Raw genomic sequence first — 71,164 nt, forward strand, 5'->3', positions numbered from 1 at the left:
AGACTGATTTCTGCCTACCTTCTTCTTCTGTTGTACATATCTCCTTGATATCTTAGTGCTTGTCACCCTTCTTGCTAGTGGACATGGTCCCCGGTTAGGCAAATTCGTTGATGCTAACCAGCAGAATAAGTATCTTCACATGCCCGAGAGCTGTTTGTGTCCAGGACTCTCAGCGTGATCATTTTCCTCAAAGGCACTCACTTCTGATCCTCCTGTCCCCCAAATCTTGCATAACACAGCTACTACCTTTCTTTTAGGGCATCGATTCACTTCCATGCTAAGAGCAAAATCTCCTTGACAATTCCCACTGCAAATGTCCAACCTCTGTGTAAAACAGGAAGATTGATGGCTACAGTCAGACTGAGGCATTAGAAAGGAGACAAGCCTGGGCTTACCCTAAACAACTTCTGAATTGTGATTTCCTTTTTCCGGCAAGGTATTTAGGAAAAGGATGGGACCATATATGTTGTAGCCACAGAGAAAACCAATCTTTTTAGCACCACCTTGTGAGGACTGCTCCAAAGGACCTGACAGACATTTGTGGATGTCCTCTTCAGACGCCTGGAGGAATGAGGATTGATTAATTCTGCCCTACTAAGGGAAAACGGAAAGTTAAGGGCACAATGGCTGAAAAGGTCTATGTGATCTAGGAGCCAAATGCCAAGGACTTTCTCCTTGTGTGTATTGACACTCCAGGTCTGGAGCCACCTATGCAAATGCTAAGCACTTGCCCAAGGGCTCAGAAGACATTGTAGCTCCTCTGGGTTTGCATAGCTTTTGAAAGATGCCCGAGGGATGGTCAGGCATCTGCTGGCAGTGTGGGCATGGCAGACTTGACCTACCCATACTCTAGCTAGCCAGTGTGCCATAATCTCCAGGATGGGCTGTTCAAATCTGACCAAGATCTTGGCATGGCTGAAGCCCTTCCTCCTGCACCCTTACTGCTGCTGTTGGTCTTCCTGGCCACACATACAGCGCAGAGCTACAGTTAGAGCTCAGCCCCATCTCTACCTCGGCATCTTCTTTTGCACGTCTCCACTCTCCCTCTGGCTCTGCTGGCTTGGCCCCAGCACATGTCTGTGTACCTGCTTTCAGACCATGCCAAGGGTCTTGCCCACAGTGGAAAAGATGATTAAACTAAACTGAAATCCCTTGAGTTTGTGCCAGATGAAGAGTATGCACACAGTACCCACTGTGCCCATCCACCCTGCAGCAGTGAGTTAACAAAGCTCTTGAACCGCTCTTCAGACTTGAGGGAAAGCTTGGTCTGACCAGCAGCCACACAAGTTATTTTGGGTTTGATATGCTGCAGATTTGATAAGAAAGCTCTCAGGAAAAAACAAATTTCCTCTTGGACTCAGTAGAACTGGGCACATATTCCGGCACACAGAGTTCCCTTTCCTATAAGCTCATGAGTAGCCTTCTAAAATTAGGAATGAGAGGTGACGCTCTGGCCCCACTGCAATCAGAGACCTGTATCCCCAGGACCAGGATTCTCCTTAGGGGTACAGTAGACCCTCATCAATGGTGGAGAGGTGAAGAGGGCAGAGGGCCCTGTGCTTTCTGCGTTGCTTCCCTGGTGTGCCTCCTATATACATGCCCATTATTTATGTGAGTCAGAGGTTTACATTGGGTCAGCGTGGGTGCCATACAGTTTGCCTCCTGCCCAATGATACTGAGCATTATCTGAGGAGCTCAGACCACCTTGCAAGAACAAGGGCAGGAAAGAGGCTGGAAGTGAGAAGCAAGGCATCTCAATATGGCCACGACTCGGTGAATTTGTGTTTGAATCAGACTTGTCTGCCTCACACTGTGAGTGTGCTGTGTAACTCAGTGTGGCTGCAGCCCAGGCTCCTGTGAAATTATGGCTATGATTATGGAGCCTCAGCTGCTCTGTGGCCCCAGGCGCCCATTGCACCTGACTGGTGTCTCCTCTGATCTGCTGGGTGGGGTAACGGAGCAGAAGCCAGCTGATGATGCCTGGAGGATGTGGTGCATTTTGCACTTAAAAAACCTCCACTGTGTGGCAAAATCCCCTGCTGCAGCCTCACACCACGGCTTTGCACGGTGCAGAGAAACAAGATACTGGGGAGTGGACAAGAAAAGCCTGCTGGCAGCATGGGCTGAGAGGTCATTGCCAGGGACAAGTCCAGAGGGAGGTGTGGGTTAGAGACAGTGATCTCCTCTGCTTATGAAAATTATGTTCAATTATGGGAAAAACAGTAATGAGAAGAAGAAAAGTCTTGATAACAATCTTTTATCGCTAACTATTATTCTGATGCTCTCTTCTCTTTCCTCTGCTGCCCTCGTGTTGTGTCACTTTGTAACCTGTATTCACCATCAGCATTGATTTACAGGCAAGCAGTTCAGTATTTGGCCCAGAGACAATGAATCTCTGGTGTTCAGCTGTTCTAGCCAGTGTCATGTTCCATATAAAGCGCCTCAGTTTTCACTGGGGTCATTGCTCATATTCAGCAGTTTCCTTTTCCTTTGGTCTAGTGTAAAAAACAAACCAAAAAAAGGACAGTAGCTGCTTCCCTACAAATACCAGTACTCCAGAGGTTAATATTAATAGCTGTGATTTCCCATACTCAGCAGATGCCCTGGGAGATCCAGAGAGAGGACCAGAGGATCCTGCCCACCTTGGTGCAAGATGATAGATTTCCCCCCTCGCCCAGTTTCCCTTCACACCTCCACGGCACCCTCACACGGGAGGATGTGGGGACAGGTACTTTTCAACAGTGGTGGCACCTGTGGAAGCGTTAGGGATGCTCCCGTGTCAGATGGGTGCTGTCTCAGGCACCTCACGCCATCCTGCAGCCCCCAGAGTGGAGGAACCCCCCCCCGCACCACCCCATCCCCCTGCAGAGCACAGGGTGGGCACTGGGGCGCTGGGGCTAGGGGCGGCTGCCCAGGAGCGAAGGTGACAGCAACTCCCCTGTCAAAAAGAAACAGGAGGTTTCTGTCCCTTCTGCTGTCCTCCCTGCCACAGGTGGGTGCCAAAGGGAGCCCTGGGCTTCTCCTTACTGCTGTGGGCTCCTGGAGCAAGGGAACACGCCAGGGCTCCCACCAGACCATTCAGGGAGCTCCAGGACAGAAACAAACAAACAAAAACCCCTCCACTTTATCACTCAAACCCTAATTTCTAATTGCACTATTGTTCCAAACAAGCGTGAATGAGAGATTAACGGGGAGCTGTGAGTCACGAGTGGCTCCCCCTCATGGTTTATAGAGCAAGAGAGGAAGAGAAATCAAGAGCCAGGAGGCTGCACTGCTGCTACCACAGCTAACCTGCCGAAAGCTCCCTGGCCCCAGCCAAGCTGCTTTGAAGAAGAAGAACAAGGAAGCCAAAAGCCCCCAGAAGAAGGTATATGTGACCCACAGAAAGTGTCCCAGTCCCTTTTCCCAGGGGCTGGTGAGCTGCCCCAGCTCCGCACTGCTGCAGCACTGCTGAAGGCCCGCTGCCTGCCGAAGCCAGGCACATGCAAGCGGGTGCAGCAGAAAAAACAGGAAAAGCAGAATGAAGCCTCTCGGGGCAGGCACTGCCAGATTGCCCGAAGGGTGCCTGGCGTGGCTCAGGCCGGGCTGTGCTGCTCACCTCAGAGGGGCTGGTGCTGAGCTGCAGCCACAGGAGGAGGAATGCTTCTGAGCTGTCTGCATGCACCTTCTGCTGTCTACAGCCCTCCCCACAGTGACATACCAGACAAATAGTGTTACTTATCAGTTCTCTGCAAGAAGAGAATTTTACAAATTCCTCTCCCGCCAGACAGTGTATTGAAGACTGTAACTTCTGAGCACTTGCCAAGGGCCTGGTCTGGCCAGCTGCTTAGTATCAGGGTGCTTCGTGCTTTCCAGCTTGTGACAAGCATCTGAACAGGGAGGGTTAAGGCCAGCATCACAGCTAGTCACAGTCCTGAGGAAGGTCTTGCATGCCCAAAAGCCTGGCTGTTTTTTCCAATTATGTCAGTTGGGCTAATAAAAGTGATTACCTCTTTCTACCAACCCTGCCTTTCTCATTGATCCCACAGGCCGTTCTTCAAATGTCACCCAGCAAGGAGGGAGCACACATCCAATTATAAAAAGAGAAAAGATTAGCATGATGACAAAGCAGCAGGGTCAGTGGTGCAGATGTACTTCATGAAACAAATGAGATGTGCCTGGTTTTGGCACCCTCCAAGCCCAAGGAACCCAGAAGGAGACATTTTGGGGTGGGCTGTGGCTCTCCCCATCACTTTAGACAGCATAAGTGCAAACTTAACTGTTTTCCTAACCTCTCCTCTGAGGTTTGTTATTATATGTGTTTAAATAAGAAGCCTTGAACACACTGGAAAGCTAATTAACTACTAAAAAGAGCAGATAAAGGCATGCAGACCTCAAAATCAGCTCAGACTTTGGGCCATAAAGTTTATTTTTATGTGGGGCAAATTCCTGCCTTTATTTTGAACCTGTGGTCACTAGTCCCACTTGGTGTGGGTCACAGCTACATAGCCAAGGTCAGAAATCAGCTCAAGGCATGGGCCCACCCTGACACACCTCACATAGGTGAACAAAGATTGCCAACGCAAGCAAGAGCTGCAGATTCAAGGAAGAAAAATCAGCCTTTCTCTGCTTCCTCCACCACACCCTGTTAACCAAAGCAGAGATTTAGGCTTCTCTGAATAAATCTGGTCCAAAGAGACTTCCAGAGTCCTGAAGCAGTCTCTGGAGAGGGATGTAGGACTGTTATCAGGGGTGTGCAGGCCATACAGATGCCTTTGATAAAGCACTTGTTACAAGCAGAGAACATAGCTTTGACTCTCCCAGAGCTGGTGTTACCCATCAAGTCCCCAAACCTACTTCTCCTCCTTTCAAGACCCAGTGCTTCATGCAGGGATGAACAACTGTGTGTCTATTAGGATAGGGGACCCAAAGCTTTTTGAATGCTTTGATTTGGTGTCAGAGTATTCCCAGATGTTTGCCTAACTCACAGGAAACAGCACAGCAAACTCACTATATTATTACCAGAAACTTGAGCACTTTCTAGAGCTTTCTGAGCAGCTCTTAAAAAGAAAGGGGAACAGGGACCTGAGGATGACATGTAGTTCCCACACCGTCAGTTCCCACACTGTCTGCTTTTCCTTCCCCGTTCTGCTCTGCTCTCCCACTACTGCATCTCATACATATCTGTTTTTCCAGCAGCTTCTTGCCATACTTCCCCTACAAGGTGAGTGCTGCTGGCCCCGGAGCAGAGAGAGTGTGTGGGGGCCTGTGTGCATGGGAGCTGGGGTACGGATGTTGCACCCAGTAAGTGCTAACTGAGCCTGAGTCTGCGTGCGGGCCAGGCCCTCAGCTGGTGTGAAGTCTGTGAAAGGCAGTGGAGTGCTACAGACTCTCACCGGCTGGTTACAGTTGGATGTACCTGTGGGTATGTGTGGGCAACATACAGCCTCATTTATCTCAGCGGTGGGCAGGGGAAACTCCTGGTAATTAGGTAAGGACATTAGTGCTGCACCCGTGGCTCCTCCAAATGCCTCTGCTTTCCAAAGGCTGTGTCTGCAGTGGGAGGGGGTGCCCTGTGGATCTTCTGTTCATGTTTCTTCATTTTTAAAACCTCTGAAGTGTGCAGATGCAGAAGTGGAGCATGGAAACAGCTCAGGGAAGCCACTAGTTAAGGAAGATCTCTGCCCAGACACAAACCTCATACCACTGAAACAGCCTTTCATCTCATTTCCTGATTCCAGCACCTCATTCGCCCCTCTGTTTTAAACCACAAAGCTTCCTCTCTGTACACCCAGCTCTTCTCTATAAATAGCCAGCACGCAGCTGGGGTGCAACACAGACACCCACTGGGCTGCGGTGCCTTGCTGTTGGGAAAAACGAGGCAGAATTGAGAAGACCCGTCAGACCCCAGCAGCTGATGTGTATCAAATAAGATTTAACATGAGTAACTTGAATTTCTAATGAAGGCAGGAGTCCTCCACTGACTCTTCTGTGGGAGGGCCACAGTGCAGCACCCAAGGAGACATGAACTGCAGCTACTGCTGGTGCAGCCAGTGGCCTGGGGGTAAACCTGGGCAAAAGCAACTCTTTCTATTCTCCCTTTCTGTGGCACAGGGAAATTTTAGAACCAGAGCTGTCAGGCTTCACTGTCACCTCCACAAGCCCCCCAGGGCCTGTAGGCAACGTGATGTACCTCCACAGGAGAGCAGCACGAGGCTGGACAGTGTCAGTACAGAGCAATGGGCAGAAATGAAACTCCAGAGACAGCGTTATCTCCCGTTAGGCTAAAAGGAAGTTTGCAGAATTCCTTAGTCCTTATTTAGCAAATTTCTTTGCTTTGGAGGGAAATACTTGTGACAGTGCCTGGGGCTGACCACATGGCTGGCTGCAGCGTGGCCTGGCCAGTGCTCCTGGGCCAGTTGAGGGGTGTATGTGCCCTTGACCATATCGGGGATTTCTGGGGCTGCGGCTCCAGGATTTGGATGCACCCAGCACCCCGGGTGCCAGCTGGGGGCCGGCAGGGACCCAGGAGACCCGGGTGACATCCGGGCAGAAAGTGTCACCGGTGAGGAGGGGGGCTCTCGGGAAAGGCAAACCCCAGCGCCCAGACAGGGACAAAGTCTCTGTGTGGCTTTTCCTGGCGCCGTGTGCCCTGGAGACACCCCGGGAGCGCACGGGGTGCGTGGGTGGGGTGGGAGGTGTGGGGACACCCCGGGGCGGGGAGTGCAGGTGGGGTGCGGGGAGTGCACGGGTGGGGCAGGGCGTGGGCGCAGGGACCCCCCTGAGGTGGGGAGTGCACCCGTAGGCGGAGGGCATGGGGACATTGCGGGGCAGGCAGCGCGTGGGGGGGTGCGTGTAGGGTGGAAGGCACAGGGACACCCTGGGGCGAGGAGCACGCGTGGGCGGGGGGGGGACGGGACGGACACACGGACGGGACGCGGGGACAACCGCGAGGGGCGGGAGCACGCGTGGAGCAAAGGGGAAGGCTGCGGGGTGGGGGGCACGGCGGGGATGGAGCGCGCGGGGCGGGGACACGCGTGGGGCGGGAGGTGTGGGGGTGTGCGCGGGGGGGGGGGGGGGGGGGTGCGAGGTGCGCGCGGGGCGCGGCGCGGGCCTGCCATTGGCTGTGGCGGGGTGATGTCACGGCGGGTGTCGTTATAAGCTCCGCGGCGCCTAACGGGCTGGGGGAGTGGGGCGGGCGCGCGGCCGCTGCGCGCGGGACGGGACGGGACGGGACGGGACGGGACGGGACGGGACGGGACGGGACGGGACCGGACCGGACCGGAGCGGAGCGGAGCGATCCCAGTCACGCCCGGTGGTCCCAGTCACGCCCAGCGGAGAAGCCCCGCGCCCAGCCCGCCCCGCACCCGCCGTCCCGTATGCGCGGAGCCCGCTGCCGCGCTGCCGCGGAGGAGCCCTAGGCAACGCCGAGCCCCCGCCGGCCCGGGAAGGGGGGGGACTGCTGCGGGGGGTGGGGGGCTGCCATGGGGGTGGCAGGCACCGAGCTGCCCGGCGGCAACGTCAGCGCCAACCAGAGCGCCGCCGACCCCACGCTGTCGCGGGACGTGTGGATGGTGGGCATGGGGATCCTCATGTCGGTGATCGTGCTGGCCATCGTCTTCGGTAACGTGCTGGTGATCACCGCCATCGCCCGGTTCCAGCGCCTGCAGACTGTCACCAACTACTTCATCACCTCACTGGCCTGCGCTGACCTGGTGATGGGGCTGGCCGTGGTGCCCTTCGGCGCCAGCCACATCATGATGGAGATGTGGAAGTTTGGGAACTTTTGGTGCGAGTTCTGGACCTCCCTGGACGTGCTCTGCGTCACGGCCAGCATTGAGACCCTCTGCGTCATTGCCGTGGACCGGTACTTCGCCATCACCTCCCCGTTCAAGTACCAGAGCCTACTGACCAAGAGCAAGGCACGCGTGGTCATCCTCGTGGTGTGGGTGGTGTCAGCCCTCACCTCCTTCTTGCCCATCCAAATGCACTGGTACCGGGCAGACCGGGACGAGGCCATCCTGTGCTACGAGAAGGACACGTGCTGCGACTTCTTCACCAACCAAGCCTATGCCATTGCCTCCTCCATCATCTCCTTCTACCTGCCGCTCGTGGTCATGGTATTCGTGTACGCCAGGGTCTTCCAGGTGGCCAAGAAGCAGCTGCAGAAGATAGACAGGAGCGAGGGGAGGTTTCACACCCAGAACAAGGAGCAGGAGCAGAAAGGGGGAGCTGGGCACCGCCGTTCCTCCAAGTTCTTCGTGAAGGAGCACAAGGCCCTCAAGACCCTGGGCATCATCATGGGCACCTTCACGCTGTGCTGGCTGCCCTTCTTCATCGTCAACATCGTGCATGTCATCCAGGACGACATCATACCCAAGTACGTGTACATCCTCTTGAACTGGCTGGGCTATGTCAACTCTGCCTTCAACCCTTTGATCTACTGCCGGAGCCCGGACTTCAGGTATGCCTTCCAGGAGCTCCTGTGCCTCCGCAGGTCCGCCCTGAAGATGTATGCCAACGGCTACTCGAACAGCAACGGCAAGAGCGACTACAACGAGGAGGACAACGGCTACCCCTTGGCATCGGATAAAACCTGCGAGCTGCTCTGCGAAGAGGGCTCCTTCCCTCACCCCGAGGACTTTTTGCACTGCAAAGGTACTGTGCCGAGCGGGTAGCTGCGAGACGCGATGGGCTCTGGCGTGGCACACATCGGTTAGAAAGAGGAGTCTTTCTCCCTAAGGAAAAAAAAAAAAAAAATCCCATTATTATTAATAATAATGATCCTCTTCTAGAGCTCACCTAAAGTCTACAGGCTGCGAGAAACGCCAAACTCGGCAAACGTTCTGCAGGCAGGTGGGGGGTTGCCCCGGGCAGGGTCGGGCGGGCTGTTTGCAGTTTGCCTGTTTAGGGGTACGACGGGGGTCCCTTGAGCCGGGAGGGGGGGGTGTGGGTGTGGGATTTAAGACTTTGCAGAAAGCTCGTCCCCGGAGGAGCTTCCTGGCCCCGGCCGGTGTTGAACTACCTCATGACCTTGCTGTTGTCAGCCAGCGGCTGCGGGGGGAGCGGGGCCGGAGCTGCACCCCCCGCCCCGGCGGCACCGGCAGCTCTCCCCCGGTCCCTCCGCGTAACCGAGCCGGTGGCCGTGGGACCCCTCCCCGACCAGGGGGGCAGCCTCGGGCGGTGGTGCCAGTGTTGTCCGGCCCAGGGGACTGTGCGGAGGTGGCACCTGCGACAGAATCCCCGGGGAAGGGATGCTAGGAGCGGGGCTGAGCGCGGGTCGGCAGGGCTGTGTCAGATCCACGGCTATCGCAGTCAGTGGGACAGGTTAAACAATGCCCAGAAACAACGAATGCGGTTTGGTGGTTTTTTTTTTTTTTTTTGGTGTGTGTTTTTGTTTTGTTTTGGTTTTGATTTTTGGCGAAGTGCTATAGGACTTTCTGTTGAAATAATATTAATAATAGAAATAAATGGACTATTCCCAGAGTGTGACTGTGGGACTCGGGAATGTGATACTGGGAAGTCGGATGAAATGCTGCTGCGACCACAGACCATCCTTTTGTTGACTCTCCAACCACAGCTTTTAAACTGCCCGGTTTGTTTAACTACGAGTCCCAAATGACAGTGAGCCCGGGGAGGTGGGAATGGAGAGGTTTTTAATTTTCTGTGGCAGAGTGGAAGCACAGCTCTGGCCGCGGGACGGCTGTAGGTTAGTTGGTTGGTTTGTTGAGTTTTGGGTTTGTTTTGGTTGTTTTTTCTTTTTTTTTTTTTTTTTTTTTTTGGTTTGTTTTTGGTTTTGTTTCTGTGTTTTCCTCCCTTGCATCAGGCTTTGCATTTTGTTCCCGGGTTGCAGGAGCTGGCGGCGGGCGCGCAGGGCTGTCGGGGGGACGGACAGACACGGGTGGGCAGGTGTGGGCTGGGGACGCCACGGGACGGGGACGGCGACAGGGACGGTGACAGGGACAGGAGCGGCAGTGCTGCCGAGGGCTTGCTCTCTGAAAACCCCTAGCTGGAGGGAAGCGGCGATCGGGGCTGTCAGGGTGGGGGAATGGAGCTCCCCCACTGCCTCCACCCGCGACTGTTGTGTGACAGGCTGGACCCGAGGCCCGGGAGGATGTGCAGGTGCGGGGGTCTTTCAGGAACACTCGGGAAAGGTGGGGTGAAACGGTGCTCACGGGACCTATCGGCGTTCTGTGGGGCCGTGGTGTCCCGCGGGGGGAAGCTCGGGGACCGCGCGTGTGCAGGCTTCCCTCCCCATGCATTTCCACGCACTTGCCTCGCACTACGGGGATTTTGCTTGCGCTTGCTTAGGGCCATGCCGTGGTCGGTGTGTGGCGGCTGGGGGTCGCTGGGTCCCCGGCAGAGCTGGCTTTGCAAATGCAGTGGGGTGCACGCCAGCAGCAGGCGGGGGGGGGGGGGGGCGCGGGGGGGGGGGGGCGCTACAAGCGTACACTGTCCTGGGGGGATGGAGCAGGGTTTCTGGCTACCGTCACCACTTTGTAGTCCCCGTGTAGCCCTGACTTTCTTGCCTGCTCTGAGAAGGACTTTCCCTAGGCGCTGGGACCGAAAGGGGCAGCCCCAGGGAGTCTGGAGGGGAATCCCCCCCGGAACGTCAGTGTATGGGTGGGGGGGGATTGCTGCTCCTCTCTGCTGCGGCTGTGGCAAGGTGCAGGACAGTGACAAACCCCGCGAGCTCTCACACTCCTCATGGTAAAACCCCATCTGGGTTTTGTGGGGCCGGGGTCTGGCAACTCCTAGTGCTCCCTTCTTTCTTCTCAAAGCGGTCTTGATCCTGCTTGGGAGGGGTGCTGGGAAAGAGGAACACCTGTAAGACCCCTCTCCTCCTCTAGCCCTGTGAGGGGCGCTGGCTCAGCTCCCCCGGCTCCGCACCACAGCAGAGGCAGAGCCCTTCCCTCCTGCCTCTCGCTGTGCTTTGATGCCTGCGCCTGCCTGTGCCCTCCCCTGCTGCCCGGGGGGGGGGGCCGGCAGCGGTGCCCCAAGTCCTCGGAGTGTGAGTGCCACTGGGGCAAAGGAGGGGTGCGATGGCCTGGTACACTGTGCCAGGCTCCAGGTCGGCAAAAACATTTGCTCCTCGGATAAACATTAACAGGCTGTCCGAGCAGGGGCAGACCCGGGCCGGAGCGGGCCGGGCAGTCAGGTGCTGTTGGCTTCACACCGCACGGGGACCGAAACGCGAGAGGCCGGTGCGCGGTGGGGTCGGTGCGGGTACACACGCTCGGGCTAGAGGTGCACGTTACCTCGAGGCAAGCCGTGAATATTATGGAGCAGTCAGGGAGAAGTGAAAATTAACTTCTTGATTGTGGCAATGGGTATCTTTGGTGGTGTTAAATCTCCCGGTTTTAATCTTGCCATTCACTTGCCACGTTTTGCAATGCCCGGGGGCAGAACAGGTTAGCGGGTAGCAAGGGCACAGGGGGAGGTGTCCCACAGTGACAGCCAGCTCCTGACTGGGGGCCAGGCCAGGCTGCAGCAGGCTCAGCAGCCAAACTCCCACCCGCTGTGGGGCAGGAGCCTCCGGCCCAAAGAAATCCAGTGTCCACATTTCAGTTGCTGTCTGTATTTTTACTATTATTAATTATTTGCTTTTCAGGAACACATGTTGTAGACCGGGACTTTGTTGTCCAAATAATTGCTCTATTTGTTTGGTTGGCTATGTTCATTCTTCAGATGTTGTGGCTGTATGTAGCCAAGGCTGAGGGATGAGCAAATGGCTAATTGCAGAACCACTACAGCATCCAGAGGACATGAATGTGGAAGGGACAGGGGACGTTGGGCTGTTTGCACTGGGCAGTTGACCTCAGTACTGCAATGCTAAGCTACAGTGTTAGGAAACGTCAGGCTTGCCTTGAAGTCTGAGTGGTGAAGAACTGATTTCTTTCCTCTAAGACAACATTAGTAAAACTGGTGAAATATGAACTGCACAGTTCTGGGGGCAGCTGGAATTGAAACAGAGAAACATTAGAGGAGAAGATATTGTGGCACCACCAAAGCTAAACAGACAAAACTTTCCCGTTCCATGGTTGAAAAAGAAAAGCTGTGTAAAGGAATCCTTTGGCCTGTTAAAGTATTTTATATTAACAAGATAATTTTATAGATGCCTGCTAGGCATTAAAAAATGGAACATTGAAGTTGGGACACTAGCTGCTTAAATTGATTTTAGGGTACTTAGGAATTTACGCTAGCAAAGAGCTGGCTCAGATTAAATACATCTGATAAAATGCACTGTGGTGACTTAATTTGAGGAAAATCACTTTGACAAAATACCATATCCTTACTGCAAATGGAGCAGGTTACCTTCTGTGCTGCTGGTTTGTACCTTATGCCACTACCACAAATATGGATAGAGCACGGGTGGGATAATGTCCACCCCCCCAGGTGTTACTGTGTACAGCTAACTGGAGCTTTGCAGTACATTCTCTGCTTTTATCCACTTTGACCAAACAGATCATTATTGTTTTTAAAGTCTGAGTCAAGATGAACATCACAAACACAGCTTTTGTGTTGTTACAAAATACTATCCTCGCTGTAGATCCTGCTTGTGATTCGAGCAGCTGTAGTTTCCACATCAGGATCTGTCTTTGCTTTGTCCTCCAAATTGGGCAGAGTATCGAGAGCTGCTGTGTTATGTCAGTCCTTTGCCTCTTGGGAGCATTCCTGGAGAGCTTTTGCTCTCTGGGAAGCCAGGCTTTGCAATATAACCTGCTGCTTGCTGGGCACTGGGGAGGTGTGGAAGTGCCAGGGCAGCTGGCAGGGGGGACGGACGGGGTGCAGATCCCCACCTGCGAGCACGGCTCGAGCATCTCTTGAGGACTGGCCCTTCCCAAAGCGCCTCATATCCCGACCTGTTTGGCTGTTCCTAGTGCGCAGCATTGCCCATCGGTGCGTATCGCACTGCCGCGGGGTGTCGGGGTGGGCTCTGCCCCCCCCAGCCTCGCCCATGGAGCCAGCCCCATGCCTTACAGCCTCCCCTGCGGTTCAGGCGAGGCTGAGACCCCTGCCTCAGGGCTCTGCCCAGGCAGTGGGTATGCCAGAGAGGGAGGGAAGAGACAAGTTAGCAAATACACCCAATTCTTTGATAGTAGGCCAGGAATTAGTAGTGTAGAAAGGAGAGCCCAGCTTCTGCGGAGAGGGAGCGGATGTGTGAGCAGGCACACAACGTGCTCTTCAGTTCTCCCATGTCACAGCCACTGGGCTTTTTCAAAGGGTTTATTTATGTATTTATTTACTATAAGGGACATGTGTTTCCGGTAGAGGGGATGGTATTGACAGGGCTGCCTAGGAGTAAATAACAGGCTGCAATCTATCTCCCAGCATCTCTTGCCCTTCTGGTATAGAATCATAGAATCACAGAATCATTTAGGTTGGAAAAGACCTTTAAGATCATCGAGTCCAACCACTAATCTAACACTGACAAATCCACCACTAAACCATGTCCCTAAGTGCCACATTTACACCTCTTTTAAATAACTCCAGGGATGGTGACTCAACCACTTCCCTGGGCAGCCTGTTCCAGTGCTTGACAACCCTTTCGGTGAAGAAATTTTTCCTAATATTCAATCTAAACTTCCCCTGGTGCAACCTGAGGCCATTTCCTCTTGTCCCATCGCTTGTTACCTGGGAAAAGAGACCAACACCCACCTCGCTACAACCTCCTTTCAGGTAGTTGTAGAGAGCAATAAGGTCTCCCCTCAGCCTCCTTTTCTCTGGGCTAAACAATCCCAGTTCCTTCAGCTGCTCTTCATCAGACTTGGGCTCCAAACCCTTCACCAGCTCCACTGCCCTTCTCTGGACATGCTCCAGCACCTCAGTGTCTGTCTTGTCGTGGGGGGCCCCAAACTGAACACAGTATTTGAGGTGGGGCCTCACCGGTGCCGAGGACAGGGGGACAATCACCTCCCTAGTCCTGTTGGCCACACTATTTCTGACAGAAGCCAGGATGCCATTGGCCTTCTTGGCCACCTGGACACACTGCTGGCTCACATTCAGCTGGCTGCTGACCAACACCCCCAGGTCCTTTTCAGCCAGGCACCTTTCCAGCCCCTCTTCCCCAAGCCTGCAGACTTGCAGGGGTAGTTGTGCCCCACGTGCAGGACCCAGCACTGAGCCTTGTTGAGCCTCATACAATTGGCCCGGGCCCATCGATCCAGCCTGCCCAGACCCCTCTGTGGAGCCTTCCTACCCTCAAGAGGATCAACACTCCTGCACAACTTGGTGGCATCTGCAAACTTAATGAGGGTTCAAGTGATGCCCTCGTCCAGATCATTGATAAAGATACTAAACAGAACTGGTCCCAGTACTGAGCCCTGGGGAACACCACTTGTGACCGGCCACCAACTGGATTGAACTCCAGTCACTACCACTTTTTGGGGCAGGCCATCCAGTCAGTGTTTTACCCAGCAAGGAGTACACCCATCCAAGCCATGAGCAGCCAGTTTCTCCAAGAGGATGCTGTGGGAAATGGTGCCAAAAGTCTGGATAGGCAACATCCACAGCCTTTCTCTCATCCACCAAGCAGATCAGGTTAGCCAAGCAGGACCTGCCTCTCATCAGTCCATGCTGACTGGGCCTGGTCACCTGGTTGTCCCGTACATGCTGTGTGATGGCAGTCAGGGTGATCTGCTCTATAACCTTCCCTGGCACCGAGGTCAGGCTGACAGGCCTGTATTTCTCCAGACGCTCCTCCCAGCCCTTCATGTAGACGGGTGTCACATTTGCTATCCTCCAGTCAACCGGGACCTCCCCAGTTAGCCAGGATTGCTGGTAAATGATTGAAAGTGACTTGGTGAGCACATTCACCAGCTCCCTCAGTACCCTGGGGGGGATCCCACCTGGCCCATAGACCTGTGTGTGTAGAAGGTCGCTAACTACTTCCCCTTGGGTTATGGGGGCTTCATTCTGCTCCCCATCCCTGTCTTCCAGCTCAGGGGACTGGGTACCTGGAGAACAGCTGGTCTTACTGTTAAAGACTGAGGCAAAGAAGGCATTAAGTACTTCAGCCTTTTCCTAATCCTTTGTCACTATGTTTCTCCCCACATCCAATAAAGGATGGAGATTCTACTTAGCCATCCTTTTGTTGCTAATGTTTATAGAAACATTTTTTTTGGTCTTTTAAGGCTGTAGCCAGATTAAGTTCTAGCTGGGCTTTGGCCCTTCTAATTTTCTCCCTGTATAACCTCACAACATCTTTGTAGTCCTCCTGAGTTGCCTGCCCCTTCTTCCAAAGGTCATAAACTCTCCTTTTTTTTTTTCCTGAGTTGGAGCCAAAGCTCTCTGTTCAGCCAGGCTGATCCTCTTCCCCACCAGCTCATCTTTCGGCATGTGGGATGGCCTGCTTCTGCGCCTTTAATTACAATGCTCCCGCTGCCAGGAGTCTCAAACACCCGGACTGGTTAAGGGAAGGGTTTTTGTCCCCTGGCTTTGCCAGTCCTCTGCCTCCAAGTATTTGTTTTCACTGGTGTGATGAACCCCTTTCCCAAGGAGATGGGTTTATGAGCACGTTCATTCCTCTGGCAGGAGGGAGAATGGTCTGTCTTGCATGTTCCCTTCTCTGCTCTCTCTCAGCAGGTAAAGTGCCATCCTTCTAAAAGCAACAGGGAAGCAAAGGGCTCTTGACTGACCGTGGCAGTGCCCGGCTGTGTCCCTGGGCTCTGAGGATGGAAGGGGGAGCTGGGGAAGGTGCCTGCTAGTCTGCTCACCAGTGTCACCCCAGTTTTTCTGCTCCCCGGCTGCCTCTGCAGAAGCATCCAGCCCTGGTGAAGGACCTCGTACCTTGGCTGATTCACATCTGCTAATTTCTAAGAGCAGTATCGATGCCTGCACTTCAGGTTTGCAATGTACATGGTACCCAGGGTGGTTCTTCAGGTTCAGATGAGCAAGGGCTGTTTTGAAAAGCCACCTTGGCCTTGGCTGTTGTTCTCAGTGAAGTTGGTGGTGTGACTCCAGGCTCCCCGAGATTAGTGTTTTGCTAGCATTAATGTTTCTTTCATTGCTGTTTTTACACCTGTGCTTGATTTTTCAGGTCCACAAGTAGGACCACAGCCACTCTTTGTCATCTCCCTGTGCAACAAAGTTTCTTCAAATGTGAAATCTTGGCTCTTTCTGAGACTTGAACCCAGTAGCATGAGCATTTCTTCCCCATGTTATTGTTTTATTGGAGAAGTTTTGAAAGCAAGCATTAGTCCTAACCTTTCTTCCTAGGGGCAAAGAGGACATTTTGCAATGAATACACATCCTGGGCTGTGAGCACACCATCATTTGGCAGCCGGGTTAGCTACACCCTCTTATCAGAGACATTCCTGCGGGGTGACCAGCTGCATGGGGCACCCATGGGAACCTGTAGGTGCTTTTTGTCATATTACAGAGTAGGGCAGCAATATTTCACCCAGCACTGCCTCTTGGGAGATGCACTACTGCTGTTCCTCAAGGGCCCAAGGTGCATCTGGTGGCACAGGCAGACCCTGTGGCACAACTGTTCCCCCTTGCTCCCTCGGCCAAAGGACTGAGGCTCATGTTTGTCTGCTGCAGAACAAAGTACAGCCAGCTCGACCAGGAGCACAGACACTTCCCCAGTGTCGTAGTGACACAGCCTGGGTCTAGACAGAGCACTGCACACTGGAAACTTGAGTTTACACAGAACTTGGAAGGAGGTTATCTCTCCTGAAAGTGTTGTAAGAGCAGGACACAACCCTGATTCCCCTGGATTTGGCAGTGGGTATCTGCTAGAATTGTTGTGTGTAAGGGTGATGAAACAAGAAGAGTATTTCAGGGGGCAATGAGCCTTTATAAACTTTCTTCATCATGAAGAAAGTGGATTTGCTGCTTCTCCATGCATGCAATTTCAGTTTTTCTCCTGTTTTCTCACCCTCCCAATGGCGGGAGCATACAACTGAATTTCTGTGCAATATTGCCAGTGCCAGCAAGAGTGGATTGGGAAATATTTACTTGTTTACTGTCCTTGGTAAGGTCATTTTTGCACAAATACATATATATTTAGATATTTGTATGTATATATATCTCCATTATCTATATACAGTGATATATAGATCTGTATATAAATAAGGAAATGTAAAGGTGTCTTGTTGTGCTAGTAGATACGTAGATGAAGATCAGTATGTTCAAAAGCTTGAGTATTGCAGGTCCTATTGATTGACACTGTGTTTAAATAGAGTATTTATAGTATGCCTGTAGTCAAGTGTCCTTGCTTAAAGCTGTTTTGCTGCATGTATTTCCCTGATACTCTCCAAGACTCTTCCAGTGAATCCTTCAGGGCTCATTAAAGAAGAAAACACCACCTGAATAGCCTGGTGCTGGCAGGGAGGCACACACAGTCTCCTTGAGTGGACGTGAACTTCACTAATTTATTCAGCACTTTGAGCCCTGGAAATAGTGAGGAAGTTGCGGGTTCTCAGCACCTCGCTGTAAAAGGGCTTCTCTGTTTTTTCACCTCTTATGTCAGGGTTCGCAGATAAATTGGTTTTAAAATATCCACCTGCTTTTCTGCCTGTTTGGACTTGAAACAATGGCAGCCTTGGATGGCTCCTGCGCTCCCGTGGCAGAGCAAGGCTGCTGCAGAGGCACGGACCAGTACAGCTGGGGGCTTTAATCCTCTGTTGCTGGTCACCAGTGCGAGAGTTCCCTGGGACTGGAAGGAAACACAGATGTCCAGTGCCGAGACTGTTGGGATGGGAAATGTGAAACACTACAAGATGTGTGCAAGGCTTGTCTGTAAAGCCCAGTGCTGCCTCTGCTCTGCTCCGGCCCAGAAGCGAGCCCCTGCGCTGGCATTGCAGCAGGAGTGAACGATGATTCCGCTCCCTCTCGGCTGTCTGAGCAAGGTCTTACCTCGCCAGGGATGAACACCGCACGCCTCGGCAGGGCTGCTCAGTCCAGGCCCAGCAGTGCAAACACTGTGCTGCAGCTCCTCCAGCTCTGCTGGTCTGGAGCTTGGGCTGGAAGCTGGGGTGACGGGTGAATTGCCCTGCAGGAACGGGGGTGACAGGAGCACTGTGTGGTCAGTCACTGCTCTCTGTCCCAGGTTGCTTTATCTCCTAATTAGGATTGGAAAAGCTTCTGGGGGGGTGTCTTTGGAAAAGTATCGTAGTCTCCTGGCCTGTTCTCTGTTAACTGTTGCCCAGCCCTGTTGTCCGGGTGCTCTTGTTGCTTCAGGTGGGGATGAAGAAAGAGCATGGTTAATGTAAAGTGAGATCCCAGCCCAGCATGTTGCAGTGACAAGTATTTTGCATTCTTTATGCCACTTAAGACCATGATGAAAGTCTTGGCGGCAGAGACCAGTGTGTGCCCTGCACGTTTCAAGGCTTCTCCTTTCCAGAAACAACAGGGGGGAGTCATCGTGCAGTTTAGACAGAAGGGATTACACCAGGCACTTCCAAAACACAGCAGATGACCAAATTATAATAATTTATGGGTTTGTAACTTTGTGCTTTCAGAGGATAGAAAGCCCCAGCTAGAAACACAAACTGTTGCTGACTGCAGGAGTCCTGAAGAATGAATCAGTCAGACTTTCAGTATCTGTGGGGAGACCCTCAGCTGCCATCCAGCTCCCCCCACCCCCATTAAAGCAGGACATTCAGACTGGCCAACATTTCACATCCCATCTTGGAAAGGCACTTGGTCCTAGGAGATGCTTAGAGCCCAGTCCCTGCTTCCCATCATGTTTGGTGACTGCCCTGGGGCTCCCAGCAGCCCTTCCTGGCTCTGGTCCTCCAGCGATGCCAAAGGAAAGGCATTAGGAAACCACAGTGACTGCTGCCAGAGCTACCTGCAGTCCCGCAGACATGACTTCATTGCAGGCGTAGGCACCAGGAGCAATGGCGAGAGGATCTCTCACCAGCCCTAGAGATAGTTTGAATGCAGCTCCCCACTCCCACCACCTCCTCGGCAGCTCGGGGCGGGTTCGGGCTCCACGGCTGAGCTCCGCAGCCACAGCCCAGTCCTGAGAAATGCATAAACAGCAAACGGCCTCTGGGAAGCTCCTGCCAAGTCCTTTCTCCCTCATGTAAATATTTTTTCCTCTTAAGTGTATGCGAGTGTAAAGAATCCCTACTTAATCTTTTTTTCTCTCTGGCTGAAGGAAATGCTTGTTCATCACTCAGTGGGGACTGTCCTCACCTTGATATTTTGCAGCCATTGGCCCAAGCAAGAACCACACTGCCAAAAACATTTGTTATTGCCCCCAAAGCCATAATGGTCTTCCTGCCTTCCGGGCCCACTGGCATCAGATCAAATGGTGCTTACCACGATGGGTGCCTGTCAGGACATTACACTCCTTAGTGGCTGCTGGATGGGGGTCCCATGGGTTGCTGTGTGTGGACCGAAAATTGGTTAGGCAGCCTTGAAGAAGCCTTCAAAAACAGTGCAAAATATCCCTGGGGCTGCAGGGTCCCTGCTCCAAAGCCTGAAAATCCCATCCTGTTGTATTGGACTCATGCCTGGAAATGCGTGGCAGTTTTTCCTGAGAAAAACTGCAACAGGAGTCCTAGATAAGTTTCTTGATGCCTGGCCCTGGAAGCAAACAGATCAGGGAGATATGCTGATTTTCCAGTACTAACTTAGTAGAGAAAGAAAGTGTGTCTAAATGTAGCAGAGGTGGTAGAAGCCCCAATGTATCCATGCGCAGGGGAGCATGGTGGAGGAGCTGCATAGGTAACTGCTCACTGGGGAATCTGTTCTCACTGTTCAGATGTTTTCTTACTCTCCATTCACCTCACCTGACTGTCCTGCTTGGGAATGGGGGGGATGAGGCGTAGGCTGTCACCCCTCTCTTCCAGCTCTCTGCTTGGGACCTCAGTTAAGGTCTGTGTCTCATGAAAATAGAAGACGTTGCTGTTGGTGGTTTCAGAGAGGAAGCATGTCAGCACAGTGGCCAGCCTTGCACAAGGGAACCATGATGAGATAAATCTGTATAGACATTGGCTGTTGGTCTTTTGTGATAACCTCATTGTAACCCAGATACTACCGTGACACTCTGCCTCAGCACAAGTCTGGTTGAGCATGGGACCTTCTTTATAGAGATAAGTTAGGCCCAAAAGCTGGAGTGCAGAGCTGCTGAGTGTGAAGGGCTGTACAAATAGCTCTGTAGCTAAAGAAGAGAAATAAGAAACAGTTCCCTCTTGCTCCGATGAGAAACACCCTTGTAGCAGCTCAGCAATTTGATATGGAGAGATGTTGACCTTCTAGGATGGGTTTTAGGATGGTCTCCCAGGGGGATTTTCTGTGCTGGGCCCTGTGATGTCTTTCCTGCCCTTGTGCCTTCCCAGGTGCCTTGCTAGGCTCTGTGTAAGTTAGCCCAGTTCAAGTAGGACCTCCTTCCAATTGGCTTGCCATATATGAAAGATGTCTGTGCTGTAAACCATCAGGTCACAGAATTTCCATTGGGATGTGTGTTATTCTGTTCCTGTGTTCTTGTTGAGCTGGAATGAAGTGCCAGATGCAGTGGTGTAATCTGGAAGGTAACTCATGAAAACGGCCATGGCAAGGAGTCAGTCAATACTCTGCATGATCTTGAAAGCCTGCTTGTAGCAGGGTCAGTGTCTGATTACAGAAATCTTTGGTGTGGAAGGTGGGAGGGGAAGAGAGATGCTTTCATGGTTGGGCTGGAGGGGTAGGTGTTACTCAGCATGACAATTTTTTTTCTGTCGTAAACATTAGAGCAGTGTCTTACCCTGAAAGGCATTTTGCCCTGTTTTGCGATGAGTGCTGGCAGGGACTTGCCTTTCACCAGACCAGCCCTTTGAAGTGCCGTGGCTCAGAGACACTCCTCCCCTTGTCTTCTCCTGGGAAGCACAGGTTGTCCTCTTCTCCTTTTCAGCTTCATGAAAGTGGAGTCATTTGTGAACTTGCCAGGGTTTTGCACAATGGAGATGTTAGCACACTCCCTGCCATGGGAGATGGAGCCCTGAGCCACGTCAGCGGTGGTAGTGGTGGAGAGGCAGTGAAGACAAGTCCCACTCAAACCTGGAGGTCCTGCTGTCTCCAGCTGAGATACAGAGATGCAGAGTACAAGTATATACTGTTATAGATATGGAAGCAGGGAAGGCACTAAGCTGGGGGCACAATCCACAGCTATTAGTTGATTCATATCCCTTCAGCACAGCAGCTGAGGCAAAGGGGAGTTGTAAGGGGGAGACCCATGGGAGGAAAAAGGGAGAGCAGAACCACAGAAAGACATTTTGTGACTGGGAACAGGAAGGCTATTCCTCAGTAACTCCATAGCATGATTTGTTCAGCTCATTTAAAAGCTGTGTGATTCCTCATTCCTCCAGGGCTCCCTGATGCAGAGAAAGACCCTTCTTAAAAGGGGATCCTCAGGGCACCTATTTATAGCACGGAAACCCCTCCAGGAGAGTCATCCAGCTCTGAATGAACATCTCCCTACCCCAGCAGCAGAGCGATGTACAGGCTGTTCCTCCTGCAATCCCAGCCCCTCCTTCGCAGGGAGCCGGCTGACATTTGCTAGCAGACTGTAAGGGACAGTTGTGGGCATCTCTCCCTGGCGCAGGAGGTGATGACACACCAGCTGCCACCACGCCGGGCTGGCAGGGGCGGGAGGAGGCAGGGAGAGGGGCAGGGTGCGGGGCTCCTCCGGACCGGCTGCCCCTCTCTTGGCGGTGGGGGAGAGTCAAGCGATGGGAGGCGAGGGGTGCGTGCTGTTCCCAGAAAGAAAAGGTCAGGGCGCAGAGCCGTGGCGTGACTAGCTTCCGAGCCAGAGCTGGTGGCAGCAGGGCTGGGGCTGGGGAGGCGGGGGCTGTGATTTCTAGGCATGACTTGTGGATGTTGGCCAGGAGACGCAGAAATTAATTGGAGAGGGAGGAAAGGATTGTTGGTCTGAAATGGAGGATGGGTCTCTGTGGAAGAGCTGGCTAGGGGCAGGATGAGCTCTCCCTACCAGTCTCCAATGCCCCCCCTGGACCCTAGAGGAACCTTAAGAGGGGGTGCTCGGGTTTGGTCACAGCCTGGTCTGACTCAGTCCAACCTTCCATGCCAGGGGCAAGCCACCACTGAGCAGCACACTTAAACTCACTTGTTTGGCTGCAGGATAGGATTTCAGTTAGCTACAGTTAGATGGCAGAGCTTTGGAGATTTTTCTTTCTGGTATGACATATCAAGCCAAAGGCTTGTAACAAAGTCAGAATGATTTCAGAGATATTTTATTTCCCTGCCTAAGAATTCCCTTTAACACACAAAACTCAGGAGAGGAAAAATTATGATAAAATTGTTTGGACAGGGCCAACTTTTTTAGCATAGGTTTGGACAATGCAGCTTACTGAGTGACTGTGCCTGTAAGGAGGCTTCCATCAGCTATGCCAATAAAGTCATAAACCCAGTACAGACTAGTGATGAAAAACAGAGAAAGAGAAGGACTCGAAGGAGAACGGTTGAAGGGACAGATTGAGGCAACTGAAGAACAGAGGCAAAATGAAATATAGCCCCAAGAGTGTGTAAAAAGATGACAAAGAAACAAATGGAGATAAGAAAAGATCCCCAGGAGGGACAATGACTCAATCACCAGCAGGAAACTCAAGGTGGAAAGCAAGAGGCTGGATCCCATGTGGAAGAGAAGGGAGAGGCTGGAAAGGGATTGCAGAAGGAGAAGAAACAGGGCTGGAAAATGCCATGAGAGCAGGATCTGCGTTTCAGTGCAGGCAGCCTGACTGGTGCCCCTTCCCTCCTACGTTAGTAGTTCCATGTCTCCTTTCAGCCAACATGAGTTTGATTTCGCAGATCTGGCAGCAGGAGGGCAGCAGCACGAAGGGAGAGGGGACAGTTTCTCAGTGACACAGAAATGCTGGGGAACCATGGGTGAAAAAGCATGGTCATTAGAGAGGCAATGCATGCACTGTTTGTTCCCAGAGTCAGGGGAGCTGTCCAAGGCAAGCAGCCAGCCAAATTTATGCTCCCAGAGCAAGGAAAGTGAATGTTATTTTATTTTTAAAGATGGTCTCCTCTGCCTTGTGCCATCTGACCTCCTGCAGTGGGGTTCCAGTTTCAGGAGGAGCAGGGGAAAACCAACCCCAACCAAATTAAAACATTTTTCTTTTATCCGTAAATGGCATCAAATATTTTTGTCTCAAATCATTACTCTTCCCTCCTGCCTGACAGAGCTGGTGCTGGCAGCCCTGGCCTTGCAAGCCAGCACCTCGGAAAGATGACCTGGGCAGGCAGCAGGCAGGAGGTGGGGCAGGTCTTGGCACAGGGCAGTGGAGCTATGTTTAAACCCAAATCACCCAAGTGATGAGCATAGTGAGAGCACACCATGCCAGGTAGTTTCAGACGTCACCCTACTGAGCCAAATAGCCATGCAGTGGGACCACACCGGGGAACCTGTGACAAACTGGAGCTGGAATTTTTTCCACCTGAGGCAGAACAATCACCCAATTCACCGAGAGGGCTAGCGAGAGATCAAGGGAGGTGCTGTTTGAGCACTGCCTCAGCCGAGAGTTTCAGAGGGAAGGCAGGCTGCTCAAACTCTCCTTTCCCTTGTTGCCAATGCCTTGTGCAGGGTTTGGTTTCTCCTGGGGTTGGGAGATGCTGCACAAGAGCTGGCTCATTGCAAGCAACTGGTATGCAAGGAAAAGCTCCCTGAACCTACAAACTACAAGTAAGGATTTAAGTGGCCCAAGTTAGGTGTTCAAATTATGTTAGTGAGCAGACCCTTTGCCTAGTGGTGACTGTGTAAAGCAGCTGGGACAGGGCATTCAGACCCAATGAAGGGTTGTGGAGGGGTTTTCCACTGGAGATGAGTGAAAAAGAAACAACTGTCCAGTAAAAATCCAACAAATCCTGGCCCTGGGTGTCCAACCTGGGTGTCACCTTTTCAATCTGCCAGTCTCAGAGCCAGGGGTCACAAGACAGCAGTATCAAGCCAGTCCCTAGTCACGTCCCTCCCTGGCCTGACACTGGAGAAGGCACAGAGCATGTCACACCCGTGGCTGTGCTGCTCCGTTATTCTCTGCCAGCCAAAACTTTCAGCAGGCTCATTACAACAACTTTATGGCTCCTTCACACTGCTGGAGTGGGAAGAAAAGCCCAGGATTTTTGTCATTGGAGGAAACTCCTACTGGAAACCTGAGATGCTCCATAATAAACACCTGGATTGTTTCTGTCTGTAGTGTTTATTTTCCTTCGGTGTAGGAAAAGCGTCACACCTCGAGTGCTGGGGCTCTGCAGCGCAGTCCCGCACCACGGCGGTGTCCCCTTGCAGTGAGAGTGGAGCAGGAGCAGGGATGTCCCTGGTGTTGTGCTCCTCGCTTCCAGCATTGATCGCAGGATCAGACTGTCCTGTGCCTTGGTTTTGGATGGAGATGTACCTTCTCTCTATTGCATATTACAGTCCTGACCTCAATATTTCTCTTTCCTGTCTCCCCTTCCAACCAGTACAAAGTCATGAGGTGGCCTAAAGCTGACCTTGGGTTACCTAACCCTGCTAGAGAACTGTGTGTGTTGGTGTGGGTGTGTGATAGAGAAAGAGGAAGATGACTGTATAAGCCAAACAGCTGCAGACGCATTCAGCATCTCACTGTCATTTTAGCTGCAATGGGTTTCATGCAAAACACAGCACATGAACAGCACAAAATTCTGTGGTTTGGTTTTAAACAAACAAGCAAATTAAGAAAGTTGACATGAAATCATCCTGTGTAGGTATTGCCTTGCCTTGTGTCTCCTTGGGAGTGGTGGTGAGGTGCAAACGCAGCAGCTGTGCCTCTGCACTCCAGCTCTGCAGGATTTCCCAGCTCCAGAGCTAAGCCATGATGCCACTGCCCAGCACTGTCCCTAGTTCCCTGACTGCTTCCAGCCACTTTCTTCTGCTGGTGCTTTTCTATCTTACCCTCCTGTTGCACAGGACTTGCACCTCTGGCATCCCTGTCTGTGACCCCTCTAACCAGCTCTTCCCTTCCTGCCATTGCAGCTTGGAAAGGGGAAACTTTTCATCCCTTCCTCTTCTCTGTCCCCAGCTGCCTCTGGCCTCCACCAAGACTTTCCCCTCCATCTCCCTGGGGCAGTGAGAGACCCCCAAGGACCAGTGCTGGCAGAGCTGCCCTGATTGGGAGCAGAGCTGCACATCACACTCACTCTGCTGGGATCACTATGGGAGCTCAAGTGGAGCTGGGGACTCGGGAGCCAGCAGCTGCTGGTCCAAACAGTGGCTGCAGAGGGAAATCTTGGCATAGTCACCGTGTTTTGCCAACACGACGCCTGTGTGGGAGCCTGCATGGCTCGTGGACTAGAATACGTTACCTTTCCTGTGCTGGCAATGAGCTTTGCCTGCTGCATCCAAGCATAAAACCTCTGAGCATAGAAGCAGTCTTTGCTGGTGGTGAAATGCCTCTCAAAACTCTCTTGACATGTCAGGAAGGTGTTTCTTCGATCCACACAGGTGCTCTGATGGTGGAAAGGGGACAGACCCAGTTTCAGCCATGCAGCCAGGGCAAAGAGCTGTCTCCAGCAGGCTGCTGCGGCTCTTCAGCTCTGCTCAGGGCTGCAGGGACAAAAAGCCTCTGGAGGTTTCAGGCAGGCTCTCCTGTCAGGCTCCACAGCACCCACACAGCCCTGGATGCTGTGTAGGAATGAAGCGAAGCTCAGGGGGCTTCATCCAGCACCCAGTAGCCCAAGGCTGTTATTTCATGGCAAAATTAGGGTTTCTCAGCAGTCTTCTGCTGGAGCCAAGTGAAAAATGTGCCAAAGCCTCCTTGCATTTTTTTTAAGATGGAGCTCCTATGGATGGGATGAAATGCTTGTGAGCATCCCCCAAAGTGCCACAAATCAAACAGCCAAGAAAAGAGTCTCTGCCAAATGCACTGATTTTTGAATAAAAGCCATAGCTAGGGAGAGAAGCATCTTGATTTGGAAACTGGGACAGACATGCTTGGGTAGTGCCTGCTTGTTCTCTGACTGACATTAGCTGGGGTTTTCAACTTCTGATGTCCATGAGTGCTGAAAGAAATAGAAGGTAACTTTAAAAATGCTCTTTTAAATGTGTTTTCTATTAGGAGCCTCCACCTGTAGAGAGAGGTGCCCAGAGAAAACCAGTGACAGACAACAATTGAAAATCCCTGATGTCCCTACCTGAATACACCATCTTTATTTCCCTTATTTTCCATCCCTCCCCTTCTGGAGCTGGGGCATTTGAGTCCTGCAACCAAGTTTTTTTCTGAAGCATCCTCTTCATCCTCTTCCTTATAGAAGACACCAAGACAAGCCCATGCTTTTGGAAAGTCCCTTCCCAATCCTTGGCACCGAGCAGGATTATGTAAAGCAATAATTCACGATTTCCCCTCAGCCCCCAGGTTCCTTCCCGAGTTGTTGAAGCTTTGTGTAGAGCGATGATTTCCTCTGAAATGAACAGCAAGCTCGCTTCCTTCTCAGAGGCTGCTCTGCTGCCTGCCAAGGCACGATTAGGGAGGGTGTGGAGCAGGCGTTTCTGTCATTCTGCAGGCACGCGTGCCTTTGCAGTGAGCGTGTCTGACAGGTATGGAGACAAATCAGGACAGCCGTCTCCCTGCCCTGGCGCGGCGATGGCCTTGGTGATAAGCGGGAGATGCAGCTGCGAGGTGCGAGTGGGGAGACTTGGTTTTCCTGGGAGGAGAGCTGCGGGAAGGGGTCGGGCGCCTGGGTGGCACCAGGGATGCTGCTTGGGCTTTGGCATCAGCATCGCTCCCAGAAGTTTAGCTGCTCTTAGTTTGCTTTTTATTTATTATCTTGGGGTGTCTTCATAATGCCAGCCGTGCCAGCCAGCAGCTGTGGTTTGGAAGGGACAGGTCCACGTAGCTCACCTCTCCTGGAACGTCCATCTCGCACGCTGGTCAGCGCAGCGAACGGGCCTGCCTTGCCGCGGCCATGCGATTTCCAGTGCCTGCGGTAAGAGGAGCACGTGCTGCGTGGCGAGCACCAATGCGGCTTTGCTGAGATGGTTTTGCCATGAGCAGCCCCGGAGGACGTGCGGAGGGGCCGGCAGCTGCCCCAGGGACAGTCAGACCTCCTGCGGGGAGGTGGGAGCCAGGCCGGATTGGGACCCGGGCAGGACCCTGGCCGTATTAGGGGTGTAAACCTATCTGTGGTCCAGATCCGAGCTGGAGCTGTCCTGCTGTGCAGGGTGCCCTTGGAGTGACATGGAGACACCCCCGGCCTTCAGTGTCTGTAGCCATCCCTGAAAAGCAGTTGGGGTGATATTGCCACTGGGTAGAGATTGTTCTGTTACTGAAACACACGTGACTCGGTAGTGCTGAAATGTTTGTTCAGGCTTTGTACAAAACTCCTCAAGATCACAATCCTCTCTGAAGCACAAAAGCTTTTACGTGAGGTGCTTGTTGAGTTGCAGGAAGGAGTACAACATTAAAATAGCACCCTGTTCCGCAGTGACAAAGCATCTATGATGCAGGACCCAGGTTTGAAACCCAGAGTGCTGAGGTCTGTGCTCCGCTGCCGTGACTCATCTCACATCTTGGTGCTTCAACATGCTTGCCTGCAAAATGGAGCTTGCCAGGCGTGCGGTGCCTGGAAGGGCAGTGTCTCTGCAAGTGGTGGCCCAGCGTTTGGAGAGAAGATGCTTCACAACTGCCACATATTGTCATTTCTTGTCTTCCACAGCAGGAATCTGAACCTCAGCCTGATCCAGTTTCACTTAACCATTAAACCCTTTTGTTACTTTGACAGAGCTTATCTAGGGTACTGTGAGGTTAACTGTAAAACAATTGCCACTAGGTCATTACACCTCACCACCGAGAGGGTGAGAGACTGGGGCTGAATCACCGAAGGATAAGATGCAACCCTTTGCACCAAGAGGGCAACCCTTGCCTAGTGGCAGTAGAAAGCCATTTTTTGTTATATTTATCAGTTAGTCTTTAGTCCTCCTGCCTAATCTAAAAGTGACTCCAACCCCTGCAAAAGCTTTCCGCTTTCATTAACCCTAAATCTCTGTTAGATTTCCTTCCTTCAGCTGATGGCAAAAAAGGTTGTGTTTGCAGATGATTTTCTTCCATCCCCCTTGCTTCTTGCATGATTCATTCAGGGATGCCTCATTCCTCTGTCCGTGATATAAGAAGCCAGGCTAAGGAGGGAATTGCATCACAAACATCAATGCAAATCTGTCCAGAGAAGTCAGGGAATGCTAATGGGTGCTTTTCTGTACACATGGTAATTATAGCATCAGAAAAGCCAGGTCCAAGCTATGGCTTTGCCCGAGGAAATCCCCAGTGATTTTAGCCAGGAGTTCCAGTTGCTGTTGTTACAAGTAAATGACTAATAGAAACTAGACCTGTTAAGTCATCTTGTGCATTTCTGGAGGATTCCTCAGCTATAGTGTAAACACAGGGATGGTTATATTGTGCTCAGAAGTCACCCAAAAGTTTTTCATGCTGTGTTAGTCCTGTGCAGGATGATGGGATGCCTACCTCTTCCCTGGACAGAAGAGTCTGGGACACCCCAGAGGCACACCATTTCCTGTGCCTGTGTCCCCTCTGGTTTATCCCTTTGCTCACAATTATTCTGTTTTGATCCTTCCTCCTGAGATCTCTGTTCAAGGAGGGCAGCCAAGGTATGGCAGGGCCCTGCTGCACTACTTTTCCTGTGCCTGTGCCTCTCACTGCAGGCATCCTCAGCCCCATCCACAGCTCCTGCAAAAGATGGCAATGTAAATGACAAGCACTTTATTGATAATAATAGAGACAATTTAGAGTTAAGCTGCTGAGTGATTAAAGGGCTGGATGGACTGTTTTTTGACGCAAGAATAATAGAGCTGAATATATGGGTGCATCTCACCCGCTCCACCTTTTATCTTCCTTACATGGAAGTTGTTAACATTTGACTTCCAGTAATTTATGACAGGCTGTTACAATTTCCACACAGACTCCCTCAGGATGGATTTCTGTGCCACAGAAACCACTATTTAATTGCACATTATGGGTTCTTTATTGTCTATTTTATCACACTGTTGGAAACTCCTGTGATCCTGACTGCTGCTCTGCCCTCTTGCAATTGCAGTGAGCCCTTGTACCACAGGGGCGAATGTGGAAGAATTACAGAGCTTCTGGTCACTCTCCAGTAAGAAGTTGGAGGCCTTCAGATTTCAGTGCTGTCATAACTTATGCAACAGATTTAAAATATAATAAACTTGAAAGCCCTTCCATATCAGACCATCGGAGGGCTGTAGATGAGCTGCTTGAACCCCTTATAAATACCAGGGCTGTCATTCCTGCAGATGGACCATCCATTTTTAAATGGGGTTTCAGGTTACAGCTGGGCTTCCCATGTAGCATCATGATGCTGTGAGGTAAGATTTGGCCTGTCCTGAAGGACAGGGATATTACAGTAAATAAATCACTGAAATGAGAACCCAGTGTCCCTTTAACATTCTGCCCCTGCCGTTTCTGCATATTCCTGGAGAGGTTTTGTTGGGCTTTTCCTCTCCTTTGGTTAACTTCTGCAAGGGCTGTCTCACTTCCAGCCCGCCTTTCTGGAGGCCAGGACGGGTCTTGCTGTTATGTTATGTGCAACTGAAATTTGTACCAGAAAGGATGGGTTAGGAGATCCCACCCTCTCCGGCTGAAAACTCAGCTGAAGACAGAGGTAGCTGCTGCTGAAGGAGGGCAAGGGCAGGGGCACTGGAGGAAGGGATGCATCCATCAAGTGCAGCAGGTCACCGTGACTGAAACCATGAGATCATCAACAAGCTGAGCTCCACCTCACAGGGAAGTCTTTTTATATCTCCGTGGCAAATGCCAGCCGTTTGCTCACTCGCTGAAGAAGGTGCTTGCCAGACAGCAAAGCAGAAAAGCCCCTGAGGGCTGCTGTGGTGCAATCACCAGCTCGAAGCTGGGCTCTGGGAAAACAGGCCTTTTTGCTGCGGTTGTATTTACCCAGGTGCGATGCTTGCTCCACCCATGGATTCCTGGCCTTTGCCTTCATGCTGTTTGCGCTGCAGAACTGGGTCGCTGCCCGCTGCAAGGCTGTGTTGTGTCTGCCTGCGATACCATCAGCCGTGTGCAGCATCCCGGCGAGCCAGCCGCTGCTCGGGCGGCTGTCGCTTGGCTTTGATGAAGGAATCCAAAGCGTAGTGTGAAACAGGCTGTAGCGAGGCTGAGAATTTTCTGCCACAGGTTTAGCTCGGTAAACCCTGGGAGTATTTATCAGCCCTGGCACAAAACTTTGCACTCCACCCTTTGATGGAGGTGAGCAGGATAAGGGAAAAAGAATCAGACTTACTCTCATCACATAACATCTACTCATCTATGAGTGATTACCCAAGGAACTTTCGAAAATGGGACTTAAGCTCCAGAGCTGCTTTTGTTATTGGAGGTATGTTGCACAAGATAGAAATAAAGGATGGCCAGGGCTCCATCCCTCTCCCTGCCTACATAGTTATGTATTTCTAATATTGTTGTCACCAATTTAATGGGATGATAGAGCCTCAGGACTTCCAAAGATCAGTGTCCTCCAAACACCAGTGATATAACCATCATTGCAGATAATTGCCATTTAGACTCTCCTTCAAGTTGTTTGTGTGACTCCAGAATACCCAAGGTGAGATGAATGTGTTTGCTCTTAGGTTACTCTTGTGTGAGGTGAAAAATAAATTTGATCTTTATTAGATTAAATACTGTGAGGAGGGGATGAGAAGGAGTTCCGATAGATGTTATATTATACTGAAGCCATGCATGTGGGTGTTTCAGAAATAGTCTACGGGGAGAAAGTCTGAGGGGCATAACATGCTGCTCAGTCTTTGAAATAAGACTTTCTGCTTGTTCTTAGGTGGGAGACGGTGTCGTGCGGGGACCCACCTGCCTCCGGTTTCAGTGCTGTGCTCTGCAGTTCCGCACGGCTCTGCAGCATTCAGCATCCTATTGTGATGCCTAATTGCTCCCTGGGTGGATGAGAGCAGGGCACTTGCATTGCTGCTCAGGATCCATCAGCCTTTCTTTAGTCTTAGGAAACAGAGGTGAGAAACTGCTGTTGTGGTAAAACAGGCTGAGAGCCCACAGCATGGGGGAGAGTTGCCTTATGCTGTGTCTTGTGTGGGTTAGGGAAACGCGTGGGAAGAATGCCAGTTAAGAGAGAGTTAATGCCACCTCCACCTTCCCCAGGGCCACATGTGTCCTGCAGGACAGTCACTGTGCAGCATGGTTATGGTGAAAGGGCTGTGACAGGGATGGCCATGCTGTTTACAGTGCTTCTGTGTTATTTATGTACTTTGTTAGTCAGAGCCACTGCTGCCACTGGAGGGAAGGACTCACCCACCATCTGCAGATGGTTTCTTTGTGCTGAATCACTTATATTTACGTAACTGCCTTTCTCTAAGTGTTAGCAAACCGTATGGGCTCTCAAAATCTGCCTTCAGAAAACCTCAAAAACTTGTGGCTTTTCTTTCTTCTCCCTCTTTTCTTTGCTTTCCCCTGGTCTCTTTGCCTGCTTCCTTCTGAACTGTTAATGTTCGTGCCATCATCAAGTTTTTAAGCTGCCATCAGCTATCCCAAGGGGCACCAGCATATCTCTTACTTCCCTGTGGCAGCAGCAATACCTTGCCAGGTCAAATGTTGTCAAAATTTAAGACTCTAAAAAAGAAACCCTGACCTTTACAAGCCCTGTAACCAATCCTGAGAAGAGAGAGCACTTCCTGCCCTGCTGCAGCATTAACATTTCACCAGTTTCTCTTTCTACTTTGATTGCCATTCATCAGAGAAGCCTCCCTTTCACCCTTTGAACCTGCTGCAGTCTGGCTAAAAGGCAGCCCGAGCCCCTGAACAAGCCCAATCTGTCCTGGGTAGCCCCTGAAATATTTCCAAATCTCTGGGTGTGGTCCCCCTCCAGCAGGAGAATGGGAGCAGAACAGAAACTGGTGAGTTCTTCCTTCCCAAGCGGTGATGCTTAAAAATACATCACCAAAGTCATATTTAGGAACAGCTGCTTTTGAGCTGTCCCATGGCCTGGGTCCTCTTGCCAAATACAAATTTGTGTAACACAACAGAGTGATTTGAAATCGCAAGAACTGAATTCCTCCCATAATCACATCTCACGGGCAGCTACTGCCTTGCCCCATGTCTTCTTTGCCATGTCTCAATCCCAAGAAGTCAAACAGATAGATAATAGACAGTTTTGGAGAATATGTTCTTCTAAGGGAAAGGAAGGGATTTATTTCAATAAAGAATTTTATTTGTGGGTTAAATGGCATCCGCTATGTCTTTGAGTCTAAAGTAGTACCCACATTACCTCATTAATCATGTTGATCATAAACTAACATTAATTTTAGCTCACACGTTCATTAGGGGATGTCAGAGTGAAGAGACCTGTTGGAAGATTGGAGATTTGGAAACCAGATTTACAATATCACTAGCGGTTCTAGTTTGCTAAGCAACCTTGGTCAGATCCTAACCACTTATCTGCTGGCTGGGAGAGATAACGCTTCTTTCCCAACTGCTTTGAGATCAGCAGATGAAATGCACCATTTTGAAAATGAGGGAAATACTTTAGTGTTGATGCAAGCAGGCAAATGCCTTCCCTTCCTCCTTCCTCCCAGCCGCCGGTGGGACCACGCTCCCACACCAGCCGCCGGCCGCACACCGCGGCACGGGGGCTGCAGGCAGCAGCACCTCCTCCCTTCCCGGGGAGGGTCACGAGAGCCATTTTCTCCACCCGGCCTCACTTCAGACCCTTTCTGGCATCACGTGGGGTCAGCATCCGATGCATCTCACACGCGGGCTTTAACTGAGGAAGGAGAAGAGTGGCGTGGAGGTGGGCTGGGCGGCAGGAGCATTGGAGGTGGACGGACACAAACCACCCGTACGGTTCCCTGATGGGGCACCTCTCAATCTTGGCAGGAAGGGAAACCCCAGCAGCTGCCAGCTCCCGGAGTACAGAGCGGGCTGCGGCAGCCCAGCAGGGCACAGCAATTAGTAAGTGCGGTGGAAATCTCTTGTTCAGCCTCCCTGCATTCTGCCTAACCCCTGGGGCTAGCGTGGGGTTCGTAGGCTGCCTGAGGATAAGGGACTTGGTTGTAAACCATTTCCCACATCCAAGGCCATTCCACTCATGCCCTTGGGATCAGAGATCATGCTCACTGGAGCCTTGCATGGGAACAGCGTCTGCGAGAGAGACAGACGAAGAGCTGGACGTGAGAGATGGAGGGAGGACGTCCTCTGTGTCTCGCACTCTCTTGCTGCTTCTTCCCTCCATGAAGAGCCTCAAGGGAACCACAGCAGCATCACAAAAGCTCACAGCAAAGCACAAATGGGGATGTTAAGCCTCTGTGTTTCCAAAGGGGGAGATAATAATGCCCAGTTTCAGCTGGTGTGAATTCCACCTGTGTCCCTGTCCCTTGTTCAAGGCTGACAGCCATGGCGGAAATGCTTGGTTCAAGGAGGCAGAATTTAGGGTAGAACAATCTGGGTATCTGTGACTGCCAGTTACGGGTGTATGCATGTAGGAAATGCACCAAATTCCTCTGAAAGAATGATTCTGTGTCTCTGACCAACCATGGGACAGCTGGTTCGGATGTTTGCCAGTGAATCAGTAGCAGAGATCTGGACCTTATTGCCCATTCCCTTAACTCCAGCCGGCTCACTGGTTGTGGATGGGGTATCTGAATCTGGCTCAGTCCCCCCTTTATTAGCAATGATATGCTAGGCATGGGAAAAGCTCACTCTTCCCACTTAATTCAGTAAAAAGGAAGCCTTTTACAGGTAAAAGGAGCAGCTTTGTTTCTGCTTGTTGCCTGCTGGACCCTGCACCAATACAGCACGGAGGTAGCCTTGAGGGGCATTGTGATGGCTTCATGCAGCTTTGAGGAAAGGTGTGATCCCTTCATGATGGCTTCTGTTAAGCCACCTGACCTTGACAGCTTTACTCCTAATTCCCTGTGTTTGGTCTTTCAAATCAGATTTTTAAGAACAATTTAGGACTAGAGTGCTGTAGTGGCTGCTGCCAGCTCATGGAGTCCCTCAACAGAGCTGAGAAGGATCCTCCCGTATAAGCATCTCCTCACGTCACAAGGCAATAGAGAGGAGATCCCTGCTTTTTGTGGTAGAAAACAAAACCCTGGCTGAGCGCTCTGTGCATTGCCAGAGAGCTGCCCCAAGACAGTATTGGACTTTCTAAAATAAAAAGTATTTTCCGTTTTTTATTGACCCCAGGTTATTTTGCATAAAACAGTTAAACAGACCACACAAAATCCATTTACAAGGTTTCCCAGAAATCCTTGGAGCGTCTGAAGCAGTTGGAGGAAATCAAGAGTTCAGACCTGAATTCCACAAGCGATGACGCTAAGTCTGGAGAAATATTTTCATTGCTTGAGGCCAAGTGTCCACAAATACTTATTTTTTAAAATGTAGGACTTATTTTTGTGTGAAGCCCCTCCAGGCATTGACAGGCAAGCACTAAATGACCTGCTGATATGCCACTTCTGTCATGTTTATCAGATCCCTGCCTCTTCCTCATCCACAAGACCATTGTTTGCTATTCTCATATGGATTTGCATCTAAAAGCAGGGCAGAGAAGGTACCTGGGCTTAATCTCTGTCATATTGTCCCTTAAATTTGGTTGTCTTGATGGTGGTCCAACTCTTGTCTCCTGGGGCTGGCAGCCTATCACTTCAAATACTCCTGGGCCAGAAGGAAACCAACGGATCCTTGAGGAATAACTTGACCCTACATGGGATCCCACCTCACCAAACCTGAGAAAAACCCTGCCATGCTCTCTCATTGAAGAATCACCTGCCTTCATTTTAGCAGCTTCCATCAAAGGCTGGTTCTTTTGTTTGTTTGCAAGTAGCCTACACAGCAACAAATCATAGTGTAGCAGTAAGACGGAGAACTTCTGAATTAATGGGGAAAACGCAGTTGTAAAGAAGTCAGTGGTGGGTCTCTACTTGAGCTGGTAATGCTCACATCACCAATACTTTGCCAGTCAAATGCCAGTGACACTTAACTGAAGGGTCCTTACTGTTGTGAGTAGTTTTGACAGCCCCACAAGTAGTTAAGACTCTCCCCACCACGCACAAGGAGGAAAAATCATTGTTTGCCAAAAAACATAAAACCCCAGAAAAGCATTACACAAGGCTCCAAACTCTCTGACAGTCAAGAGTTCCTGCTGGGGTACTGCATGATTTTACAGTTTGATTTAATAGTTTCAAAGAGAATTGTTGCTCTGTTGGGAACCACCTTCGACGTGTGCTTTTAATCAATGATTTAAAAAAAGCAAAGCAAACAATGTCCTTCCCACTTCCCCAAAATTTAAAAAAAAAAGAGAAAGAAACAACCCCCTCAGAAAAGCTGGGGCAAGTAAATGAGAGAGAAATAAGATAACATGGCTTTTAAAAGCCTGTTGCTTTGCAACTGTTCACATTCTGGATGATTTCCAGAGTTACTTTGATGATCCTCTGCCAAGAAAAAAAGAAGTCCTTCAAACCTAGAATTTCATGAGGACCTTATTTCTCAGAAAAGTAAATGAAGATCCAGGTTTGAGATTTAGTGATGGAACTGCCATCTGCACTGGTTTAAGAGCCAGTGATCTTCACCAAGACCCTGGCATATTTGAGTGATATCCTAGTGGTGGGAGATCTGTGTTCTTCAACTGGTGATAAAGGACAAAGAGGACTTACATCTTCAGAGAGGTTTGATACCACAGCCAACAAGCGGAGATGTGAAGTTAAATTGGTGCCTGGCTAGTGGGGAGCAAGCTGGATGGTCATGTGCTAAGAACTGACACTAACTGGGAAGTGGTGTCAAAGTTTGGCTTTGTTGCATTAGCTGCTGGATCCCTGTCTCATAGGAGAGCTTGTGGGGAGGGAGTATAAAATAAACACAAACTGGTACAGGGGAGAATGAGAGGGAAGAAATACTATCCCTGAGCTTATGGATGCATTATAAAGTGTTCAGAGGCACTGCCAGGCAGTGCCGAGGCGGTGACTTGTACCTAGGAGTCATGGATGAAGTCTGTGGAGGAAAGATGCTGTGTCAGAGCCGTGCAACTAAACAAGTAGCATCACTGTGTGTCACCCAGAACACCACCTCACACAGTGAAGTACAGAGATGCCCTAAAGCACAGGTTTGGGTTACAGCAAACTGAAAGGACTGAGATGTAATTTTTTCCTTTCTTAAGTAAGTGTGATCATAAAGTAGACTGACTCTTGGATTGGTACACCCTGGGGTTCCTTCTGCCCTTATCTTACACCTCAGCTTCCTGTCACTGGTTCGTTTACCTTGATCTCTGAAGAAGCAACTGATGGTTCATTTCATGTTGTACCTGGGATTCTTTTCACACCCTGAACTTTTAACAGATGCTATTTAAAGGTCACAGGAAGAATTGTTGGCAAATGGTAGATGACAGGTTGCTGAAACATGATAAAATAGCAAGAGTTTTCAATGAGAGACTGAAGAGGCAGGAAAGAAAATTGCGGAGAATCCAAGACATTCTTTACTAGGTTGGAAGACCCCCATTTAGATGCAGAGACAGTGCAATGCAAGGCTGACAGTCTTGTTTGCCTGGAGTGCAGGAAGTCTGTAGCATGAAAACCCTGCTTTGCTCTGCTCTCACTCCACCCTGAATCCTGTTGATGCTTAGGGGAAGAGCTGCTCAGCTGCCTCATGGATAGCTATGTTAGTCTGAGACTAGGGCTCCTAGAGGAGTCATTTATCCAGATGACTAGCTCAGATGGAGATTTCCATAGTGTACATGTCTCAGATTGAGTGAAACAAATCTTCTAAGATTTGTAAAACCCCTTAGCAAACCACTAAGACAATCTACTGTTGATCTACAGCCTAAGGCCAGTGAGGGAATATTTTCCTGGAGGGGAATATGTCCTGGAGGGGGCATTTCAAAGTCCTACTGTGACTATGTGGGCAATAGTCGATTCCCATTGATTGAAAAGGTCATTTTTACTTTCTCATCAGATCTTCACCCTGCAGAATGGCTTCCCTTGAGCCTGGGATGTGTTATGACTAATGACCAAAATTGATTTCATCATTAGTCTTCCACCTCTTCTAGGGATGTATTGAAACAAAATAAGGGAAGGTAAATCAGTGATATCCAGCTGGCTGCATAGTTAGCAAGATGAATTCGTGTGGCCTGTCTCCACACATCCCTTGTTTTGAAGGATGCATATGGTCCATCCCTCTCACTGCGTTTGGCTGGTGAGCAAATCCAAGCTTCACACAGGTGATCAGGCACTGGTCAAGAACAAAGACTGCAAGGTTTCTTCAGACGACTTCTGTTTTGAATATTATATTTTGACTTGTGAGCCCTGAGGAATTCAAATCTCAGGGCAGAGGAAAAGTTGGAAGAGGTCAGGCGAGCTGTGCTCCCTCTGTGTTACTCGGAGCAGCAAATAGCATGCGTTCCAGAGCAACATCTGATTTTCTCCTTTTATGAGGCAGATGTTTAGGATAAGTGATCTGCTGTTTATTTTAATTGCCATCTTCCAAACCTCCTTCCTACGTGCACGCACACATTGAGAGACCATAAACAAGGATTCTTCAGATTATGCCGTTATTTGGGTAGCTAGCCCTGTCTTCCATCAGTGCCTGGACAGGGCTGTGTGCTGCAAACCCAGTTCCCCTTGCACATCAGTTTTACAGTGGTGTAAATGAATTAGGTCTAATTCCTTTCTCAATGACACTAGCATAAATCTGAAATCGCTCCACTGACGTCAGCACCGTAATGGCAGTGCAAAGGAAAGTTAGACTCCCTTGACTTCAGAATGACACTGCTGATTTACACCAGAACAAGAGCAAAAGTAGTTGGGCTCAGCATGTCCTAGCACTGTGTTACTGAACAGCAGGCCAGGGTTTGCGCTGGGATACAGTGGTGACAATGGAGACCAACTCCATGGATTTCACTGGCATTAAGTTGATGGAAATTAGTTGTATTTTCACCACAGTTTGTGTCTCAAAAAGCTCCATGTAGTATGTCATTAATGAGAGGGAAGGATAAACCAATGTTCCTGTGTAAAGTGATTAGTCCGATTGCCTGTCACTATTCCAGGAGAGTCATAAGGAGATGAATCTGACCATTTGGCTTGTGTTGTGATGATGATGATGATGATGGAGATCAAGGCAGCGGTACCCTCATATCTTGATGGACACCAGGCAGGTGTCCATGATGGAACTGGTGGTCCTAGCTGAAGACAGAGGAGCTGCCCTTGAAACTGATGCAAAGAGCTAGTCTGGAGGAGTGGGAATGCTGGCTGCACTTTAATCCTCTCAGAGGACACATGCAGTTGTTGTAGGCATTCTGTGCTGGCAGCATTCAGGGTGTTAATCCTTATTCACTTGTTTCTCTAGATTTTCCCACCTTGTATCTAAAGGACTAGAAGTGAAAGCCTGGCTGTAAAAGGGGTGCTGGCCCCTCTCTCTGCTCTGCTGTGGCTTCAGCCTGTAGACTGCAGATTTAAGCAGAAGGAGACAAGCAGTGGATATTTCCTCTTGAAGCTGTTTAAAGAGACTTTGGCAAGGAGAGCCTGGATTTCTGGTGGCTGCTTTTCAGGAAGTTAGAGAGCCCAGTGGTTGCCTCAGAGTCCATCAGCCTTGCTCCATTAAAGCCAGTGGAGACAAGCTGATTTATACCCCTCTTCTGTTGGCAACTGGCCAATCTCTTAATTGTCCATAAGTGACTTTCTTTTTTAATGGCACATGTTTGCTCTGAGTGGCTCGGTTTGCACACAGTGAAATGCAGCCATGTGTGGCGTAACTGCTTTAAAGCCAGCGAGTCGAAACGGGGTCCTTGTGAACCACCAGGTAGCCTGGAGGTGCCACAGAGCACGACCAGGCCATGGGTGTCCCAGGAAACTAAGCCCTCACCTTCTTTCGATTTTTTAAAAAAGCTGATGCCATGCTTTACCAATCTCTCAGCCTCCCCCGTGCTGGCAGAGGTAGAAGGCAGCAGGAAAACCTCAGAAACCAGAGAACTGCAGTCCTTCCCTTTCCACTTGTTTTCCAAGGGTCCAGCCACAGCTGCCATCGACAGACAGGAGAAATAAAACTCTTCTCCATGCTCTCAGCTCCAAGGAATCCCAGCTGGGTTCACGAAATGGTTCCTACATCCATGCTGTACAGCCATGGGGACGGATGGCTGCTCTGAGCTCTAGACATGGGTTTTGACAGCCCAGGCTGAACCCGCGAGCTGCGGCAGCTCAGCGGTACCTCGCTCACACTCACCTCCTTGTCCTCACACTCGGCTGGGAGGTGGCCCTGTGGAGATGAAATGAGAGCTAAGGGAGGGTGGCCCCAGTTTTCCCACCCGTTTTGTTATTACTAGCAGTGAATAATTCAGCCGATGCATTTGCTGGCGGGGAGCGGAAGAGTTTACCAGTCATGAAACAAAACTGTGATTATTGCCATAGAAACCAGAGCTTGAATGTGAAGCTCATCCAATGGGGCAGCAGGAAGAGGACATTGGACTTCTGTCTCCCATCAAAACTTTGCATGACTTTGATTTGAAATACCAGAAAGTCACTGTTACAATAATCATGTCACAAAATATCCAGATATCAAGAAACATTGACTTTTGAGTTCCTAGGATGAACTAAGTCAGGACCTTGGGGACCGGCCTGTGAGGGATGAGGGTGGTTAGTAGCACCACTGTGAAGAGCAAGGCTCTTTCCAATTAAGAAAGGAGGCAATTAAATCACAGGCTGAGGGATGCAGAATCAGAATGGTAACTTTTCTCTGCTTCATGGCCATCTCTGTTGAATGCAGACGTGCAATTTGTTTAGACTTCCCTCCTCCATCCCATTTGAACTCTACAACAGTGTCTTTGCCCTGGAAACTTACAGCATGGTTCAAGTTTCCTTGTAGGCTTACAAGCTCCATCTATAGGATAGTTGAAGAAGAGTATTTTGACTTCAAGATGATGAAAAAGGGCAGAGAAACTTCACTCAGAGATTCCAGTTTCGTTCTGGAAAAACTCCAGCAGGCTTAACATACCACATTGCAGAAAGTCACTGATTTCATTGTCTTTACTTCATAACTGGGTATAGCTTTCATCCCCAGTTAAACTGTTAGTCCTCAGTCCCATGCTGCATGACTGTGGGGCCTGTGGAAATTGCTGGAGTTGTGGAGCTACTACTATTCCACATGGGAAATCCCAGAGATTTTCTAAAAAGAGCTAGCAACTGACACTGTTGCAAATCATCTCTCATGTTGGAACTTCATCTTTGATTTCCACAAGAAATAGAACTTCATTGTGGATACCCAGAATTCTGCTGAGAGAGGCATTGTGTTCCCAAAGAATAGATACGTTTTTTTCCTTTCTGCATATCCATTCTGGTTTGATTGAATGCTGTTTTCTCCTCACATAACATACCATAATCTTTGACACGTACTTATTAAAATATAACTTTCAGATAAATAAAAGCACAGGCATATCCAGTACTTGTTCCTTTCTCTATCTCAAGATTAATTTCCCATTTTTCCATCTAACGTGTCTGTCATTTGGGTATCTCCACAATCAAGAAAAAACCCTGTTTCTTCCCTTTTGTAGATTCACAGATATTAAAACCAGAAGGAAGTGTGTTCTCATCTCCTGGACAGCTGATCTGAGTGTCTATGTAGAGATGCATCTGTTTATTCAGATTATTTCATGCAAAGAAGCTTTGCTTTTTGGTAGCTACTCTGGGAAGATCATCTCTCTCAGGTACTAAAGCACGCAGGTGCAATCCTGCCAAATGGCTTGGTTGATCATCCCGCTCACACAGCTCAGCAGTGCAATGGCACTGTAGCAACACCTCTGCAAGCCGTGGGGGCTGAAGCCACCCACCTCGAGGAGGTGCAACATCAGCACATGGTGGAATGTATGGGCAGGGAAAAGCCGGAGCCCAGCTCTGCCCATGGGGCACGGAGAGAGTGGCTGCTCCTGGCGCTCGTTCTTCTGCTGGTGCCTTCCAGGGGGTGTTCAACAGCAGCTGGGGCGGTACCTGCAGGCCATGGTAGAGCCAGTGGACACGGTGTACACCAGGCAGGACCAACAAGGCCTGGGGAAGTGCAATCTCGCTCCTGGCTTCAGCATATGAATCCCTTTTCTTACCCCAGCCTCTACTGTGCTAAACTGATGCTTTTTCTTTATTTCTTTCTCTGTCCCACAGAGATCCCTGGGTGCCCAGGAATGGTTGAGAGCTGAATGGGCTGACCTCTCTTCCTCACCATCCTGAGCTCATGAGGGCTCTGAAGAGATTGAGTGGGAGCACAGCATTGCTTCTCTGAGCCTGGGGATGCTGTGGGAAGTGATTGCCTTGGCAAATGTCTTCATCCCAACCCATAGCCCATCATGCATCGCCTGAAGGAGAAGCTGATGAAGAATAACCAGAGGACCAGGGAAGGCTCTACTAGTACTTCAAGCATCAGAGGACACAGATGGGGGACCGGCACTATGAGAGACGCTTTGCAGGAGTCACTGCATATGAAACTGTCTCTGGAAAGAAGCTACAGGAGCCCTGTGAACTGAAGGAGGTGAATGTCCAAATCACCACAAAAGGTGCTGAGGGGTTTCCCTGGCCCAGCATCCTTGGAAAGCACTACTATCAAAAGGGAAGGGGGTATCAGGACCATGTGGCCGTCTCCAGTGGTTGGTTTGGAAGAGGCACAGCAACGTCACTGCCTTACAGTCAGGACAGGAGACCAGCAGGACGTGCCAACAGTTGCCTGTCCACATCTGGCTGGGGCTCCAGATGAAACAGGAATCTGACCAAGACTAAGAGAGCAGGCGTGTAGAAGATTGCTTTGATTTATTCTGTGCTTGTTTCTCCTTCTGGTGTCTTCTCCGTCTACCTCTTTTTCTCTCTAGACCTACATGTACTGCATGTGGGGCCCAGACCCTCACAAACAAGCCAGAAGTATTAGCACAGGGCAAATCCTGCCCAGTGCACAGCTGTGCTGCCCGGTGCAGTGCCGTTGCTAGACGGGGCTGACTTTGCACAGTGCAGATGTAATGTGGCCTTTGTTTGCTCCTTATGCCAACAAATCTGCAACTGCAATGCCTGGACTTCAGACAGGAGAAAGGCTTGAGCCTGGCAATTCTTTTACTTGCAAGCAGTCACATGCTGGCACAAGTCACACCTGGGAGCTGAGTTTTAACACCTAAGCCCCAAAATATTACACAGCACCTGTTCATCTCCTGTAGCTGTGGAAATGAGCATGCTGGCAGGCTGCACACTCAGCTCCTGCATCATGGATTTTAAAAATCTCATTCAGCAGAGACAGAGACGGAGGGAGTGACGGAGGCTCAGATGGGAAATTGTAGGAAAAACTGACTCAAAACCAGAGGAAAACGTGCACCTTTTAATTGCAGGTGGTGCCCCAGCTGCAGACAGTCATGCCCAGCTGGGCAGCTACAGGGGTCTTTGTTCACTGAGCTGCTCCCAGGGGCCTGGGCGAAACATGCCGGTACCGAACTGTGCCGGGAGCCCCATCTCAGACCTCTCATGGGCTTCCAGATGCAAAATCCCTCCCTCATGTGCAATCGTATTTATTTATTTATTTTCTTGCTGCTTAATGCAAAGCTGCTAACAGAGCACCCTCCCCACAAACACCCACACCCAAGAAGCCAGAAAGAGGGAGTGTGTGCTGGGTGTCTGTGCGATGGGAGCGGGCGAAGGGGCAGGTCTGTGAGCTGGCCGGCTCCGGGCACGCACACGGGGTGTGCATGTAAGGCAGGAGGAAAAGGCTGCAGTTAAAACAGAAATACTTTCCCTGGTGCGAGCGTGCAATTTTGATCTGTCAAGAATTAAGACCAGGCAGGGCAAACCCTTGTTGGGAAGGGCAGCAGGACAGCTGTAGGCTGCATGAGCTCTGCACCAGATTTTCTCTGTGCAGGGTATGTGCCTCTGTGCAAGCTGCTTGCCCAGATCCTGTCTTCCCAGCACTCCCAGCTGTAATGAAGCAAATTTACTATGTGTACATCTTGGCTTTGGACACTTGCAGAGGGCCAAATCCCCAGCCAGGGCAGGTTCCCACCAGCGTGCTCACAGAGGTTTAATACCTGACAGTCTTTTCCGCTTAGTCCAAAAGAGATATCCCTGCACAGACCCATTTAACACAGCCAGTTTGAGAATGGCAGACGTGAGCCTCTCTAGACAATGCTGTAGTTGTGCTGTAACAGTTAATGCTCAGTCTTGGCCGTTCCTACCCATTTTGCTAAAAAACTGGCACACCAGCAGCATCCACTTGTGGTCAAGTACCCCATTTTATGGAAAGCCTGTGTGTCGCAGAGCAGAGGGGAGCTGTTTCTTTGGGAGAGGGGGGCTCTCCTGTGCCCTGCTGATCTCCCACAGCTCCCAAGCTCATGAGGGAGCCCGGGCACCCGGACATCCCTTGGCAGGGCTCCTGGCTGCTCCAGGGGAGTCTGGCTTCTCCCATACCCTTCCCTCTGAGATGCCCCACCAAGGCTTTGTTCAAACCTGTGTGGCTGCTGAATGGAAGTATTTCCCAACTAAAACCTGTTTCTCAGAAGATTCCTGGCTGGCTCTAGTCAATTATTATGTACTGGAAACACTGCCCTTGGGATTTGTTTTCAAGTTAGAGACATGCATGGGATTGTTGTAGTTCTTTTTCTCACAAATCCTCTCATGTGCAAGAGCAGGTTGCAGTAGTTGAAATGGATACACTTCCTCTGATAATTTGCCAGCATGGCCCAAAAGCAATGACCTGCTTGTTGCTGATTGCTTCCTTGCGGAGTTGTAAGAGTTGAAGACAGAAGAGATGTATTAGAAATCCATCTGCCTATGACCCTTCAGGCTTGTTCCATGTATTACATTTACTGGTGGTGTGCTGGGTCTATTTTTAAATGCCCTGACACCAGGGTTTTTGTGCTGTCCTTTGGGAGATTGCTCTGTAGTCCAAGTCAGGAGCTTCTACTGGTATTCCACCTGCATTTCCTCCTGAAAACTTCATTCCATTATTCCTAGTGATGCTCTTTAAACTCCTGATGCTCATTATGTCCCAGGCAGGATCTACTGCTTGACCTGTTCTCCTTTTTCCTCCTCCAAGAACCTCTCTGGCTCCCTGAACGCTGCTGCTCCTTGTCTTTCCTGTGGTTCAGCACAGAATGAGCCTGTTTCTTAATTCAGCCGTGCAGAGTTTGTCAGGGATCTGTACCCACCAGCGGAGCAGCCAAGACCTCTGGCAGTGCCCGGTCTCCTCAGAGGCTGTGGAGCTGCTCTCTCCCTCATTGCAGAGCACGTGGGGTGCAGGAAAGGGACAGACACACAGATGTGTCCAAAAGTGGACCATCATTGGCAATGAGCACTGTTATCCTGCGGGGAGAGAATGCCTGGTAGGGACAGTACACAACAAAGCCTCCATCTCAGCAAAGCCCACGTTGAGCAATGGAGGTGGGTGATGCTCCAGTAGTGCCAGCGCGGCCATCCTGGGGATCGGTGGGGGGCAGAGGTCCATGTTATGGCAGGGAGCTGGGCTCTGTCCTGCCTGGAAATTGTATCCGTGAACTGGAGCTGCAGCTCCGCACGGAGGGAGCCCCGCGAGCAGCACGGGGGCTCGGCAGGCTCGGTGCACGTGGAGCGCTCGCTTGGGGAGTCTTTGTGTACAGCACTCGGCAGGAGCACCATTGTGATTGTAAGAGCTCTGTTCTTCTCACCGAACAAATTGTTCCTACAAATAAAGAATTAAAAGTCCTCCTCTTCCCACTCTTTTTTTTTTTTTTTCCCACACTATTCATCGAGCGGCACCAGAGGAAGGGATTGCACCTGGATAGTGGGAGCAGAAAGTCCCCGTGCTCCTGCGGATGCTGGGGCAGCTTGTCGGGAGGTGCTGAGGATACCTGGGGGAGAGGTTGAATGCAGGCAGGAGAGCCAGGGGAGATTGAAAAGCAAAGTGCACCAGAACAGGTTGCAGGGCCTCTGCATGGAGCTTGCTGATTCTGATGGGTAACAGGTTGCAATATTTCCAGGCTCTGTGGGACAAGGCTAGAGGGGAGCTGAGCAACAGCAAGGCAGGCCATGTAGGTACCAGTCCTGCAGTGCTGTGGGGCAGAGCAGGATCAGGACAGGTCAAAGAAACCAAGGAGAAAAAAAGACAGATGAAAGAGGGTGCTGGGTCTCCCAAGAGTTTCACAGGATGACAACAGAGGAATCTGAAGTCTCCTACATGGCATCATGGGGGCCTGAGGGCTGGTTCTTTGCCCAAACTTCAGATCAGTGATAGAGCAGAAGGCTCCTTAATTCCTCCTCAATCCTCCTCAATCCCCCAGCTGTTCTCCCTGGTGAAGCAGGGCAGGGTAGTAGTGACAACATTTTCAGAAGAAATTGTCAGGGGAAGAATTTAGTCCCCACACAATGAAAGAATCAAAATGACAATTTCCAACAGAATTCATGATTAGACAATTAATCATCTGAATCTAAAACATTAGAGGGCCTGGAGTGCCCTGATACATAAAGATGTTAAAGGCAGTGGTTGTGCTGCATCTGTCAGCAGCCTGTTCTCTGGCTGCCAGTGAGCATGGGGCTTTAGGCAGCATCCACACGGCAGGTTCTCAGCCTGGGGACCAGTCCTCTGGTGGGACCTGCATGCAGAGCTAGCTGCCAGGGGAATTGGGTATGTCTTTTATCAAGAAACAGAAACAGCCTTGAACTGCTGCATAACTGTATCCAGGTCTCCATGGTGTCAAATCTCCACTTTTTAGTGTGTCTAAACCACAAAATCTCAGCATATCATCCCCTGCTTCCTAAGGATGTTTCTAAAGGCACTTATGGCTCTTATTTGCCAGCTACACGCAGATTCAAGTACCTACCCATCCACATTTAAGAGGCTTATTTAACTTCTGCAGGCCTCCAGCAAGCTAACAGGAGGGATTTTCTCCATCTCCCAGACTTTGTATCTGGATTAACTAAACTCTGTGGTCAACCCTGGATTTTGGGACTGGATAAATTGTGAGCCTTATTTACTAAAAGAACACACAATCCCACTGCCTCCAGACATCCCAGGATGTGTCCTAATAACTTTATAAAGTTCCCAAAGCTTTAAAGCACTCTGGAGAAAGGAGTTGTGAGATTATTGCAGCACATAACTGCAATAAACCTTTTCTTCATCCCTTCATGGTTAGAGGTATGAACGTGAATTATGACAACTAAAACCTCTTGAGAGCAGCATGTAAAATTGCTTTCTCAAATGACTGGTAAAGAACCTCATTAAACTAAGATGTCAGCGCTTGCAAATGCTGCCATCTGAATGGGGCTATTTTACGAGTCAGTTTAATCCTTCCAGGAATCAGACGACCCCTTTCCACCCACACTGAGCAGCAGATTCACTCCTTGCTCCCTATATTCTGACCTGTTTGTTCATTCAAGGCTCTGGCACTGTCACCTCTTGCAGCAGATGAGATGCCTCATAACTTGCAAATGTAAACAGATTAATAAAAAACTCCACATCTGTCTAGCTTTCGTGATACCTGGAAAATAGCAGAGGCTACAGAGAAGTCAAGGGCTTTTCATGTGCTGCCAGAAACAAAACAGGAGGAAAGAAATGTCCACTTGCTCTATCTACAGTTTTTAGGGTTGTTCTGTTAGCTGCTATGCAAGCAGAGCTCCCAGTCCCCAGCAACCCTTGTAGGACGCCTTCCTGCAGTGCCCTGTTTCTTCTGGGCACAGATTCTCCTGGAGGATGGTGGAGGATTGAGGGCATCACGCCCTCAAGGCTGTCTCAGTTCCCACACCGACCTGAGAGCCACGGTCCCTCCCAGCCACAGCCACATCCCCTCATTCAGTGGTCCTCCCTCTCTTAGCATCGTTTTAAAAATCACACAACTGGGCATAAGCAGTAGGTGCTTTCCCTGCCTTATAGGTCTTCTGGAGGATGTGTCCCTTTCCCCGGGCACACTTCCCTGGCCTGACACCCCCCCCGAAGGCTGCTGCTGCCATGGCACCAATATTATTCCTGAGCCTCTTCTAAGAGCCCCACCAGCCCCAGCTGGCACCGCTCTGCCCTCCCGAGGCAGAAGCTGATTTCTGGGTCTCCCAGATACATTTGCTTTCAATCCTATAGGCACAAATCCCATCAAATGTCAGATTAAATAACTTTGTGCTGGTAATTTACCATCATTTTGATTATTATGGGAGAACACTTAAATCCCAGATGCACTGTTGTGGTCTCCATGGAAATTGATAAAGAGGTCACCTTTCAATTGCAGAATCCCAATGCTGAGAGGGATGGTTTTGCCTCATCCGCTGGGGAAGTGATGGGGGCTGGGTTATTTGTCTGCTTTTCTCTTTGTATGTATCTGTCAGTGAAATTCATCACAAAAAATCTGAATCTGCACAGACCAGGCTGTCATCTGACAGCAGGAAATGAAAAACAGGAAGAAGGTGTGTTGCAGAAATGGAAATTATGGTAATTAAAACACAAAAAAATCACAGCGAAATGTATCCGGGTATTACAAACACCCGGCTGGTTTATCGATGCTGCTTCTCTAAAGACTGTTGTAACTGGAAACTGAAAGAGCAGAGAAGTATCCAATGCTGTTGTTAACCATTAACTATTTTGCTGCTGGTCTTCACTACAGCCTGTATGGACAGCCCATGTTTTTAAGAGTTAATCCTCATTCAATGCCAACCCAAGCCAACGGAAAGGCTGTACGGGCGGGTGTCCAGGGGTGCAGATGACTATCAACTGTGTTTGCAATGGTGACAGCAACCAGGCAACTAAAGCAGGGAGCAACACAGCTCTGGGTATCGCACCAGCCATGTGGGAAAGGGTCTGATCCTGCAAAGCTCAACATCTAAAAAGGCAAGAGGGGCAAGTAGGAGAATAAAAGACCAGCAGAGGAGACATCCCAGGGGCAGAAAACAGCATCTAAGGGTATACCCTGGTTAAGCAGAGGTCAGCTAAGCATCAGGAAATTATGACTTTCCTATGCTAGGATAAACTGCCTCTCTAGACAGGCTATTTTTCTACCAAGATTGCAAAAGTATCTTGGAGTAGCTCAGCTGGAGACATCTGCATTTGGTCAGACAAATCCTGGCCACTTGCTCTGCTATCTGCAGCCTTTTCAATGGCCCTGTGTTGGTACAGTAATGGGGACCTGGCTCTATGGCAAAGGTGTATTTTGGCCCTGGTGCCAGCCTTCCCAGGGCAGGGAATATAGCAGTGCCCTGCTTTGGGGAACTGCACGTTCCTGTTTGCAGCCCCACACAAGCCTGACTGCTGCTCAAGCCCGGCAGGAGCATCAGCTGCTGCTTCTTGCAAGACACGTGCAAAAATTGTAGAACCAGAATGCAATTGCACAATGAGTACCAAGCTTGCAAAGGCAGATTTTTGGGAAAGTTGTTTTGGTTTTTTTTTTTTGTTTGTTTGTTTGGGGTTTTTTTTGTTGTTGTTGTTTTTTTTGTGTGTGTGTGTGTGCTTTTCTGTTTGGTTGGTTGGTATTTGTTTGGTTGTTTTCTTATTTGGTTGGGATTTTTTTGTTGTTTGGTTGGTTTTGTTTGTTTGTTTTTAAAGGCTATTTGTCATCTTAGAAAAACTGTTTCAGTTGTTCCTTTTTAAGAAAATAAGTCACATCTCTATTGCCACATTCTTCCCTTTCCTCTTTCTAATGCTAAGTGGAGTGCACTGACCTGCAGACTGTTTCATTTTCTCCTACACTCCTTTAGTTGGAGAAGTTTAGTGATTTTTTTTTTTTAAACAACAAAAGAAGGGGAGGGGAAAAATAAGAACACTCTCAGCATCATCTAGACAAGTGCATTCAGGGACAAAGCAAATGAAGAGGAAATTAAATTTTTCAGCTTTCTTTTATCTTCAAAACCAAAGCAAAATGAATGTGTCAATCCCAAATGATGTTTGACATGTTTCAGAGATCCCGCTATGAAAGTGTAATCAGAAACTATGGTTTTTTTGAGAAAAAAAGATGGTTTTGATGGAATCTGACTCTGATCCCCAGATTGTGGCTAACCAGAGTTAAATGGCACTTCCAGCTCCTCATCCTGTGGCTGTAGTTGAGTACTTCACGCTGGTCCTTGTACAAACTCCGGATGGTTTTGGTAAACAGCCACAGAATCCCACTCGGCAATTGAGCCCTTGTGCCACACAGACACCCTGAGCCCCGCGGGAAGCTGGGCATAACATGAATTTTTGGCAGGATGGGTGGAAGAGGGGGAGACCTTGCTTGCTTTCCTGTGCTGCTGCCTGCACCCCAGCCTCTGATGCGTCCCAGGTGAGCCTGGCAGTGAGCTGCAGGGCAATGGCATGAGAAATTACACCACATTTGCCAGTGGCTGGGGGGCCGGTGGGCTCCAAGCAGCCTGGTCGATTGCGGCGGCTCCGGGACGGCACCTGTTGCTATCGAGGCTGCATTCGGCAAGGGCTCAGTGCTATTTTTGGAGCATGCTTGAAGACAGGAAGGATTAGCATGCCCCAAATGCAGAGGAGCCGGGCTTGTTACGAACAGAGAGGGGCTCAGATTTGCTCAGCAACAAGGTCTGCCCTAACCTGGACCTCCTCGGGTGTGGAGGGATCTGGTCCAGAGCAAGATGCTCAGAACTCACCACTGAGAGCAATGGGGATAATAATGGCAGGTTTGCAGCAATCCCAGAATGGCTGAAAGGTGTCAGCCAGCGGCCGAGGTTTCTCTGCTGACACAATGCTGAACAAAGTGTCCTGCATCTACACCAGGCTGGTATACAGGAGAGAGACACAGCCCCTAGATGGGGGCTTGAAGGAGGGAAGCAGAAGGAAGAGTTGCTTTTTCTAGGATCAGGGAGGCTGACTGGAAAGGGGCAGTCATTGCACAGGTCAGGAGAACCAACAGAGGAACTTCACAGGAGAGGATTTTCTTGTTGATAGGATCCAGATCATGTGGTGGCACCCACGGATGCCAGGGGAGCTCCAAAGCTGACACTCTTAATAAAGATACACCGGCAGGGCAAGTCCCTGGAAAGCTTTCAAACAGTGTTGTTTTCATTCTGCTGTGAACAAACATGCCACTTCTTCTGCCACCTGGAGCCCTGACTGCCTGCAGCCTCCTCTCTCTTTTTGGGTCCTGAAGGGAGATGAGACCATTAGCCCACAAGATGCTCGTGCCAAGTCCTGAAGCCTCATCAGTTCTTCTCTCCACGTGGATAGGTCAATCTCCACCTCTTGGTCCCCCAGCAGCTGAGGTGTGTTTCTCCCAGCCCAAAGGATTGCTAAAAAATGGATAAACAAAATATGGCACCAGTGAGATGAACAAAGGCAGTGCAGTTGGACAAAGGAGATAAAGCAGGCACAGGGAGGCTGAGAGCAAAGCAGCTCTCCTGAAGCAAATGCCCTGAAACCTCAGGGGAAGGCCACAGTTCTGGTTTTGCCCCCATTTTCTTCCTTTCTGTAACTGATTCATAAGACATACTTGTGTAATAGGTGCACACCCAGAAGAAATAGCAGCCAACACTCCTGCTACCCATGAACCTCATAGCTTTGAAGCAATGCAGTGCTGTCAGGGTGATAGAAGCAGCCAGGTTTATCTGCAAGATGCCACTGTAAATGTGTCACAGGAAAGATTTCAGCAGATGCAAAGCTCGGGATTCACAACTGCCACGCTTCAACTTCAGCACATGGAGAAATCAAGGATACTTCTCAGGAACAAGAGAACAAGCCTGTCCCCAGAATAGAAATGAACACCCATTTCATTAGCTAAGACATCCCTGTGCTTATTTAAGCATCGATTCGTGCGGTGGTTGTGCGCTGCATAGCGCTGATTAACAATTACAGAATGTACCAGAGCAGCATCTCCATGGCCCAGCTGAGGACTGCGGAGCCGATCAGGGCAACGCCGTGTCAACCTGGTGGGCTGCATCTCCAAGGTTACTTTTAATGGGAAACCACTTGCTGGATAACTTTGAAGGAAGCAAACATGGTTTTAAAGTCCTTTTTATTTTTTTGCTGTGAATTCCCCTCAGGTCACCACTCTACAGCTGCCTAATGAAGCAACTGCCTGACTGATACCTCCCTTTCTAAGACTGTTTTATCTTCTTGCTTTTCTTCTAGAGGAGGGTGTATGTCCTCAAAGCCCACCCACACCTCCATTTCTTTGCCACAGGCTGCAGTGCTGCCACAGCACTGATCTCTGCAGTCTTTGACACGGCTGGTGAGAAGAAACAGAAACTCTATCTATCTGTGGGCACATCTTCCAGGACATTTCACGTCCCTTCCTGTCCAGCCAATGACAGTTTAGGCACTCCTGGTCCAAAACTCCACACGGTTGTTCTAAAAGCTGGAGGACCCATTTGGGGTCGATTTGTTCTGTCCATTGCGAGGTTGAGCTTCCAGATTCAGCCAGACGAGGGTATCAGAGAGCAATGCAAGGGGGGCTTTCCTCCACCAGAACCACCTTTCTGCAGTCTTCCCACTTTCCCCTGGCCCTGGACCCAGCCTGTTGTGTGCTGTCTAAGGGCTCCCCTGCATGAACTGGGATCACCTTAAACTACAGTGTGACTCTCTGAGTTTGAATCCCGCTCTATTATTAACCTGGCTGAGGAACAGGAAAAGATTGTGCATTTGGCCAGGGCTTGCTGGCTTTGTGTATTCCCCATCTTCCTCTGGGACATCAGGTGCCACTATCAGGGAGCTATTGCCCTCAATGCAAAGGTAGTGTGAAGTCTTCCTCACCTACAAGCTGTCCTTGTACAAGGAGCAGTGTCCAGGCAGTACCACAGCAGCACTGGAGCGGTTTTCTACCTCTCATCAGGCAGGGATTTGGAGGGTAAGAGCCTCTATCCACAGAGGTTTGGGTGCTTGGAGATCCCAGGGGCTCTCTGAGCCCACCCGGCCTGCCTGCAACACTGCTGCTGGCCGTGCTAATGCTGTGTGGGGAACATCGGCATTTCCAGAAGGTCCAATAAAATAATGGCCCCGTCACTATTCATTCCTTTGCTGCAGACTCTCTTGTGCCCACAAGAATCCTAATGCGCTGATAGGGCATTAATGTGGGTGCCCCGGGTGTCCCCGAGGAACCGGCACTGATACAGAGTGTTAACAGCCCATCTTCATTTCCACCGAGAAGTTGTTACACATGGTGCACACAGGCTTCAAGCCGCTTTGAGTGAGCTCTTCTTCCAGGCTGTGGTTTCTCTCTGCTGACGGCAGAGGCCGGCTGCAGCGGGACAGGGTCCTGCGGTCCCACGGGGAGCCTGGCACAGAGGGGACCGTGGGCACGCTGGCACTGCTCACTCCTGGAGCAGCAGTTGCCTGACGGAGAGTCCTGAAGATGGGGTTTGTACAGCCCTCTGTACACATACAACAACATTTCCCCATCTCTTCCAGCTTCCCCAGCACTAATCCGACTGCTTTTGCTTAAATGGTGCTGTTACACGTCAGGCAAAGCTCTGCTACCCCACCGGTCCGGGCAGGCAGTGCTCTGCAGAGCAGCGCTGCGTGCAGCCAACACCACCGAACCCCGTCCCCAGGCAGAGGTGGGGGGGCTTCTGGCTGTTCAGCTCATGCCTCTTCATGGTCTGAAACCCTGGGTCTGGCGCTCTGCTACATCCTGACATGTTGAGTTTCCTCCCTCTGATCTGGGCAGGCAGCTGCAATGTGAAGATGAGGTAGTTTTAATTAACCTCAAAAAAAAAGACAGTATCTCTGGGGAAGGAGAGAAAAAAAGATAGTTTATACTCTTAGTTACAGAACTGCTCCTACCAGCTGAGGGATGTCTGTGACAGCAGGGAAATGGGAAAAAAGACTTGAGAAGAAAGACTTCCAGAGAGATCTGGACCTGGAAATGAAACATTGAATAGAGTATATTTTATACATAAAATGCCTGCTGCTGCAGGAACCCAGACTGTTAATTGGATTGACAATTCCTTTGATCTTAGATATATGTCTCTTGGCTGATTCATGCTGAGACATCCTTCTGACCTTTTGAATATTCAGCTTTTTGGGGAGAAGCAAAGAGGGAGCAGCTTTCTTTTGACAGACTGAGCGATAAAGCAGCCACTGTAGCAGTCCTCCTCATTTTCTTCAGCATGATGTGTCGATATCTGACTAATGAATGTAGTCAATAGCTGAGTAACTTAACCTGCCAAGAGCATGACCCTACCACAGAAAGATGGTCTCCCATCAACAGTAGTGCCAAGCAGGCAAGGGAGCAGGACCAGGCCTGGTGGAACAAGCGGCAGCTGTTGTTCCGGGTCTTCATCAAAGGCAACTCCATAAATCAGGTGTTGAGATCAGCTCGGCTCAAAGCTGGGGACTGTCCAGAGCAACATGGTGAGGAGATGGCAAACACACCAGCATCACCCCAGACCCGTGGTGCCTCCAGGGATGCAGAGCGCAGATGGAGCCCTGGGAGCGTGGCTGCCATCTCCAGCCCTGTTCCTCAGACCAGGAGTTGGGTGGCAAGGCCGTGGCACCTCAAGGGAGAAGGGCCTTATCTTCACTAGCAGCCCTGATGTACAGCTCCTGTGCAGATGGGTCTCTCAGTGGCACTGCCGTGTTGTCCCCTGGCATGGCATTTACAGCATGAAGCATCCCCTCATATCTCTAGGGGGGGGAGCCAGGGAGCTGGCAGACTTGCCTGTCCTCTTGGCATGTGACAAAGGTTTGTTTGTCATGGGAGCTCCTAACGAGCTCCATTAATGTTCCCCTGGGAGAGACTGAGACTAAAGCCTTTGTAAGATAAATAGAGCTTCTGCCAGGCTGAAGTGATTTCTTTTTGCAGCAGCAATTTATCCTTCATGGCTTTTCCCAGTATTTATTGCCTGGCTTGTCTTCTTCTGGAAGAGAAAAACTGATGTGTGGACTTCTGCAGGAGCTCTGTGGGCTTGAAGAGTGCTTCCTTCAGGGACACTGTACCCATATTTATATATGTGCCTGGTTTTTGAGGTGGTATTTCTTGATAAGCCACATCCAAACTGGATCTCACCTCTCATTTACACAGGTGTAAATCCAACATCATTCCAGCCCCTGCAGGACTCAGGCACAACCAGGCCCTCCAGAGTTACTAAAGCTCCACTTTTTTCTGGAAAACTCCCCTGCTTGGGCTCTCCCATGACCTCACATAACCCAGTCCAAGCTCCCAGGGACCCATCTCAGTGTGGTATTATTAGAGGGGAGAAAAGGAAGCCTGACTCACTAGGTTCTGCACCTGCAGCTGAATATCCCTTGCTACAGGGAATGCAGGTTCATGTCAGGGCTGTTTTTCCATCCCATTTTCAGGGTTAATCTCTCCAGGGCAGTGCCTGCTGGAGGAGGCTCCCTGACTCCATCCTGCTGGCAGATGTCTGTCTGATGACAGAAGTGCCCTTTACGCCTGCCTGTAACCTTCATTTGCTGCAACCTGGTCCCTCCTGCGCTGGGGGCAGGTAGTGCAGGGGGTCACAGACCGGAGAGGAACGGCTGCAGCAGGGGTGGAGGTGCTCAGTCCTCCCCATCCACCCACCCCCTGCTCGGGTGGTCCGTGCAAGGCGACAGGAGACCCCACAAACAGCCCTGCTGCTTTCTGCCAGAAACTGATGGACAAAGCTCAAGCTTCACCCATAAGGATCTTCCTGTTTTCTTCCATTTCTCTCCACTCTCAACAGTTTCAAAGCCAAAAGAAGAAAAAACAAGAGGAGTTCTGAGTGTGAAATTTGCTTCTAGCCCTGGATGCAGAAGGTTGAGATGTATCTATCTGTATTCTCTGCTCAAAGTGCAGGGATAAATTTCAGTGGAAGATATATTTATGTCTTTTAGTGATTAGTGCAGCCTTCAGCAACATAAAATGTTTCTGCTGATGCAACAGAATTTATAAGCAAGAGTATCATTTACTACATTAGGAACTGAACCACAGGTCTTTCAAACATCCCCATAACTAAATTAAATCGATGTAAGGAATCAAAAAGGGGCTCCCTGAGGGCTCGTCCACAACAGCTGGGATGGGGACAGACCTCTCCAAGTAGAAACCTCAGGAGGGACTCATTCCTCAAGCAACACCAGCCACACCGATACCCTAATGATTAGGTTGGCATTAGGTTAGCTGTCCTCTGACCCAGGAGAAGGGTCAGGGGAGAGCCAGCACCCCCTGCCTGGCTGTGCAGTGCAGTTTGCAGAACAGAGCAAGCACCCTGACCGCAGGGCTCAGCCTTGCTGCTGCCTGCAGCCAGCTGGTTAGAGAGCAGCTCCCCAAGAGCACAGGAGGAATGTGTAGGTCATCAGGAATGCCTAGCAGGGAGACAGCCCTAAGCAGCTCTGACAAAAGATAGGGAGAAACAAACTTCCTCAGCTGTAGCCCTACAGCTCAGGTCATCTAGCTGCTCCCCAGCTGAACTGTATTAGAAGCAAACCAAGGCTTTATACCTGGGCAGCCAGGGTTGTCTTCCCTCTGTTCTTGACAGCAACACTCATGCACAGTTGAGTCTTTAAGTTCTCCACAGGTGGTTTTAATCTACAGCTCTAAGTTTTGTAGGTATGCTGTGGAGGAAAGAGGAGCTGGTGCTCTGTTTTCTAAAGTAAATCTGCAGGTAAGTAAAAGAGAAATATTAATGGGGAGCTCTTAAATCCAGTGTAGAGGTAAAGGCTTGGGGGAGGGAAACATAGCAGGTATAGGAGAATTTTTCTTTTTTTCTCGCATGTCCGGAACAGAGAATGTTATGGGGATGCATCTACCACTGTTGTCTGTAGAGCTCATGCTTGTTGTGATAGTTGTTCTGGTATTCCTCAGTCCTTCAAAGAAGGTGAACCTGGAGACAGAAAGAAGGTAGGGCGGGAGAAACTGGAAGGATTTCCAAGTAGTTAACTCTTGTATTTGCAACAGTGGAGAAAAATTAGATTTTTTTTTTTTTTTTTTTTTTTCCCTGGGAATGTGATGATGATCAGTGTGGCAGAGGGCTGCAGCCTTGCAGTAAGGGGCCTCTTGTCAGGAGCCCGAAGTGTTTTCCGGGTGCTTTCATTCCCTACTCATTTTCAGCCTTTAGAGAGCTGAAAACCAGGCTCAGCAATACTATGCTAGGTGTCTGGAGATGTGCTTGCTGGTAGGCAGGACTCTATTGGAGCCCTCATCAACCAAGCCATCTCTGGATGTAGCTTTGTTACTGAATCATCAGTGTATGACTGGCTAATGGTCTTGAGCTCCCTATCCAAAACCATTTGAAGAATCCCACTCCTTGGCATACAAAGCTCCTTGAAGCATATTCCCTGTATCTAGTTTGAGAGAAGAAGAAAATGCCTGAATTTGCAACTACAATAATGGAGGCTGAAAACAAAATATGCATACTATATACAAACCCAGCTCATGGCATGGCTGCAACAGTACTCGGGGTTAATCGGGCTAGTCAAGCATCTCCTAAATAAAGCACTAACTCCTTCTTTTGCCCACTTCTTATTTTGCCCCAGTTTCTTTCCTTCTCATCTTCAGGTTTTAAGGCTAGTAAGTTAAATGCATCTGGTGTCATGAGGGTCAGGAGCAGCCCTTGCCTCCATAACTTGTCACTGGGGGAGCTGGCAGTGTGGTGGTGACTTCCTCTGTGCTGGAAAGCAGAATTTCTAAAGAGAGAATGTTGAGTTTTATGAAGCCTTGGAGGAGATAATGGCACAAGAACAAACGAGGTTTTGATGTTAAATCATATTAATTGCAATATAATCTTGAAAAGGGAGTTCTTGGCTGCCCGATCCACTCATCTGATGAGAAACTGTACACTACACTTACATTCCTTCACCAGGAGTTCATTTCACACGCAAATAACAACAGCGTCATTCTTCAGCTGGAAGGATTACTCTTGCTTTTGCATACCAAACACTTAATGTGTTTGCCTTGTAGTCTCTGTTTTAAAACATACTCTGTCCCTCTGTTACGTGTTTTTCCCCACATTATCCTGGATCAAGCAAAGCACACTGCATCTGCAGTGCTCCCAACCACCGCTGGCTCTGCATGGTCAAGCTGTGCTGGAGCCAAAGCCTGACTGCCCATGTAGGGGTGCCTGTGGTCAGCTTAGCTCATACCATTTAAAAGCAGGGGGATTGTAACCTATGGCAGTAATCACGAAGATAAAAATCAAGATAGTTCCAGAAATAGCTGCCTTTATCCTAGTGTGATGGGTCAGAGCCAGGCTAGGCCCCCCCCCAGGGCATGAAGGCTTAGGGGATTCAGCCTCTCCACAGGCTTGACATCAAGACCCACATCTGAAATTCAAACCGTTGCTCTTTGGCAGGTCAGAACCTAGCTTCTTTGCCCGTTTGTATATGACCAACACACAAGCTATTTCACTGTGTTAAGGCACATCTCCTTGTGTAGACACTGAACTCTTTTTTTTTTTTTTTTTTTTTTTTTTTTTCACCCTGTCTGGCTCTCCCCATGGGGAGAAGATAACAGCTCAGATTTGCAAGGCAGCTCTGCAGGAGAAGCCCTAACCCTCCTCTTGTCCCTGGGGATGGGCAAAGCTCAAGGTGTACAGCTGGGTCTGAAACCTGCAGGTGGAAGTTGCACAGAGGATGCCAAAAATAAACTCATGGAGTCCAGGCTGGAGCCATGTGTGTTAAGGGGGCTCAGAAAGGCACTTTCTCATCCGGGCTTTCCACTAAAACCACAACTTTCCATGTGCCCTGCTCCAGCAGACCTCATTTGACACGACATAAGCTCAGTGCAGAGGGGAGGAGGGCACCAGGCAGGAGGCCTCTGTTTCTTAAAATAGCCCTGACAGGTGCCCTTAATATCCTGGCACCAGTGTGACACCGCCGAGCGAGGGCCATTAGAGATCCCAAAATGGATTTCATCTCGTTGAGTCTAACCAGATGTAACCCTGGACCTCTGGGTCACTTTTATTTGTCCATCTTCTATCAGGCAGAGAGGCTTGTGAGCAGAAACACGCTCAAGCCCACGCGTACACAGCAATCATCCCGCTCCTACCACATGTAGCTTTGGGCTGGGGCAAGTGTGTGGGGTGTCCCAATCCCGACACAGGCACACCGCCAATGCCTCCTGATCAGGCAGCCCCGTGAAATGCTGGTCTCTGCTGCTGCCTGGGATGGACTGATCTTGCTGAGTTGCAATCTGTCTTCCCTCTGCTGCTTCTCGTAGGGTTTCTGTGCTTTGTCAGGTCAGGGCTTTTTTTTTTCCTGAATCTCTGATTTCACATCTTCTTTTTAAACTGTCACTAACTAGTAGAAACTTGGCAGTTTCACTGTTGTGCTCTCTCCTTATTTTTCTTTTCTTAACTTGTGTGGTCGAGCCCTTGTGCTGTCTCACTTAAAGACAAGATGAGAAAGAAATACAGTGACAGTTCTCAGTAAAACTATGCCTCAGTTCACCTATACCTATTGCCCCAGATATGTGCAGTGATTGTATTCTGCTGGTCCTCCATGCAACCATGTTCCTCCTTCAGATTTAAGTCTGGACATTTCCTACGGAGGCTGGGACTCTGATGGATGGACAGTGTTTGGATGGACAGACTCCTGGTGAACTATTGTAAGGCAAAACTGCACAGTGCATTGCACTAGGGTTTTGGGACTTTTTTTCCCAGCACTGCCAAGAGGCTGTTTGGAACATCAACTAAATCACCTCATTCTGCATTTTGTCTCCTGACTTCCTCTGTAAAGTCATGAAGTTCTCTCTAGGACAAGCACCAGGTTTTGTAATTGTTATTCTCCTTACCCGAGGGAGCTCTAGGGATGCCATGTACAAATAGGTATTTTGCAATCATCTGCCTTCACTGGGACCTGTTCTGTCCCCTGTCCTTCAGCCTGTGGTTTCTGGGCACAGCCATCTCAGCGTGCCAGGCCTGCCGGAGCTGCTCTGCTTGTGATGGTGACGGGGAAGAGGACGGCGGAGATGGTGGTGGGGTGTGCAATATATCAGTTGGCTGATTAAGCAGAAGGATGCGAATCCTTCAGAGATGGAAGTTTTTATTAAAAGGCAAGAGGGTAAGTTTTCATTTGCAAAATGACACAATGTTCCACAAACCAAAAAAAAAAAAAAAAAAAAATCCCAGCAGCATAACTGAAAACAATCCACCCAACCTCAAAACAGTAAATCCAATCAAGCTTTCCTGTTAAATGCAGGCTTTGAAGAACATTGTATTTAATCATTAACAGTGCTGAATCGATATGAATAATCTGAAGTGACTCTCAGCAGCAGGAGCAGTTTATGTTTACAAAGAGATTAATATTGATGGAGCCATTGCAAGTTCAGCCCAAATGCTGCAAAGCCCACTCCCTCCATTGGGGAGGTGTCAGAGGACATGGACCACTGGAGAAGAGGTCCCCACAGCCTGCCAGCTGAGTGCAGGGAGAAAAAGTGAACTGAAAATATGTAGGAGGCTGTTCTCTGCCAAATGTAGACCAAGGCTGTGTTGTCATGTAGGAGAGCCCAACGCACAGGTTGTTTTCCATTCCTCTTCCCACTGCTATTCTAGCTGGTAACAGATATCACATTTATGCCACCATCCAGGACCAAACGATGCTCTTCCTATCCCTCTGCAGGATCAGCTCCTGAGATCAGGCAGTTACCTCACCTGGACCTGCTGCCCACCCCGTGGTGGCAAGGAGATAACTCAAGGCAGACTTTGACCCGCTGACTTGTCCTAGTGGGACTGTGCAGCGAGCAAGCTGACAAGTTCACTCTCACAATTTAAGTTGTATTTGTAGGTTTAGAGTATCCCAACTGCCTTCAGCCCTATTTTTTTCACTGTCAAAAGGAAAGTCCCAGGGCATTAGAGTGATGCTATCTGCCTTGAATCATTTGGTAGAGAGCAGTCATGGGTGTTGGTGTGTGAATCACAGAACTCATAATTGCAGCCCCTACTTAACAGGCAACTGCTTAAGTTTTTGTTTAGTTTTGTTTGCTGTCCTATTTTTCCTTTTGCTTGGCCATTTGACAGTGGTTATTCATTGGAGAGGTTTTTATTTGGACATTTTGAGAGGCTTGTTGCCTTTGGCTCTGGAGTGCCAATAATTTTTTAATGAATTCTCATGAATTTCCCCTAGATGAAAATGAACAAAAGAGCTGGAGGAGATGGTATGATTTCCAGTTTCTGGGAGCGCTTTGCAATCAACTCAGATGATTAAAAAGGCTAGGGTCCTCTTTTAATAACAGGTTTTGTCAGGATTCAGCCAATTAATTTGAAAGAAAAATGAGCCATTTTGTTAAATCATCCACTTGATCTTCCTTCTCTGTTCAGCTTCTCTTTGGCTTCACCATGCCTTATGGCTTCAGTGCCTAATTCGAAGGGTGTTAATGGGGGGAGCAGAAGAACCCTCCAATTCCCATGCGAGTTTTACAGGGGAACGGCTGTCATTACTGCCATGCCACAGCCTGCCAGCTCCTCCTTCCCATGGGGCAGCTTTTGTGAATATGTTTTGGAAATGCACATAAGTAGACAAAGAGATGCCCCGACAGAGGGCAGGTATGGGTGACCGTCAAGATCAAGAGCTCACCTTGGTGCTTGTGGAAGGAAAGCATGGCCCAGCCCTCTCTGGTGGCACCCACCACCCAAGCCATGACCCCACAACAGGTACCATTGCCATCCCTGCCTGGGCTGAAGAAACATCGCCCACCATCCATGGGAAGGTGGTTGCACTGGTGGAAGAAGGTTCAGCTATGGGATAAACAAAGGGGAGATAGAATGCACTGAAAATATGGAGAAGGCTGTTCTGAGCCTGGCTGGCCGGCCTCCCTGGATGGGGGTATCAGCAGCCACAGCTGTGCCATGCTCTGATGTGAGCAGTTCAGAGCTGCTGATGACCTCCAAGAGTTTTCCACCACAGTCCCCAGATCCCTTCCCTTTCTGATGTGGCTCATGGCTACGGTGTTACCCTGCTGCCTTGCAGTACACAGGGACCAGAACCAACCATTTTCTGTCCTGACTTCTGTGATTGCTTTGATTTCCTTTTCTCTGCACAGTTTCTTCCTCTCAGCATTTCAGGCTTGCAGAAAAAACAAACAAACAAACAAAAAAAACCACCCAAAACCCACGCCACCTGATGAAAAGAGTAAAATAAATAAATAAATCTTACTCGACATCATTAACTCGGTGCAGCTTGGGCAATTTCATTCACACAGACGTCTCCTTCCAGCAAGCCTATGTCAGTGCTGAGAGTGAAGATGGATTTGTTAAAAAAAACCTTAGAAAACATGCTAGTTTATTCCTGGGGATTAAAATGGGCTCACTTTTTATACTGGTTTTCAAATTCTTTATCCATATTTCTCCAAATGCCTTCTCTCCCAAAGTTAACTAATGTATTACAATACAAGAAGTCAAGTTGAGTTTAGCTAGCACTTCCCGGTGTTTCTGTTCCTGAAAAAAGGTATCAGAAATTAAAAAGAAGGTGCCTTAGGACAAATAATTAACATAAAAATGATTGGTGACTTGGAAGTAGTGGTCTAATCATGTATCTTTTGTGAAAATGGAGTATTTTGATGGCTTTTCTCTGATCTGAAATAAAGAGCAGTATTGATCTGGGAGGACAAAAAAAATAACAAAAGTCTAAATGACAATTAGCAGCTATTTGAAATAGAATTTTTCTAGCTCTCTAATCTCACAATCTGCAATCATACAAGTAAGCTTCATTAACTGGGGGCAAAAAGAAATACAACTTACAGCTTCAAAGAGAAAGTTAATAGAGTAATCAAAGTGTGTGCCTCTATACTGGTTTCTGGGTTTATAAAATAAACTAAATGACAGAAGAAGAACATTTACAAAAACTGCATTCTGCTGATTGTTGAGCAAAGTGTTAAAGACTCACTTTATAGAAACAAAAGGAGGTCTATCAATTTAGCACAGTGAAAAGCAGCTTATAGAGGTGGTTTCCATTGCCTGTAGTTAGATATTCTGCAACATTTCCCTTCCTCTGACAACCTGACTGCACGGATGTAGTGTAGTCCCATGTATCAGGGCATTTCCCTATGTCCCCCTAGTCTTCACAGCTTTTGGCATGTCTTCTCCTAGCCCTTGGTGCCCCGGTTCAGATGCTGCCCTGTTTTTCCAGCAGGCACTGCTCATTTAGGCTGTGTGTAGCATCCCATACACCGAAGTCCTTAGCAATGCAGTCAGCGAAACCTGATGCTCTCCTTGCAAGTTCCTTTGTATGGGCAGTGTAGAAGATAAATGCATGTGAATGACAATGTTTTCAGTGATCAAAACCTCTAAACTGGTTGTCCACCTTCTCCTGGTCTTTCCCAGGAAGGTAGTGATGTGTTGGCACACCAGGGTGGTCAGCCCCAGTGCCTGAGTGCCCACAGCTTTGCCACAGCTGGTCCGTGTTGCCTGTGGTTCCCTGGGTCCCGTGGTGGGCACCGGTCCCTGCCACTGGGCAGCAGTTCTGGCCCAGGGATTCATCTGGAGATCTGTTCATCACACAGTGGTCCAGTCCAGTCCCTTCTCTTGTCAGGGTGCTGGGCAGGTAGCCCAGCCTGCAGTCATAGCCCTGGGCAGAGCCCCTCTCCTGACTGAGAATGTGTGTCTCTCCTTCGTGCTCATCAACATTTCACATGGTGCCCAGCCTGAAAAAGGTTTCTGAGCCAATACTGCTCACAAGAGCCCTGTTGTGACTCAGCCACCACCTAGAGCTGGGACGTCAGCTATCGAATTAATTTCATTAGTAGTTGCTGCAGGCTTTCAAGAGCCATTTGTGCACCGAACACGCTGCAGTGGCTGCACAGCCATCTGGCTGAGCCTCAACCTGTGGTCCATCTCCCCATGAGAAATGTGGGCAGGGTGAGAATGTTGAACTCTCCATGCTGTGACCTTGGCACCGTGCAGGATGACACAGAGGAAAAGTTGCGTGCAAAAAATAAATTAAAATTAACCATTCCTGTTCTCTCCTGCCACACTGGCAGTGGCATTGGGGGGTCTCAATACACAGCTGGTGAGGCTGGTAAGAAATCAGGCACAAGACAGGAATGGAGAGTATGAGCATGGAGAATAGGGACACTTGCAGTGGGGAGAAGTAGCAGGGAGCCTCGGTGACCTCCCAGAGATGGGGCACCAAACCCACTCCCAGTTTTGGCTTGGTTTCCCCATGGTCCCTGATCAACCACCCACTCTTACCCTTTCCAGATTGTTGCACGTCCAGAGAGGTGCCAGGGCTGGGAGACACCAGGTCATCTTGGGCAATGCATACCCAGGGAGGTGGGGGAGGCCAGTGGTGCCCAAAACCTATCACCTGCAGACAACAAATAAGCAGGATATTGCATTCAGTTGGTCCTGCCTGAAGATAAAACTGCTGGTTAGTTTGCCCTGTACTCTGCACCCTGTTTAGAGGCTGTCAACAGACTGCTGCTCTGACTGCCCCGTTCCTGCTGCCCTTCCCTTGTTATGCTTGTTGGTTAAATAAATGTCTATTTTTGTGCTCAGCTTCTGCTTGTTCACCACGTACTCACAGGGAAATGAAGAGCTATGTTTATACCAAATGGGTTTATTGAAGTATCAGAAAGCACAAATCAATTTACAAACGAAATTATATGGTACCCCAGGAATCAAAACTGACAAACACAGAGATTTGCTGTTAAATTAATAGCAAGCCAAGATAAAAGGCAATGCAGACCATAAAATTAGTCAGGTACAATATACTCCCTAAATTTTAGAGCTCACAGGCACACTGCTCAATTTCAGAACTAAATAACCAGCAGAGGGGTGTTTAAAAATTAATATTGCTGGCCACTTGGCAAAGCAAATTCCAGAAAGCACTGTATGCATTTCGCAGTGGAGGACTGGCTCCTGCCTTCCCTTGTCCCCCGTGAGCCTGGGACAGCACTGATGTACACGCTGCCCATGGCATGGGCTGCAGGACAGCAGCACTGGTAGAACTTCTGCAGCAAGTTCTTTCACTTTTCAGATTGGTTTGGGCAGAGGCAAATTCAGCGCTGCTTGCTGTGCCTCTTGGGCAGAGGCAGAGGACCTCCTCATGTCCTCCGGTGCCGGTGGGACCAAGAGTTGGTGCTTCTGTGGCTGGTTGTGGTGCGGGGCTGAGAGTGTGCATCACTGCAGAGCTGGGGAAATGCCATTTGTTCAGTAAATAAATTAACAGAAGAGATCAGGCTGGCAGAGAGGTCCCACGGTAAAACAGGAACAGAGCATTCATCACCCACTGCATGACTTACAGGCATCTCGGCTTCCCCAGGGCAGCGTAACCCAGCTCCAGTGCTGTAAAAATGATATAATGCTGGAAATCACCCTCAAAGGCTGGAGGCTAGCCCCTGGGCAGCCGGAGTGTGCCAGCACGGGACACTCTCTGGAAATGGTCCCTTCGTGCTGCTCTGCAACAAGGAAGGTCCCTGCTGAAAGCCGGGGCCGTGGCACGGTGCTGACGGTCACCCTCGGACAGGAGGTGCCCTCTGAGCACAGTGCAGCAGCGAGGCACTGTGCTAACTGTATTTTTCCACTAATAGAGCTGTCCTGGCACGGCACAAGCATCTGCCTGTGCTCCCTATTCATCCTGAACGACAGGAACAAGATGCCCAAAGTGTGGCTTTCACAAAGGGCAGCACCTTGGGCTTTGCTTTCTGAGCTCATTTGACATTTTCACATATGTATTGTAGGGCTTCTCTGACTTCTGCTGCTTGCTCTTCAGTGCTCTAATTAACTAATGAGACATATGATGAAGCCATGACATGCATAAGAAATGACAGGGCCACCAAGTGCTTCAGTGAGGTGTTCCCCTTGGGCACCCTGCAAAGCAGCAGGCATGGGGCAAGCTTTCAGAGATACCATGCTAATGTACATTGATATATGAGTTCTTTTTAAAGTGAGAATAATAAATGCCTTGAAAGAGACTCAAGGCTCCTTAACCCCTGGGTGCTCCTGCCCCTCTGAGTGCCTGGCCCTGCAAGACATCACCAGAAGAGAGAGGTGGGAGATCGCTGGCTTCTCTGGGAATCTGTCTCTGTTCAAGGCAGCATGACACATACTTTTTTAAAGCTGCCATAGAGTTATGGCACGCGCTTGTATTTCAAGGTTGTGGGCTAAAATTCTCCTAGAATGTTCCAGCCTTTGAGCTAATAAAGCTACTATACATAAATTAAGTTATAGGTATCTAATGTTAATCTCTTTGGTTTTCATTGCCTTTTGTTTATGAAACTAAATACAGTGATGCAGAACAATAATAAAATATTGTCTGATGAGCAGGAAAGCAATCCATGTCTCCTGGGAATTCACTGAGTATCAGTCATTTTATAAAATCTGTTGTTTTTTATAAACATGCAATTATTGTCTTACTAAAGCTGAATCAACAAATTCAGCTGATGTATGCCTGTATGTAAAGCAGCTCTGGCAGGTGGCAGCAATTTTTTACAGGCTCCAGCTTGGGCTGGAAGAGGTCCAGGGCCACCCAGCACAGCTCTGCTTCGGAGCAGCCATGGTAACCCCTCTCCACATGCCTATCCCAGCTCATGTTTTTCCCAAGCAGCCTCCGAGTTTTAGACACTGTCCCTCACAAACTCATCCTCTGGGTACAGACCCCAGCCTTCCTGTGAAAGCCTGCCTGCACCCTAAAAAAATGCAGAAAATGCAGAATAGCCTCTTCAGAGCGAAGCTCTCTGTATTGATCTTGTGGAAGAGAACAAATTAAGCAGACAGCTATCCCAGGAGCTGACTGAATGTTTTGTTCCATAATGAACCAAGTAAGCCAGTGCCCTGGTATCCGCTTGTGCTGCTCCTGCAGCCCCTGTCCGGCATGGTGGGGGTGGCTCGGGCACAGACACCCCAGAACTGCTTCGGCAGCAGACAGACCAACGGAGTGGCTGTGGGAACTCTCCTCCCGCAGCTCTGCATTTCCCAGATCGGGTTTAAAATCTATTTCTTTATTTCTTTGGTGATCGCAGACTGCTGAGAGGTGATGAATCTGTGGGGGTGGGAAGTACAGTCATGGCCAGGCTTGCTCACAGGTCACTGAGCAACGATAATGAGTTTGTGGCTACTCATGGCATGTCCCTAGGAGCTGTGATGGCAACCCTACAAGCCTGGTGCAGCCGATCTGTCACAGAACAAGAGCCAAGAAACTGGTGTACGGACTGTCCTTCACCCTCTGAAACTATCCCTATACACATCCCCATCAGCAATTCTCCCTCTGTATCCCGTTCCTCCTCCACTGCTGCCTCTGTGGCCCCAGCCCAATATCCTCAGCCAGCTCTTCCCAGCACAGCAAGCAACACTCCCACCCGAAAAGAGCAGCTGAAGGAGATGCTGGCTGCCCACCCCGAGAGAGACCCGGGCTGGCTCCTGGCGCTGGGCTCCCACGCAGCCACAGTGGCACGCTCAGACTCACTGACTGTACCCAGATTTGCATCGCTCCTGAATGTGCCTGTGGCTGATGGTTCCCTCATGTCAGCACTTATTTCTGTTCTTCTAAAAATGTGAAGCAGCTTTAGCCATCTTTGTAAGCACGAAGCAGGGATTTGTACCCAGGTGTCTCTCTCAGTGCTTCCCCTATAAATGGCTGCCCTTGTACATCATCTTACATAAGACTGTAAAAGCTTCAGGACAGGGGCTGAATTTTGCAGTACAAACACACCATCTTGCTTAACTAAAGGCAGCCAGAAAAGGGTCATGTTTATTAACCAGTGGAACTAAACATTAAACCCTTTTCTAAATATATGGGAGCAGTATCAAAACCAGTGGGTGTGATGCCAATCTGAACTGCAAAATTCAGACAGTTTTAGAGAGAATTTCTCTCTCCTCTCCTTAAAAAGCTCCCTTGGCACACATATGATACTTGCAACTCTTGCCGAGGTACACTCTGTATGTAAGAAAATAAAAGGGTCTGGCAACCTGGACTTGCAGTAACAGATTAAAAAAACTCAATCTATTTTCTTTGAAAATGAGAAGACAGATGGGTAACTTGATTAAAGACCGTAAATGCCACCTTGGAAAAAGCATTGTGATGATACGGTCTTTAGCTGAGCAGCAGAAGACAAAGGCAGATCCAGAGCCTGGAAATCAAAATTAGACGAATTCAGAATAAGAATCAGGGTAAGAAATAGCAGAACAGCATGCACAGGGATGGAGTGTTTCACTGTTACTTGCAGGCTTTGAAAATCAGGACTGGATGTCTTCCTGACAGGCTAAACCAGGAGATCTAGAGCCAATAGTGAAACATGTGTTAGTGTCCTGCGGACCCCAGAATGCTAACTTTCAGAATTGATGTTGATTAAAAACTTGAATGACAAGGAAAGATTTGGGATTTTAAAAGGTACAAAGGGGAAATAGCTGAGGCTGTAATCCAAAGGTTGTTGAAATACCACCGGCTTTCAAGACCTTTGAAAACTCCACCCTGCAGCAGGGAAACACCGTGGATCAGTCACAGTGTGATGGACAGTCTGAAGAACATCTCCAGAAGCAGCTGCACCTTGTTGTGGGCTTCAGTTCAGTCCCTGCTGCTTTCGTATCCATAACAAAGCCCATCTTTATTGCTATTAGCACCCATATATGCATAAATTGCAGCATGCATCCCAGGACACATTACAGTCCACCAAGGCTGGCCCTCGCTTGCTCACAGAGTGAGGCTATGAGCTGCTGAACACCGCCAAGGTGCACCGGGTGGGAGGCTGGGCACTGGCACTGAGCCCCTCCAACCAGCCTCCAGCTCTCGGGAGCCGCTGGCCACTCTCCAGGGGCGAGGGCACAAGTGTCTGGGCTTGGAGGGAGCAGAAGAACAACTTAAGCCTCACTGGATAAGACTTTTGAGGTACAGAAGGGTAATTTTTCTGAGGTCCAGAGGGTAATTTAAGTGTTTACACAACCACAGTGTCAGAACCTGATGATTATCATTTACTGCAGTCTAATTGTACAAGAAGCAATGCATAAACAGTTACCCTGGATGTGTCTTGACTTGAGGTGTCCCTTAGCTGAGTAAATCTAGCCTAATTAATGCTTCTTAGAAGAGAAAGGGACAAGGCTGGCTGCATGCCACATTCCCAAGTGAGCTGCGTGTTAGCTCATCTCCACACCTACAGGCCACTGTGGACTGAGATCAGCCAACTTCTCTCACTGCAAGAATCCCAGGATGATGAAGAGGTCACCTACAGCTCTGTCCGCTGTCATTCACCATGCAGCCTCTCCTAGGCAGTCACCAACACCCAGACACAGGGTGACACTGAGAGCAGCTACCTGCAGCCTTCTTGAAGTGACATGTGCTGCATCTTTCCCCTGCTGAACACCACTGGAGAGCTGACCAAGGGATCCTCCACCCTAAGCGAGAGCTGCAAAGCATCTCCCCACTAAGGATGTGTCATCTTGCTTGCCGTTGATCTCAGGTCAGCATGTCTCTCCCTGTGCCATCCCTTCCTCCTCTTCTGTTTCTTGTGAGCAAGATGGGACAGATCAAGAACATTATCTGCCCCAAATCCCAGTGCGAATGGGATACCAGTGAGCCTAGCAGCTCCGTGTACACCTTCCAGGCAGCTCCCCTCTATGTAGGTACAGATGGGCTTCACTCACCCAGGCCTGGAGAAGGGATGTCCAGGAAGGGCTGTGGTGGCAGGTGGATGCATGCCAGAGCAATGCTTCAAATCCCCACAGCTCCCATGAGTGAAGAGCGACTCCAGTTTCCCTTCTCTGCCGCCTTCATCCTCTTTCTTTCTCACAAATACTGGACAGCACTACTCTGCATATCAGCAAAGCTGTGAGCTTTTTGGAAAGTGACACCCAAAACAAGGCAGAAAAGCCAGATGTAGGGAGAAGAGCCGGGCTGGCAGGGGATGGAGGGGACCTCCAGGGAAGCCTGATGCCTGGGGATGGGAGGAAAGGCACTGTTTACAATAGAAGCTGGCCTAGAGACTTGCCTTTGTCCTGATCATGGTTCATGTTTATTTTTTGCACCAGCCAAGGCCTCTCACCCTTGTTTGAAGGGAAGGGAAAGGGCACGTTTCCCTCAATCACACAGGAATGGCAGCTGTGGTTTGGCAGGGGACAGGTTCAGGATGCCTGTGAGAGTAGAGCTGTGTCTGCGAGGCTGCTCGAGGTAATGACCTTTAGTCTGGAGGGCAGGAAATATTAATGAGCTGTTAATTATTCCTGAGCTTTTCTCTCTCACATACACCCCCTGCACATATGCACTCACACAGGTCAGGGCGAGGTGGTGTTGGCAATGTCTCAGCCATCCTAAAGGTGCAGTTATCTGCTATTTTCTCTCTTCCCTGCGGTCCAAATCTCCAAGGCCCACCTCCCATCATTTCCCACACACTCACCTGCCATCTAAGCATGTTCACAAAACACCTGACCTGGTAAAATAATCAGCCTTCAGTGCTGTGTTTTTTTCACTACAAAACGGGAAGAAGGTTCTTTTCTGATAAAGGGCACCTAGGGGCAGGCTTGCTGGGTGACTGAAACAGGCTCAGCAATATTCCACAGTCCAGCAGAGCAAATGAGATAAAGAAAAGCAGAACACATCCAAGAGAATATGCAGAGATAAAAAGCAGAAGAGAAAGATAACTGCAAATAAAGGTCTGTGGGTGGTGCTGAGAAAAACATGACAATGGAAAATGATGTGCATATGGTTCCTGTATGGTCACCATGGCAAGAGAAATTGTTATCCTAAAGCTTGCAGAGCAGAAAATCAAGGGAAAGGGCCACCTTGTCAAAGCCATGACTGAAGGTTTCTGTTATGCCCACAGGTGACACTGCAGGTAGTGCAAATTTGCAGAGAAATGAGTGACCAGACTAGCTCAGCCAAAGCAAGGTGTCTACATGCAGATCAACCTCAAACTCAGTGTCAAAATGTCACCAGGACATCAGGGGATTTGTGAGTGAATAAAAACCTCTTCAGTGCTCTGGAAGTGGAGATGGCACAGCCCAAGCAGCCCAAGCCACACTGAAGTGTCTGTGCAGGCACAACCACAGCAGGAGCTGCAGGGTGGAAATTCCCACAACGCCATAGGAACCAATGCAGTTGGAGACTTTGGTTAGTGTAGGCGATACCACCAGCTCACAAACCTGGTGCCACCAAACCTCAGAGAAAGTCCTTGTGTATTGCAGGCAGAAGAAAAACACAAGGCAGTCCCAAATGCAAGTGACATGCCGTGACATGCCTCTACTAACACAGAGTAAAGTACCCAAGATGGATTTTGAGGAGGAGGAGTCTTACAGAAATGGTGCCAATAAAAAGACAGGAGTGATCCATAGAGTACAGCATCTGCCCAGGGAAGATGTACTGCACTGGAAGTAAGATAGGGGAGGGCATGAAGTAAATTTGAAGAGAAGCCTCTCCATGAACAAGGCTGAGCCCATCACCCATTCTGTCCTTCACATGATATTTTCCTTCTCCATCAACCAGATGTAGACAGTCAGAAACCTGAGTTAAAATGCAAGTGGAAGAACAGGACTGCCAGCAGCATGCCAGGCTGGCAGGACAATATCACAGCAGATGACGTTCTGGGGTAAGGAACTGAAACACCATCCATCCCAGCCCTGGATTGGGTCTTCAAGGAGAGGCAGGAACAGGTTTCAGCTTGAACAAAAGCAAGATGAAGTTTTCAGCAACTGTGGCACCACTGAAGGGACACCTGCTGACTTCCAAAGGCAATAGCCTTCCTGCCAAAAAGCAAATGCAAATCACCAGATGTCATTTCAGAGACTATTAGGATTTGTAAAGTACCTAATAGACGCTCTTGCTTAAGTGTCCCTTTATCCATTGTATCCTTCCACATGAAAATACAACAGATCAAGAGATTTCCAATCTGAATGTGAATACTGAGAGCAGATAAGAACATGGCATCAAAAAAGTAGTTATGTGCCAGTTTTCAAGGCAGGTCTGAAAAGAATCTGAGAACAAACCATGCTGCTAGTGCTTATGTCGACTAGTTTATCAAGACAGTGTCAAGGAGATTCCAGATGAAGGTACTTTCAGGAGGGGTTTAGTGAGACACAGAAGGAAAGTACTGACAGAAGCTAGAACAGACTCACTAACCCTGCTCTGTAGAAGCCACCAGGTACAAAGCATGCCCTGACATCCCCAAAGACTGGAGCTTCTGAAGTATCAAATAGCTTCCAAAATAGATATAAGATGATGCAGACAGAGAGGACAGGGAGATGACTCGGAAGGCACTGACACTCCTACGGATTCTGGCTGCCCAGGGGTACATAGCATCCCTGCAGGTGCCTCGCGCCTCAGCGCTGCTTCACCGTGGGCTGCCCCAGGTGTAGCCATCACCAGAGCACACAGTTTATTCTTCTGTCAGATCATGAGATGGACAAGACAGGAAAGCCCAGATAATGAGCTAGGGAAGTCTGGGAAAAGCTGCAGAAAAGCATAAGCCTGATGCACCAGAGTCATATAGGAACTTCTGCAAA

General features: G+C 49.6%; 1 protein-coding gene across 1 annotated transcript; it reads left to right on the forward strand.

Annotated features, from left to right (window-relative positions):
* Positions 1-7,463: 7,463 nt before the first annotated feature.
* ADRB2 (adrenoceptor beta 2) lies at positions 7,464-44,623 on the forward strand. The gene is made up of 2 exons (XM_033006429.2): positions 7,464-8,637; positions 41,081-44,623. Exons 1-2 carry the CDS (start codon positions 7,464-7,466, stop codon positions 41,113-41,115), a joined length of 1,209 nt encoding a protein of 402 aa, XP_032862320.2. The 3' UTR covers positions 41,116-44,623.
* The last annotated feature ends 26,541 nt before the right edge of the window (positions 44,624-71,164 follow it).

This window comes from Tyto alba, unplaced genomic scaffold (genome assembly GCF_018691265.1).
Source record: "Tyto alba isolate M040663 unplaced genomic scaffold, T.alba_DEE_v4.0 Super-Scaffold_17, whole genome shotgun sequence".
Taxonomy (NCBI): domain Eukaryota; kingdom Metazoa; phylum Chordata; class Aves; order Strigiformes; family Tytonidae; genus Tyto; species Tyto alba.

Excerpts from the sequence above, each read along its gene's own strand:
- ADRB2 (XM_033006429.2), top strand. The coding sequence starts at position 7,464 with ATGGGGGTGGCAGGCACCGAGCTGCCCGGCGGCAACGTCAGCGCCAAC. Across the intron at positions 8,638-41,080 it reads GGACTTTTTGCACTGCAAAG|AGATCCCTGGGTGCCCAGGA; the intron begins GTACTGTGCCGA and ends TCTGTCCCACAG.